General features: G+C 24.3%; 8 protein-coding genes across 15 annotated transcripts; 3 read left to right on the forward strand and 5 right to left on the reverse strand.

Annotated features, from left to right (window-relative positions):
* The first annotated feature begins 1557 nt into the window (after positions 1-1557).
* Positions 1558-5471, forward strand: LOC128964947 (putative ferric-chelate reductase 1 homolog). Its single transcript, XM_054311606.1, has 8 exons — positions 1558-1958; positions 2883-3473; positions 3552-3662; positions 3737-3852; positions 3972-4058; positions 4178-4331; positions 4412-4566; positions 5460-5471. Exons 1-8 carry the CDS (start codon positions 1664-1666, stop codon positions 5469-5471), a joined length of 1521 nt encoding a protein of 506 aa, XP_054167581.1. The 5' UTR covers positions 1558-1663.
* Positions 5472-13696: 8225 nt separating this feature from the next.
* LOC128964958 (gamma-aminobutyric acid receptor subunit alpha-6-like) lies at positions 13697-22344 on the forward strand. Its single transcript, XM_054311617.1, has 14 exons — positions 13697-13832; positions 13973-14040; positions 14816-14929; positions 15019-15125; positions 16159-16218; positions 16314-16336; positions 16528-16656; positions 16731-16854; positions 16940-16953; positions 17065-17079; positions 17727-17793; positions 17879-17982; positions 18115-18233; positions 21633-22344. Exons 1-14 carry the CDS (start codon positions 13697-13699, stop codon positions 22287-22289), a joined length of 1737 nt encoding a protein of 578 aa, XP_054167592.1. The 3' UTR covers positions 22290-22344.
* A 1621-nt stretch (positions 22345-23965) lies between these two features.
* LOC128964969 (gamma-aminobutyric acid receptor alpha-like) lies at positions 23966-29639 on the reverse strand. Its single transcript, XM_054311628.1, has 15 exons — positions 29575-29639; positions 29349-29482; positions 27645-27712; positions 27309-27458; positions 26509-26615; positions 26361-26418; positions 26273-26297; positions 26080-26214; positions 25912-26023; positions 25812-25837; positions 25695-25712; positions 25554-25623; positions 25101-25195; positions 24762-25012; positions 23966-24460 (listed from the first exon to the last, which is right to left on the reverse strand). The coding sequence occupies exons 1-15, from the start codon at positions 29637-29639 to the stop codon at positions 23966-23968; spliced, it is 1809 nt and encodes a 602-aa protein (XP_054167603.1).
* A 4355-nt stretch (positions 29640-33994) lies between these two features.
* Positions 33995-40740, reverse strand: LOC128951725 (transcriptional regulator ATRX homolog). 2 transcript variants are annotated; one of them, XM_054297105.1, is made up of 6 exons: positions 38500-40740; positions 38292-38411; positions 35815-38223; positions 35434-35724; positions 34885-34977; positions 33995-34526 (listed from the first exon to the last, which is right to left on the reverse strand). In XM_054297105.1, exons 1-6 carry the CDS (start codon positions 40528-40530, stop codon positions 34368-34370), a joined length of 5103 nt encoding a protein of 1700 aa, XP_054153080.1. In that variant the 5' UTR covers positions 40531-40740; the 3' UTR covers positions 33995-34367. The 2 variants fall into 2 exon arrangements, with proteins under 2 accessions (XP_054153080.1, XP_054153003.1); XM_054297028.1 differs by having other exon boundaries at positions 35434-38223.
* A 3681-nt stretch (positions 40741-44421) lies between these two features.
* On the reverse strand, positions 44422-47404 carry LOC128952710 (putative uncharacterized protein DDB_G0289263). Of its 2 annotated transcripts, XM_054298179.1 has the most exons (6): positions 47244-47404; positions 46848-46893; positions 45865-46799; positions 45355-45788; positions 44882-45165; positions 44422-44765 (listed from the first exon to the last, which is right to left on the reverse strand). In XM_054298179.1, exons 3-6 carry the CDS (start codon positions 46628-46630, stop codon positions 44657-44659), a joined length of 1593 nt encoding a protein of 530 aa, XP_054154154.1. In that variant the 5' UTR covers positions 46631-46799; positions 46848-46893; positions 47244-47404; the 3' UTR covers positions 44422-44656. The 2 variants fall into 2 exon arrangements, with proteins under 2 accessions (XP_054154154.1, XP_054154230.1); XM_054298255.1 differs by lacking the exon at positions 44882-45165 and having other exon boundaries at positions 44637-44765; positions 45865-46893.
* A 1567-nt stretch (positions 47405-48971) lies between these two features.
* On the reverse strand, positions 48972-49820 carry LOC128953065 (biogenesis of lysosome-related organelles complex 1 subunit 5-like). Its single transcript, XM_054298581.1, has 2 exons — positions 49666-49820; positions 48972-49604 (listed from the first exon to the last, which is right to left on the reverse strand). Exons 1-2 carry the CDS (start codon positions 49724-49726, stop codon positions 49117-49119), a joined length of 549 nt encoding a protein of 182 aa, XP_054154556.1. The 5' UTR covers positions 49727-49820; the 3' UTR covers positions 48972-49116.
* Positions 49821-49930: 110 nt separating this feature from the next.
* Positions 49931-51849, forward strand: LOC128952970 (clathrin light chain-like). Its single transcript, XM_054298489.1, has 4 exons — positions 49931-50400; positions 50472-50509; positions 50573-50883; positions 51256-51849. Exons 1-4 carry the CDS (start codon positions 50274-50276, stop codon positions 51440-51442), a joined length of 663 nt encoding a protein of 220 aa, XP_054154464.1. The 5' UTR covers positions 49931-50273; the 3' UTR covers positions 51443-51849.
* Positions 51850-53147: 1298 nt separating this feature from the next.
* LOC128951889 (pumilio homolog 2-like) lies at positions 53148-59010 on the reverse strand. Of its 6 annotated transcripts, none has more exons than XM_054297609.1 (9): positions 58865-59010; positions 57421-57888; positions 57297-57356; positions 55574-56807; positions 54841-55486; positions 54135-54663; positions 53800-54047; positions 53646-53729; positions 53148-53572 (listed from the first exon to the last, which is right to left on the reverse strand). In XM_054297609.1, the coding sequence occupies exons 2-9, from the start codon at positions 57874-57876 to the stop codon at positions 53335-53337; spliced, it is 3495 nt and encodes a 1164-aa protein (XP_054153584.1). In that variant the 5' UTR covers positions 57877-57888; positions 58865-59010; the 3' UTR covers positions 53148-53334. The 6 variants fall into 6 exon arrangements, with proteins under 6 accessions (XP_054153584.1, XP_054153506.1, XP_054153429.1 ...); XM_054297531.1 differs by having other exon boundaries at positions 54841-55351; positions 55424-56807; XM_054297454.1 differs by having other exon boundaries at positions 54841-55351; positions 55412-56807.
* Between the last annotated feature and the right edge of the window lie 13079 nt (positions 59011-72089).

Here is a 72089-nt window from a genome sequence, read left to right on the forward strand (position 1 = left end):
CTATGTATACCAGTTTTATAACTGAAAGTGATGCCAATAGTCTTATTATTATTATGAATACAGATTAATAATCATTAAGTCATTGATAATTTATAAAATGCACAAATTTGTGATAACTATAATATTTACGATAATTATTATAAATGTGATTAATACTGTAATTGGTGTTATTAATGCTTTAAAATGCTATTTAATTACATACTTATTAGTAATACTACTAAGAATTACAAATTAATTCAATATTTCATAATTATATTGTAGTTTCTTATATAATATTTTTTATAATATTTAATAATTTAATAATAACATTATTTTACATATATCATATTGTTTATTAATTTATAAAATTTTCAAATACTTATAAAAATAACTAAATATTATTTTTTATTTAAATGTATTATTTAATAACTAAAATAGTTTAGTTTAGTAAACAACTTAATTTTTTATAGAAGTCTTGAAAAATCAAAACGATTACTTGAAAAAATATTATGGATTTTTAGATTTTTGGTTATCTTTACAAATAAATAGTTTAATCATATTTTAGTATTTTAACTAAACAATAATTAGTGTATTTATTTTTATTTGACAATTCAATTCTTATCTAATAAACATGGTAAAATTTCATTAATAATACAAAATAATAAAATATAATAATATTTTATAACTTTTTATAATTATAATTAATAAAATTAATAAAAATTATGGTTTTGTGACAAAACTATATTTAATTATTTTATAATAGAAGTATATTATAGTTTTAATATTTAGATTGTATTGTTATTACAGTATATACTACTTTATTAATCTTATATAATTACAGTGTATTTACACTTTTGGCACAAATGTTACAAACAATAAAATCTGATAAACACTTGTTGATTACCACACGTGAATGTATTGTTTTCTCATTTTGACTTTATTTTTCATAAATAATTAAATATTATTCAGTATAATTGATTAAATAACTATAAATATTTTAATATACTGTAATATACCAACTTTTTTACATTGATTTTTTAAATAATATTTTAATATTTAGATTAAAATTAATAATATGTTAGATTTAAAAAATTATTTTGTTAATTTCTAAAACAAACATTTAAAAACAATTGAATTTATATACTGTGTAGTAAAACAATAAAAATTCAGTACTTGTACTTAACTTATAAAATGTAATAAACATATCACAATGATTTGCAATACTGTCAATAAAATCTATTATATTTATGTACATATCACGAATTAATCTATTTTTATAAACCTCCTCCAAATGAAAACATTACATTAATTTAATAAAAATTWTTAGTAAAATACTTTGTTTTTATTATAAACTTTATTATAAAATATATAACATCAGAATAATTGCTAAATATTTATTTGTGGAAATATATATATAATTAAATTTATGGGTTTATTAGTTAATATTATTTTTAATATTTTTGTTATATTATTTAACATAATATTATTAAAAGCTAATGAAATTCCGTATAATAATTGTTTGAAAACAAAAGTTTATTGTTTGGGTTTACCAGATAATTGTGATCAACAAAATAATTGCAATATATTGTTGATAGCCTCGCCATATAACAGCAGTGATGGCACCGATAAAAGCATATTATTTCAAATATTTGCAAATCTTTCTACTAATGATCGCTATTTTGCAATGGGTTTGTCAAGTGATAGCATAATGGGTTCCGATTCGGTTACTCAGATAATTGTGCCGTCAAATGACAAACCACCGTATCTGACAAATAGCTGGAATAATGGCAGAAGTAATCAACACATTGGATCAGTTGATGGCATCAAACAAGTGGATAAAGTTATATCAAGTGATGGTATTATAAGTGCCAAATGGATCCGAAATTCTGTTACTAAAGTCAATGATATTGTGTTTGATATAATTAAAAACAATTATTACATAATATTAGCCGCGGGACTGATCGATGATAATGACAAACGTAAGTTTTAGCAATTTTTTTCATTGATGACATTTTTTTACTAATTTTAAATTTACTTTACTATAATTTATATTAAAATTTGCACGTKTTATATATGTAGCTTAACTAAAATATGAAATATTTTATGTGAAATTTATTTTTAATAGTTCATTWTTACAGTAAATATTTTATAGAARATATTTTAAAACCATACATACAGTATATATTCATTGGGTTAATTAAATTCAAATTTAATAGTAGTGTTCAGTTGCACCCATAGGATCCTTTTCCTTACAAACATATATCGTATATATGTGTATATAATATATATCATATTTATATTACATATTTTGTTATAACAGTATAACTGTGCTCTCGGAGAGTACATGAAACGAGTTTGAACTCACAGTGTTTATCATAATATTGTATTATTTTATTAAAAGGCACACAAAATGCCAACAATCATACACTACAGTACAGTAACACCGGTGCACATCACTGGAGTACTGGAGTGCAGTTATCTTTATATATAATACATTTTACGCTATAATCAAAGCAGCGTTTTTTCAAAATATACAGTACCTGTACAAATGCAATGAATTTTTTTATACTCAATGTATATATTAAAATTCATCAATGGATACGCCTACCCTACCTGTGCCTCACTTAATAAATAAAAAAAATATTATTTATACATTAGAGATGTATAATCGATAAGTATTTTCTTCCTTAAAACTTTTTTGCAAAAATTATCGGTAAGTTTTCAATCATTTTGACAGTTGTTTGGGCGCATAATTACTTATGTYTTCCCCCATACATACCAATCCTATCTTTGATGATATAAATATAGAAAAATATTTGTATTACTTTTATTAATTTGTAAATCATTTTTATTTTTTATTTGTTTGTAAAATTAATTAAATGTTTTTGTTCCGCATTTAACAGTCAAATATCATTTAAAAAAACATGTCAATTCTGATACTGCAGTGGATCTAAAGTTTGGTTCAGTGACAACACCATCACCTGAGCCAACTCAAGCACCCCTTCCATCACTAGTCGAGGCGTACAAGAAATGCTCAGAAGGACTGAGACTTTGTTTTGGCTATAGTTCTGACCAAAAGTCTGGTTGTTTAGAATCCAAGAATTGTGTGGCTCTTATCACTAGTCATTCAATCTCTTCAACCAATGGGACCGTCGAGTTTGACATATATTACAATAAACAATCTACTGGTGCGGGTGGGTATGTGGCCATTGGTCTGTCTACAGACGCATCTATGGGCGACGATGCCGTTACTCTGTGTATATCCGGACATAATGGCAAACAACTATTAAAACAGGGCTGGAATGTAGACAATCCTAAACATACTGAACTAGTAGACGATGACCCGGGCCTTACATTTTTGTACTCATCTGATTCAGAAGGACTACTGACTTGTCGTTGGAGAAGAACTGCTGTATTCTCTGTTAAGGGACATGAGTTTGATATCAAAAATAAATCTTATTTTTTATTACTGGCAAACGGCAACACTAATAATGGTATTATTATCTCTAAATATTTTGAAATAAATTAAAACAATATAATAAATATTGAAATGTATTGAAATGTATTGAAAGACGACACAATACAAGCCCACCGACTGAGACTTCCCTCAGCACAAGCAGTTAATCTACAGACTATCGGTATATTAACGGCGGCACCAATTCATATACTAATCAGACTTCATGGTAATATTTTTTAGACTTCATTACTAAAAAGCTATTATTAATAATATTTATTATCGACATCATTATAATTGTAGGTCTATTTATGATAATCGGATGGATCTGTTGTGTTAGTATAGCTATACTGATGGCTCGTCATTATAAGAGCTCATGGCCTGACTCTACACTCTGTGGCGTTAAGATATGGTTTGCTGTAAATATCAATACTATACTATTATATTTATATTTTTCAATATTTGCATAATATAGTAAATATTGTAAAAAAATACATACATATGTATGAGTTATATGTTTTTGTTTATTTGCCATCAGTTTCATCGGGCACTTATGATAACAGGTGTTATTGCAATAATCATTTCAACGATTTTGATATTTGTAAAAGTCAAGGGTTGGAGCGGTGTATGTATTAAATCATATTTTATTTAGTTTTTTATGAGTTTAAAATTAATATATAATGTTTTACTTATATTATATATTACTGTATATGATACATATTAATAGATATATATTATTTATAGTTTCAATCACATCCAATAGTTGGTTTAACATCAATTATATTAGCAATTTTACAACCAATCGGTTCATTATTCCGACCGCCACCCGACTCGTCTAAGCGATGGATATTTAATTACTTTCACCGGTCAGGTGGTTATATCGGACACATACTGGCGGGTATGGATTATCTGCACAATAATTGCAAATTTTTAAGAATCATAATTAATTTTCACATGTTTTTGATTAAAAAAAAATAGTTACAGCACTTTGTTTGACAGTTAAATTTGAAGGTTTACTACCAAAACAATTTTTGTGGGTTGTTATCGGTTTTACAGTATTTTATATTTTTGCACATATTTTACATCATTTGAAAACATTTTTTCAAACAAATTTTCATTTGTCAAAATCAAAGGCTAGTATTTATTTTGGATTTTATATTATTTATTTTTTTTAAATATTTTTTTTGATATATTAAATATTTAACATAATTTAAATTATAATAAATACTGATAGACAACATTTTTATTACAGTATCACATATATTTAGACAATCTACTGGTGCTTATTACTGGTCTCATAATAATTGCTTTTACAATAGCTTTGATTATTTTAATATTTAAATGAATTGATTATAATTAATTCCATATCATTTAATATTATAAATATATACTATAAATTATATTAATTTGTAAAAATTGTGCTAAATTGATTTGTTTTTTATAATAATAATAATAAAAACAATAAAAATTTTGTGCTAATGAATGACTAATTTACATAAATGTTGTAAATAATTAAACAAAAAGACAAAAATAGTTTTTATTCAACATTAAGTTGATTGTGATTAACATTAATCCAATTTATTATATTAACAAAAAATATTTTAATTTATACATAAAATTTATATGCATACTAAATATACATGTCAAAATSTTATTATAGAATAATATATATATTTATAATAGGATTTTGACATTAATTTTTACAAAATAATGAATAATACATATTATTTTGTTGAGAAATCTATTGTTAATTTCAAATGATTTTGGATATAAAATATATTTTCATTGTAATTACTAATTATATATTAAAATTTTATATTTTTTAATTTGCAAGTTACTAGACTATAAAATTGTGTTTTTCATGTTCCTATTTATATTCAAAAATTACTAAAAAATGTAATCAATCATAAAATAATAATAATAATAATAACTTTCTATTTTGAATCACTGAATAATGTATACAATAAAATAAGATTATATTAAATATATTTAAATATAAATTAAAAATGTTATTCACCTAACTTAGTGTGAAGATTAATTTGAGATATGTTATGATAACAAAACTTAAGCCAACATATAATAAAAATGTGTTATAAATTATATGACATAAATAATAAAAATTTATTGATTAACTCTTGTTTTTTGTTACATAATCTTTGTATTTTAATTAAACTATTTTATGCAATTTTGATTTAATTGTTTTAAAATGTTTTTAAAATAATATRTATAAAAATTATACATTACATGTTATACAGTAAATACTGCGACTTCAATTGCAATCAAAATTATATATCAAATTAAAATTTAATAATTTTTTCCATTAATTTTCATTTTTTATATTAATAATTAATTTTTAATATTGATATGTAATGTAAGTAGAGATGGGCAAATAGTTTCTAATAAATTTCCCTGAGAAAGTTTAGTTTCTCATTTCTATATAACTTTATTGTTATACTAATATCTATAGCTATTGTAATAAGGTATAAATAATGAGAAAACTTTACTATTAATAACTTTAATAACTTTACTATTCATATAACATTGCTATAATATACACTACTATACAAAATGCGATACCTATATGTAAAATAATTATAATTATTTAATAATAATCAGTTTTCTAAAATTTTAATAATCATTTTATTATATATATAAGAATTTAAGATAATTAAATAAATTAATTTTTACTTTAATTAATAATTAAAATATTAATACTAATATTTAATTATTACTTGTAAAACCAATGTATTGTTACATAATAACATATATCGAGAAAAACAAAATTAACATTGGGATCCCATAGATAGAAATTTCTTTTAGAAACTTTCTAGAAATTTCTCTATTATTTTATAAATTTCTCTTTTTTGCCAACACTAAATGTAAGCATATATGAAATTATTAATATGTAAATAAAAATAAACTTATTTTTTTTAATAACTTAACGACAAAATAAATATCAATCAAAAATTTGAAAATAGCAATTTATCATGTTTATTTATGTTTAATGTACTGAATGATTGAATTTTATTTTTTAATATTAAGAAATGGATTTCATTTTATTATTGAATATTTATAAATTATTTTTGGTCAATATTTGACAATTGATGAAAATATATTATTTATTATTATATCATTTATGAAAGAAAATCAAATATATAATATTACTTTATTTTAATTTATATAATTATTAAATGATTGATTGATAATTGATAAAATTCAAGTCAACTATATAAAAATATTTTACTTTATTTTGAAAAAACGTGAATTGAAATTAAATCTTATTTGTTTTTTTAGTTTATAATCCGTAAACTTAAGTGATTCACTTTTATTTACTGTTAAATAAATATCTATATACAGTATATATATATATATATATAATAAAATGCAATATTTTTGTTTTGTAGATTTATTTTGTAAGTTTTAGAAATATAATTTTTCTAATAATAACAATATTTCAATTATTATGATTATAAACAAATTATGCCTGAAGTCAGACACTTGTGAAAAATAAATGCTATATATTTTACATTTTATTTTTATACAATTATTATATCATATCTAACTCTATTATATTTCTGATTAAAAATCTTTTATCATTAAATTACGGTTTCAAAAATATTTTTTTACGTTTATATTCTTTAATAAAAAAATTAATTTTATGGAAAACATAAATTMAATTTATAAATTGTATTTAATTGCTTAGTTAAGGTTTTTGTTATATTATACTGTATATAAAATACATAATACTCTATAACTATAATATATAACAACAAGTGTTATCGACAAACTAAATAAAATTAATTTACTATTCTATGTTCTAATATATTCTTAATTAATAATTTTTGTATAATAAATAATAGGCATAACATTTGTAATAACGAACATATTATTCATTAATTTTTTATTTAAAAAAGAGAATAAAGAGAGAGAGAGAGAGAGAGAGAGAGAGAGAGAGAGAGAGAGAGAGAAAGAAAGAAAGAAAGAGAGAGAAAGAGAGAAAGAGAGAGAGAGAGAAAAAGAAAGAAAGAAAGAAAGAGAGAGAAAGAGAGAAAGAAAGAGAGAGAGAGAAAGAAAGAAAGAAAGAGAGAGAGAGAGAAAGAGAGAGAGAGAGAAAAAGAAAGAAAGAAAGAAAGAGAAAGAGAGAGAGAGAGAGAGAGAGAGAGAGAGAGAAAGAAAGATAATCGATTTCATTAAAAAATGTCTAAATTTAATTAAATTTATATTATATTACGTATATTTAGACTGTATTATTACTTTATTAATATATTTCATGTGTTTTAAGCAATTAATGAGTAAATAAAGTATTATATTCTTTGGTTTTATTTAAATCAAGATTTATAGTATAATGAAAGTCAGTTATAATATATTTATAACAAAAATGTGACAACAATTCCGTGTAAATGATTTTACGAACTACTTGTATGACAATATGTAACACATTATTCATCATTTTCTCGGAAAAATTAAGTATTATTTTGACATAATTATTGTCAATAAATAATTAATTAAATAATAAACTAAATAAATAAAAAATAAAAAAGTGTAAATATAATGTCAAAATTTAGTTTTAATTTTAATAAAATATCATATGATTAATAATATTAACATTGTTTTATGTTTACGCCAAGTAAATTCGCTTTTATTTTAATTATTGATTTATTAAAATTCTAAACTTTATTTTATTTTTGTTATTTTGTTTATCATAAATACTTTTATAACTCTTTATTTTGCATTTAGATATTTTTAAATATACAAACTAAAAAAATAAATTTATAATATTAAATTAACAATTAAATACGATACATAAATTTTTAAATAAAATTTGTTTAAATTATTTTAAACAAAAATTTATAATAGCATATTACTGTGAAAAATTAACATATAGTATATTATCAATTAGGTTACTTGAAAAATCAGTTTATTTATTTATTTACATAAAAATAAACAAATATATTTAAAATAATGCAATTTATAGTCTAAATTATATATTAATTTAAATTTWATATAACTTTTAAATAACTAAGATTAAGAAATATATAATACTATTGATATCAATGATATTATTGACTTTCAATCTACTTCATCGAAGTACAGTATTATTATTATTAAAAGTAATTTATTGTTTTCAAAATTAGCATAAATTCATTTATTTTGCCAGTTTTTATAAAATAAAAAAGTTTTAATAATATGATTGCCATACCAAAAAAATATATMATGGTAATCCCATATTTTTTAATTTTYTAATTTATTGTTTATATTACTTTTTATATATAAGACCACATAATAGTATATGACATTCAAATTTATTTTAAATATAGAAGAAATACTTTACTGTATATTATTATAAAATATTATGTCAATYAATACATTATTATATATATATATATAAATCATAGCAAACTAATTAGTCACTTATATTTGAATACTTATTCCAGTATATAAATATATATGTAGTTAAATATTTTAATGAAYATTTTTAGTTTAAATTTTATGGTTTTTTACTTTAAAATATTAATGTAATTTTGAAAACAATACTTGAATTAATTATCTAAAAAAAGTAAATTATTTWAAATGTCATATTTTATTTTTTTAATTAATTATATAAAAGGTTATATAAGTTATATAATAATATAGTTTTTCTATTGTATTGTTATATTAAACAACACATTAAATATCTGTATTTTAAAGCTTAAATTAAAAATATAACATAAATATTTTTAATTTATATAAACAAAGTAAACATTTAATTAAACAAAAATATCTATTATTCAACTATTATGAAGAGTTTAATATTTAAAAATGAAATCATTTATAATACTGTTTTTAATGTAAATAAATATAATAAAATATAGYTTTAAAAGACAAATAATTTATTAAATATAAAACTTTAAAATATAGATTCAATAAAGTAATAACCAGTGAATTACTTTTAGATTTACTGAATAGTCTTAAAGCGTTTTGATTTCAAAAAACAGTTATTATTATAACGCGTTGAGAGCCCACACATGCGTTACACAACACTTCATAATAATAGTCGTATTATTGAAACAATTTTGAGTCTTATTTTGAGTTTGTCTCTCAATTTCACTCAACTCTATACAACTCTACGCTATAGATATTATATATAAAAGTTTTAATTTAATAAACTACTAAAATATCGGGTTTAAAATGTTTAAAAAATTACTTTTATTTTGTATAATTGTTGTTAATATTTATTTTTTATAATAATAATAATTATTATAAAACTAATTTTGTTATATTAAAATGATTTCAAAATATTTAGCATACTTATTATTATTATTATTACTAACATCATCAATACAYACAATCAGGTAAACATAAATATATATATATATATTTTTATAATATACTTTACAGTGTCTTTTAAAACATATACTATTGTAAATAAAGCAAATATTTTGATAATGCATTAGTTAATAAAAAAAAGTTTTTTTAAGTATCTATTTTTATTATTGTAAAATCAAAATATTATTGTTGTTTTATGTATATTATGTGAAATATATAAAGACATTCAACATATTTCCTAAGAAGCAATGCTTTTGTATAAATATAAATTTATATAAATTTTAATTTATTTAGAAAAATATTTGAATTTATTATTCATATGAGATTTGAATTAAATTATTTACTATATTTTTGAACATCTTATCAATAAATAACACATTTGTTATCTAAGTTTTTAGAAAATCATTTCTAATAAACTATTTATGTATTGTTTATTTAAAGATTTTTTTCTATAAATCGCTAACAATAACAACACAAATAGTCTAACAATATATATATATAATATAAAATTGAGTGATTAAACTATAAAACTAATAAATGAGATATAAATTTATATTAATGCTATTAATCAACGAGTATTACAAAACATATTTACTAATAATAAATGAATTTTCATTCAATGAGTAATTGTTTGACAAAAGAAGTATTCATTTGTATTTAGTTATACAAGTATTGCAAACACACTAATCAAACAAAACAATTGTCTCATATTTATTGATCGCCAAATTAATTATAAAATAAAAATTGCAATTCACTATAATTTTTTGTATAAAAACTTGTTAATTATTTACATTAAAAGTATTTGTTTTAAATGTGTTTACTTTAACAGAATATTCTCTATGAATGATTTTATAAAATAAAATTTATTTTTTTAAATATCAATATTTAGTTTAAAATTATTAATAAGTTTATATTTTACTAAATAACTTTTATATAATTTTTATGATATTTTTAATGACTAAACAAATGAAATTATTTCAAAAATTTTGTTAAATTTAAATTTTATATAAAATTGTTAAAATAAAATACTTCATAATATTTAAGTGTAATATGAAGTCTTCAAATTATGTCACACTTGAGATGACAGATGTCTTGTATAAAAAAATATTTATATTTGAATAAACAAATTCTGAAATAATGTCTAGAAATCAATAGTAAATTATATTAACAAATAAGCGATAAAACATATTTGATTACTTTTCATTCACTCAAATAATAAAATATATTGTATAATAACAAAAATTTATAAAGAAATATAACTTTTGGCATATTATATAAATTTTTTTTTCAATCAATAATTGATATAATTAAATAATTWAAGTTATAATTGTATTGTTTTCAGTTATTTTGTAAACGGAAATTAATTTATGATTTCTATATATGTTTTTAAATAACAAAAGATTAGATAAAATTACGATATTTTCCGATAAAATTTCCTAAAGTTGTTTATCGTTGGGTAAACAAAAAAATCATTTCCGATATGTTTTGTTAAAAATGTTTGATATATTAAACATCTTACTATAAATTTTTAATCCAAATATTATTAAAATTATAATTTTCAACAATTAATCATTATAATTAATTATTAATTAAGCATATTTAATAATATAGTTAATAAAACTAACAAATAATTGTCAACCAATTAATACGAAAAAAGTATATAATTAATTTGTGACATAATTAAATAATTATAATGTATAATACATTCTTTATTATTATATTATTCTCCAAGATTTACAACAATTGGTTACTTTATTTAGATTTATGTAATTAATTAATTAATTGGTTTAATATAAGAAAATAATTTAAAAGAAAACACTTCTTTAATTAAGTTTTATTTGGAGAAACCAGTCATTCATTTGAGGTCTGACCGCATTCACACCACATCCCAATACAACCATAACTTATATACTGTATATATATATATATATATCTATGATTCTTATCCATCACTGTTATCACTCTATTAATGGCTTCTATACTGTGTTCGATGCCTTTGTATATAATGTCTAACATTCATGAATTTTATATTAAATAAAATCATTTAATTTTGAATATACAGTAAACTAATAAAAATACGGTTTTTTTTATTTGTATACAGAATTACTGTTATGTCATTTTATATATTGTTTTTCACAGTTTGTTAATATTCTTGTATTTTATTTATTTTAGATATAAAATTTAATGAATGCTATTTTAAAACAATTTACTAATGGCAGTAAACTGTATCTAAACTTATTTTTTTGTACATAATATATTGTTACTAAATAATTGGTTGACAAAATTGGTGTAAATTAATTAAATTGAAGTTTTTTCATTTCGTGTGACAGTTGTGTTAACAGACAAAAAACTATTGAATGGCACGTCTTGTTTGGCAAATGTATTATATGATGAAAACTCATTGAAAATGAATTTATTTGCTAAGACAGTGATTTGTCAAATAATATAAGTGTTTTGCAATTAAATGAGACAAACGATTGTCAAAAGTCATTAACGTAAATATGGTTTGCTTTGACAACTTGTAAAGACAACCCGTTATATCTATTAAAACTAATATTCAAATGCTTTTACTATTTATTATGAAAATAATATGACTTACATTTATTTATTCCCTTATATTAATCATTTGTTATATAATAAATAATATTAATAAATCAATTTTATAGTATTAAACATCATAATACAGATCGCAAATATTATATTATAAATATATAAGAATAAATCTTTATAAACACTTAATACATCATATGTACAGTACATACTTAATACATATATACTTTAGATTTTATATATAAAACTTATAAATAGTTATTTGTATATATACTGTATAATATAATTTATTAAATAATATTTATTAATTTGCCCAATTCAATATTATTAAGAAATAAATATTTTTACTAATTATATACATTATTCATTATTTAATTATGAAAAATTATTTTTGTACTTTGATTCAACTCATTACAAGTCTATTAATTTTTTTATTAATATACATAATTAATAAATATTTTATTAATAACAAAATTAAATTATTACTTATCTCATGACTCATTTAGATCCCAAACCACAATAATTGCTTACATTGTATAAAATATAAAAAAAACTATAAATTTACATATAATTATGTACAGTATATAGTATATTATATACCATATACTAATACTGTACAAAATAGTATGGTATGTAATGTTTAATACTAAATATCGATATTATCATTGACTCCAAGTGCTTGTAGAGGAAAGTTGTGTTTCTTTTTCAAACACGTGTTGTACTGTATAATAGCATTAATCATGTTTATAGTGTTACCAATGTTAAAAGTGATTTAATTTAAGTGAATAAAATATATTATATAAATAATTAGATAAAATTTTACAAATATATAATAAAATATTATATAACGCAAAAAACATTATTATAAAGTGTATATACAGTATATATATATATATATATATATATATATATATATATAAAGACTGTCAATAAAATTGACAAATAATTTATTTTAAAAAAATATTTTTTATAAAATATTAATATTATCAATTCAATATTTATATTTTAAATATGTTTTAACTTTAATACGACAGATATTATTTCAATTGATTTGCTTTCGGTACTATAAAATAATAGCAAATTAGAGATTTATTTAATAAATATAGCCGCGAGTTATAAACTAAAATATATTTTTATTATAAACGATTTATATATATTTTCTCAAAAATATTTCATATTTTAACAATTGCTAATCATTAGTATTTTTTTCATTTAAAAAGAATTCATTCAACACTTCAAACACTTGAATCTATTCAACAAAATAACAAATTTCGTGAAAAACCTCAGCTTTTAATCAATAAAACCAATAATTATATTAATAAATTGCATATTTTAGAGTCAAAAAACAGTACTCATGTTTTAGTAAATGAAAAACATATAATTACAAAGCCATTGATGTCCCATAAGATGCATCAAATGCCTAAACACGACAACAACGGAATCAATGATAAATCAGAGTCACTGGAGATAAGCAAAAAAGTGACACTTATTTTGGGACAATTACTCATTGATTACGACAAAAATCAAAGACCTGGACATGGAGGTTATTTTGCATTTATAATTTTTGTTTTAGTATAAATCAAATTGCATAACATTAGATAGACAATAACAATTGATTAAAAATTAATTAATTAATTAAATTTTATTTATATAATTATTTTAAATTAAAAAAATGATTGTTAGGTCCGTCTGCAGTGATTACAACAAATCTTGAGATCAGGAGTATTGGTCCCATATCTGAGTTGAATATGGTATGTATTATTGTCTTATGTAACAATAAATTTAAATTTTTAATATTATCATAAAGTATTTTTATCTATAGTATTTATGTAGTGTTTTAATTTACTTATATACTGTATATACATTATAAATATTTTTATCTATAAATAGAGTACTTTCTATATACAGTATATTTACTTTATATTAATAAATTTTTAAAAAATAATATTTTAAATATAATTTTTTTACTATATAGGTATGAAACTTGTATTTAATTACAAACATGTTATATCAATGTTATATCAATTCAATCATTTTTTTTATTATGTTTGACATTCAATTTATATGTCAGTCAATACAACAATTACACGTATAGTATATCTCAAACATAGTATTGTAATATAATTTATAGTGAAAAGCATAAACTCTTAAATGTAGTCTAACTTTAATCAATAGTACTGTTATCTAAGTTTTGCATACAATTTCTTTATGACACACAAACAAAATATTTGTATTTTATAATTCAAAATGTTGTAACTTATTCATTGTCAGCATTAAATTGGATTAAATATTTACATCATATTAATATTTTAACTAAAAAATAATTAATATAAAAAACTTATKCTTAGAAATTATTAAATCAATATATAATAAACACAAACATAAAATTTTAAATGTTCATTAACACTAACAATTTTTTTATCTGAATACACAGGTTTTTATAAATATAGATACATAAAAGTTTATTAAATAAAAATGTTAGAAAAAGTTATAATGTAATTGTTATATATATTTAAACATTAATAGGAATATTCACTTGACTGCTATTTTCGTCAGAAATGGTTAGATAAACGATTGGAGTTTTCCGGTCCCTCAAAATTTTTGAGCCTTAATATTAATATGTTGGACAAGATATGGAAGGTTTGTATAAATATATATATTTTTATTGTTATGTATATAAATTTATAGATATTTCTATATAATAATAATAATAATAATAAATATTTTAGCCGGATACATATTTTCATACGGGAAAGGGATCTCATTTACATACTATTACCCGTCCCAACAAATTTATTAGGATCTCCCAGGATGGGGGTGTGCTCTACTCAATGAGGTTTGGCATCAAACATATTTTTGGACATTTTTAGCATATTTTCATAATAAATGATTATATAATTATTATATATTAATAAAATAAATGTTAGCCCTGAGCATACATACAGATTTTTGTAGGTTATACTGTATGTGACTTTTCAAATTGTATATTTCAATCGTTATTGTTATATACATATTACTGTATAATAACATACATAAGTGACAAACGTTTTATATCTCATTTATCACTATAAATATCAATCTGTTGTTTGACTTTACTATTATTTAGTGGACTTCTGAATGTCCTCAAGTCATGACAGCCACTAATATAAAGTACTATGAATTACACATTGAATGCATTTTATGAGCTTTTGATTTATTGGATTTTTATTTACAATAAAGTTTCACACATTTAAACATTAAAGTATTGATTATCAAAATTATTAATAGATTGTAAACTATAACAAAATTTATAGTTCTATCAAACAATTGTTTTTTGTTTGTGTGCAAACAAATCCCAAACTAATTAAATGTTTAATTAAGTTATTGTCTTAAATCTGTAAGTTGTATCATATAATAATAATAATAATGCTTGAAAATAGTAATAAGCAATTTTGATGACTACTCCATACACTATATCTACTGTATCCTTATATAATGTTTACTTGAGTTTTACTTATATAAGTATATCTACTTAATGATAGTCAGAGCAAACAACACACAAAATTTGTCGGTCAAAAGTGTTTATCAATTTATTCAATATATCGTTTTCTTAGATATTATACTCTCTTTTTTCCTAACATTATATGTTGCCTTAATGATTATTTATATAATATATATATATATATTAAGTTAAATTTTATTTAAGTAAATTGAAATTCAATTGAAATGAACTGTATAAACTACTTGACATTATTAGATTTCAAATATCAAGTTTTTTAGTTATTGATTTTTAGTAGAAAATTGATTATCATAAATTTTATTATTTGGTTTATGTAAGTAATAAATGGTTTATAATATACTGTACTATAGATACTGTACTATTTTTTAAGGCTGACCATTAAATCTATGTGTCCCATGGATTTACATCACTTTCCTATGGATAAGCAAAGGTAAGTACTGTACTTATAAATATACTTTTAAAAAATTAATATTAAAAAACATTATATATTTTATGTTATCTTTTCGTCAAAATTTATGCTATCAGTTGTCCACTTATTTTTGGCAGCTGTGAGTCCATTGAAATACTTGGCATTAAATGTTTACAAAAATATTTGTCAATATTTGTTATAATAAATTTCACACTTACTTTCATTATTCTTATTTTACATTTTTATGTATTGTTTTGCTGACTGTTTAAAAACCAAACAAATATATATCGATTGAATCACTTGTATAACTATTGAATGGCAATCCAATAGACGGCTATCCAAACGACCAGATAGTGTACAGTTGGGACAGCAATCCACTAAGTTTTGGTGACTTTTCTTTATCTCAATTTGATTTGTTAACAACTCCTTACCGAAACGGAACCGTTAGATTTCAAAGAGGTTGGTATACTAACGGAATGTTCAATAAAAAGACAATATATAGTGAAAAAATGTATTATTGTTTATTTTTAAAGGTAATTATTCAATGCTCCAGGCTAACTTCAATTTGCGTCGACACGTTGGCTACTTTCTCATCCAAATATATGTTCCCTGTTCTCTAATTGTTGTACTCTCTTGGGTCTCATTTTGGATTAATAGGTATATAAATTATATATATAACTCACTGACATTAATAAATTATTTATTTAACATTTAATTTATTTTATAATTAATACGTTTAAAGAGAAGCAACTGCAGGTATGCTTGAAAATGATAATTTGTTGGTATCATTATTAAAATGTATTTCTAATTAATTTTTAAAATGTTTTTCTTTTTAAATATAATATAATTCAATTGAAATTATTGAAGATCGCGTTGGTTTAGGTAAATCTTATTAAATTTTCATATATTTTATTCATTTTGTATACTATAATGTAAAAAATTAATAATCACTACTCTATGTTATGCTATGTTATTAAGTTTAGTTTAGTTTAAATTATTCAATTTTATAAATAATGTATATTTATTATACATTAATAATAAATACATTTTTATACATTATACTCTTATTTAAATAAATTTTGTCTTTCAGTCACTAAAATAATGCATATGATATTAGCCTAAGTGCATAATAATAGGTATACAGTATTTAGATATTTATTATTCATTATTTTATATATTTAATTATTATTTACCTCTACTTGAATTATTAGTATTACATTTATTTTCAAAAATTCAATTACTATCCTTATAAAAATTTAAACATTCAATGATGATGTTTATAAATTTGTATAAATCAGTAATAGTGTATCAATATATAATGATAGTATAGTTTTGAAATTTTTTATATTTTAAAAATAAATATTTTTACAAAAAACAAATGGAAATTAAATTGTTATCAAATATCTATTTGTTTGCTTTCGTTAAGTTCTTTTCTATTGAAAATAACGTTTCTGTAAATATCAATAAACTTTTTTTGTTTTTATATAAAATAAAATAACTTTTTTATTTGTCTAAAACTTTTTCATTAGGCGTTACATCAGTTCTCACACTATCGACCTTTGGTTTGGACTCCAGAAGTGATTTGCCTCGCGTTAGGTATAGCCTGTCATTAGTGCCTGTCTTTAGTGATAATCAACTTTTGTTTTTAATTAATTGTATGGTTTTTATTTGATGGACACAGTTATGCCACAGCATTGGATTGGTTTACAATAATCTGTTTTCTGTTTGTGGTATTCAGTCTATTGGAGTTCGCTGGCGTGCATTACTTTACTAAAGTGGGAACCGGTATGTACTGTATAATAATTAGCAAAAACTCCGATACTTTTGGTGCTTTAAAAATTGATACAAATGTGCGAATCTAAAAAACAGGTATATCGTATAACTAACAATTTACTGTATATTGATTTATATTRTAAGGAGAGGTGCCATTCAATGCAATCGATGAGGACTGGGCTCAGGAAAAGTATGACTCCGACAATGAAAATCCATTGAATATAATAGAACCCCCAAAGGCTTATCAAAACGACGAGAAAAAGGTTATTGTATTAAACAGTAATTCAATATCTAATATACCATTAATATTAGTATCAATAATAACTTTTCATAATATTTTTATACATTATTATTATTAACATTACATCTACAGCAGTCTATTCAATAGATCTTATTTGATATATTTTTACAAAAAGCTCACTAACTTTCTTATACGACAATCCAATCCATTTGATTGACCATTCAATTGATATCATAACACACACACACACACACACACACAAACGGTATATACCTGTAAATTCACTTCACATTCATCTGTGGTTTTCAAATAGTTTATCAATAGTTTGTAGATTTGATAAAAAAATTAATTTAGTATATAATAATAGCTTTTATATACTGTATAGTATTGTACACTTGCATTCAATACTAATATATTACGAAACTACAGTAATTTTTCTAAAATTATACTAAACTTAATTATTCCAGTGATTGTCGGCTTGAATTCAAATTTTCTTTAATATTTATTAATGTTTGTTAAGTAAATATTTGCAATATATTTAAAATATAATATTTTATTAATTTTTATTTTTATAAGAATATTTGTATAAATCTTTGCGAAACATGTTTAACAAAAAATAACTTAATTTTATTGTTTGAATGTTTTGATGTTTTGTTAACTCAAACGATTGTTTTCTATGAATTCCTATTATTTGAACTAAAAGTTTGATTTCACTATTATATCGCATTACTTAACAAACACTATGCTTAACGACATTTAATCTAAAGGCAAACATTAAATCTAATATAAAAGAGATCTTAAAATTTCAATTTTACTCACATATCATATATAAATTGTTAGTCTTTTTTAATGATTTACTCATTTATTGTAAACTTGATTGTCGGCTAGTTTTGTAATAATAATAATATTGGAGTATATTTTTGAAACATTTTTGCCGATAGCTAACAGTCTAAACTCATATAATACATACAATATATAAGATATAAAATAAGTAAATCAAAAAAAGTCTAAAATATTTSAAATAAATGTCAATATTTACAATAACTTTGTATCTCTAATTAAAATTCTAGGAATTTTGTTTTAAAAAAATATTTTATTTTATATTACATTTTAATAAATAGTCATATTTACAGAATTYAATTTATAAACTAAAATTCAATATTTAGTTAAATAACAAAACTATTCACAATAAATAAATTATAAATAAATACATGTCATGTCATAACACACAATAAAAATCTTATTTTGAAGACAAATAAATAGATATAAAATAAAAACTATAGATTATAGAAATTAMTAAAAAAAACTATAACAATAAATCATAAATATCTCAAGCAATAAATAAGTTCAATAAATAAAAAATAATAAACAGTATTATATTATATCACAAGTACTATAAGCTTATGGAGTGGTCTTTCAAAACGTTAGATCACATTACACATCAAAAATTGATTCATTATTATTATTAGTGGATATGTTGTCAACACTAGTATCGCCAGAAAATGCTAACAAATTGTTATTTTTGTCACAACTGAATATCAAATTATGTGAATAATAGTTAAACCAATCGGAACTCTGGCTGAGAATCGGTGTTTTGCGGATATTTGGCGAACCTTTTGTTTGTCTATTGCGCCGATACTTGCGTTTCACTTTAGTTTCATTAATTTGTTTGTTATAATTACCGGTAATAGTAGTGGTAGTGATAGTAGTGTTGCGATTGTTTACACCGTTTATTGTATTCAATGCTTTTCTTGCTTTGCGATCACTGGCCGTACGTAAAGTGTTAGCCGAATATCTTCTATAAACCTTTGGTAACCAATTTTGGTTATCGCGAGTAAAGAAGTCATTCTTAAATATATGTAATTCATTGTCGTTGTTGTCATTGTTTTCATTTTGTTGTTGTTGTTGTTGTTGTTGTTGATTGTCATCAATATTGACATCTTTCTTATGTTTAGACTTTTTGGACAATTTGTAAAATCCATATAAATTCAATTGGCGTACAAATGAACAAATGTTTTGCGTCTTAAAGTGATAGCAATCGTCTAAGTATTGCTTCTGAAAGAGATTATAATCGATACGAATTGAGTCGCCCGTCGGCGACCATTCAATAGCACCGGTAGTGCATTCGTTTACAATTTGCCACAACTTTTCGGGAAATTTAACCAAATTTAGTGATTTACTGGACATTCTTTGTCGCCTTTTCTTTGGCTCAATAGTTTGTCCAATACTATGACCACTACTGGTCTGTACAACAAACGGATCGACGGGCCATAACTGTTGACAGTCTCCCGAACCCAACCATTGCATCGATTGTTGAGATAATTGGTTCATATTTACYGGTTGTATACAACAACTCATGTTTACGTTAGTGTTGTTGTTATCGATGGACTCTATTGTCGATGAGTTGACATTTATGTTGTCATCGGTGGTCAACTCGATGGGCATCAGTGGTGGCAATGAATGCTCAAACATATCGACTCTCCAAACGGTCGGCCGATTGGGTTGAATGTCATCGAATGGATTGTAATCGATGACCATTTGATTGTTGTTGCGGTCACTGTTGTCTGTGTTTGAGTCCATGAAATGTCACCAAAYAATTGATCCAATGATTGAAACAATGGTTTTGTATAACAATTGACTGATTGAGTCAATCAATCACTCAATGACTCATCAAATGATCGATTCTGTGGACAAAACAGTCGATTCAATGTTCGTTCCATTTCTTCTCATTGGTTGAGATATACATCACGTGTTACTCAATACTCATTACTAGTGTATTGATTTATGTATATTACATTAAATAGTTGTTATTAGTGTAACTAAATAGTTATTAAATATATTATATAAAATGTATTAAATGATGTCGCAGTTATTTTTAAATAAATACATGATAATATGGTATCAAAAATGATTTATTTTATAATTAAAAAATTAAATGTTAATAGCACATTTTATATAATTTATATAACTATACTTTTTGTAATATAAATATTTTAAAAAGCTTATATTTTTCAAAATCGAGTTTGTTCTAACCCAACAAATAATTTATGTTTAGTGTACATCACGTGTTACTCAATACTCATTACAATCACTTCAATACAAACAATACTTTTATTTATTAATTATTAATTAGTTTTTAATTAATTAATTAAATTTTATTATTGAATTAATTTTTAATTATATTTTATTTGATTAAAACACTTATTAGTAATAATAGTAATATTAAAATGCAATCAATTGTTCACCAAATGATTGGTTATAACTTATAATTAATGACAAAATCTTATGAATGATTTGCAGACGATTTTATCAGTCATGTAATGGTCTGTAAATTATAGGAAAGAGTGGAACAGTTGTTGTCTTTGGGGATCACTTTCGGGTGATTTTGGTGTCAATTAGTAAATGTTTTAGTCATTTATAGCTTAATTGTATTTTTTGTCAGACTTACAGATTGGATCAAAAGAGACGATTATCATCTCGCCGTCGGTCCGCCAAATGCCGAGTTTACGACACGACTTCAGTGTTTGACATGAAGTATAAAGACATATATTGTCCAAAACATGGCTTCAAATCAATGGACAGCCAATTAGATAAATGGCGTCGTCTTGAAAGTCTTGAACAATATCTTACAGAACGATATCGTTATGTAAATAATGAGTTTATTAACGATCAAAGCGATGAAAATTATGAAGACATCGATGACCAGGACTTAGAGTATGAGATGGAACTGAACGCACAGTACGCTCACCGATACGGCAATCATTACGTGACCGGCAATACTGTTACCGATTGTTCTGTTGGCGACCCGATAACTGCTAGCGAAGGACACCATTCGCACGGATGGACACATAAACTAATCAATTGTTTTCTACAATTCTGGTACTGTTTGAGTGTTAATCAGGAATACAAGGCACAAATGAAACGCCGTCGGGCCAGAGGTCAGGGACTGACTGCTGCCAACAGTGTCTCTATGATCGACACAACCAGTCGTATATTATTTCCATTTGTTTGGATTCTTCTGAATCTCTTTTATTGGGTTTTTCTTATTATTGAAAGGAATAGTGAGTTCAAAATGTAACACTTCTTTAGAGAGACAAACACTCACACAATAACTGGTTCTTCACTATTTAGTCGACATATTATTGTATGACTGACACTAACATTGGTTTATGATTAATGTTTTGCTATCATTAAAAACATATATACTTTGAATGTACTCTTTTACTTATTGTTACTCTTTTTTGCTATTTTCATAAAATATATATACAGTAAATTTGMAGTAATTAAGATTTATCTATATATTTATTAGCAGTTAGTGTTACTGTTTTATAATTAAATTATATTACCGGTAATTAAAAAATTACTGTATTTAGCTTTAATAATGTACGGATTAATGATTACATAATATAAATTTTTATAAACAATGACAATTACCGTAAATATCGTAATATACTATTTATGTTTTAATTTCGCAATAAATATATATTAAGTTTGTACATTAAAACTTTTATGATTTGTTAACTATTATATTAAAGTAAGTAATTAATTATTGTTTATTACTGTAGACTAATAATGAATATATTCTTAAATTTATATTAAATGTAAATTTATCGATAATAGCAAATAAATTGAAATTATATGAGAGATTCAAAGTATTTTGTTATATTATTCAATGAAATATATATATTTATAATTGTCTTTTTTGAGACAAAAACAAATTTAATTTTAAAACAATTTCAGTGAATCTATTATTGAGAGATCAAAATATACAAGATTTTAGATATGATACCTGAGAGGGAAAAGTTTTGTTGAAAATCATAAATTGAATCCAAAAAGTTATTATCTTCTCTATTATAGTATATTTTGAGTTAAACACAATTTTACTATATTTTGCTTTTATATTTTACATTGTATTATAACATAAATCAATTATTTGATGATTTTTTAAACCAAAAAATAATAGTCTCACAGAAATTGTGACAAAAATAGTATTAATACAGAGAAAAAAATGCTAAGAAAATACTAGAATTTGATGTAATGATGGCTTAGAGATAGTGTATGAAAGTTATACCTTATTTTTGATGGCAATCATACCTAAGCTATAGAGCTGTTTGACTATAATCTACTGGTGGTAATGATTGCATTGATTTTAATGCATCATTTTATTGACTCTCGATATATCAATTTATATACCATTAGTTGATCCGACGATCTCTTAAAACACTACTTAAGTTATAATAAATTGGATTATTTTTTTCCAACAAATTGATTGATACAAATATGATATTTCAGTTTTAAAATACATTATAAAATAAATGTATTTACTATACGGTAGTACAGTATATGATAATCACACAATCACACAGTTATATAATAATTGATTTTATTGAACATAAAACTGTGCACTTGTGCGATGAAAACACATTTTTATGACATATTTCATGATTTTATGTTAAGTTATATCAAATACATGTAAAGTTTATGTCAATATTGTTATTAAATAATATTTAAAAATTAACTCTAAATTAGTTGTTTAAAGTACTGTTATATAAAGTTTATATGAAATAATAATAATAATAATAATAATACCACTAATGTATGTTATAATTTAATAATGTGATCAATAAAAATAATTTACAATATAAATAGTATATAAGTGAATGAATTTAATAAGATTTTTAGTAATAATACTATTATACTAATGAATGGTTTCAATGAATTTATAATAATAATTGGTTATAAATGCGGATAAAATTAGATGAAATTGTTTTGTCTGTCAAACTTCATCTCTGCCCTCAAGAATATATACCAATAAACCAAATTCATTATAAGGAAAGCCAACGGAAAGATGACTCGTGAGATGCGATCGATTTGTGAAACACTATTCAACTGAAGTGAAACAGTCTGACGACGACGTGATTTCTTACGGGAAAAAGTGTTCCGAATTGAGGCACGAATTGATGACAAACGGCTMATTTGTCGGCTATTATTGTCTCGTTTAATGGCAGCCGACGAGTGGTGTCCAACTGAATGATGACTATCAACATATGTATCGTCATATGTATAGGTGCTGGTGGTTGGCTCGTGTATGTCATATGAATATTCATACTGTTGTTGGTGTTCACTGGGCTGTGAGTCTGTTGATGATGAGCCTGAAGACAGACCAACTCTGGGGTTGTCATCTCTTTTAAGTACAATTACTCCGCGATCTCTTTCAGTGGAATAGATTTCACTTTGTTGTCGATGAAACTGACAATCAATACAAACGAGTATTAGATAACATGCATTCATCTAACCTAACTGTGCAGTCATTTGTAGTTAAACTTAATACTGAGTGTCATTTTAATAGCTATTGAAACAAATCCAATAAAATCTCTAATTTGTATTCAACTCATAAAATATATACAATTAATGATTTCAAGACATAAAATCTTATGGTTTAGCCATTCATTAGGATATAACGTAGGCTTCAATGTGACAATAATTTTCATTAAATAGTTTAGTAATTTTGTCTCAAATGTCTGACCAATGAAAGCGACAGTTAACTTACAATCATTGGACTATCTTTAAGGACATCTCTAACGTTGTGTACATAAATATTATCTTTAGTACTGACAGGACTGACATCCAATCTCTTGTTGTAATGACTGCATTCAGGTCTGTGTCCAGTTGTCATAACTTTATGTACAGTATGTGCGCCGTCCTCTTCATAGTCGTCCTCATCGCTTGAATAGTTATCGTCGGCGTCGGTGTTATCGAGTTGTAAGAGAGAGGACGGAGAAAAGTAATACTCACCCGAACCTAAATCCAAGAGATGTTATTTTTTGAAACCAATAAACAGTAAGTTATGGTTATAGCAGTACTCAAGAGATAACAGCAAAACAAATACCAATTTTAGTGAAGAAGTGAACGAAACCAAACTCAAGAATTGTGGCAGAAATGAATGCAAACGATATGTACACGAAATAGTCGAGTGCTGTCAGACTTTTCATTATATTTTTGCAATGAATGAGAAAAAAGTATTGATTTTAGTGTTTCATCCAAAATTCAGTTAACACTTATGTTGAGTATAATATATTGTGGATATCAATACCGGTATATATTATTACACAATGAAAGACACAATTATAACTTATGACTTACAATATACTAATAAATAGCTTAAATAATATTGAATATAACATATTGATAAATATATTAATAAACATATAGATAAACATATTGATAAACATATTGATAAACATATTGATAAATATATTGATAAACATATAGATAAACATATTGATAAACATATTGATAAACATATTGATAAACATATTGATAAACATATTGATAAACATACTAGGGCACTTTTGGTAGGTCGTTCCTCAACTCTAGACCTAAAAATGTCATCGTAAGCACAGTTGTCAAACCTATTATTATAAACATTAATAACTATCATATTTTATATAAATAAAAATTGCCAACAATTCAATAAATATACCTAAAGTCACTCTATCGGCTATTTTGTCATTTAAATAGAAATTATATAATTAGTGAGACTATTAAACAATAAGATTAAATTTATTTTWAAATTAAATTTGCAATATATAGCAAACACCTGTTGCCTCTCTGTTAATCCAAAAGCTTTACAAACAAAAAACAATAAAATTATAATATTAGACGTGTTTTGTTATCTATTATAAAAATATATACATTACCTGACCCATGAAAGGACAACCAACATAATACAGGGCGCATATACTTCAATGACAAATGAGCCCATATGTCGCTGAAAGTGAAAACTGGCCAAAAGTATAGAATATGGACCATCTGTTTGGTCCGGTTTAAGCATTTTAATCACATTTTTTAAAATTTTAATTTATAACCTTTGCGTCCATCATTACTTCGGTTTGAGACGGGAACTGCTATGAGGTCGAACTGAGACATCTTCATATCGGGATTTATGACCACTTTTCGGTCGGGATTCCAATTATAAACCACTTCTCTTTGTGAATAACCGACTGTTTAATAATTTTTAAATTAAATATATAGACATTGAAATATTTATATCAAACTGACAGCTGCCTAAAGCCAGTGGACATCTCTGTTGAAATAATTAATATTTTTTTTTATTTTTTAAATAATATATCTAACTTATGTTTATTACTTGTGTATCCATTGGAAAGTTTTCTAAATTCATGGGACAGTTAGCAGTGATTGTCATCCTATAGAGTATWTACAGTTTATAAAGTTTATAAATAACAGATATAAATGAAAATCTGTATTCAATGAGATTCAACCGATACGACAAATACCTGGAAGAATATAGGACTTTGCCGTCAGAATAGATGCGAACAAATTTGTTGGGAAGTGTTATGACGTGCATATGTGACTGTCGACTGTTCAAGAAATAGGTCGGAGGCTGTCATCAAATACAATAAATCCATAGTTTATATCATTTAGTAGTCTTTTATTTAGTTTAATATATCAACTCTTAAATCTTTTTTTTTGTGCTGTTATTTACAGATATCATACAATAAATAGTATCATAACATTAGTGGTGTTCAGGAATGAGTGACAGATTCTCAATGTTTATACTTTCATATCTAAAGCCTCATTAAGAGCTATACTTTGCATTTGAGATAACATTATAAATAAAAGCAATTTAAGTGCTAATTCATAGATTTACATAACATTATCAGCTTATATATATATATATATATCAATTTATATATATATATATCATTCATATTTTTCAACTAAATTTATTTTTAATAGTATTTTCCCCACTTTTATAAATATATTTATTATTTTGTTATACTATTATTTTATTAAAATAACTTAAATATTTATCTATAAAAATAAATGCTGGAAAAATAAAACATTAATTTGTTCAATTCAATTATAAAGTTTATCTTAAATATAAAGTTTGTAACAAATAAACAACAATTTAATTCATGTAATATATGCTATGTTTAATGAACCAATTTTTATATGTTAAATACATTTTATGTGTTAATACTACTGTATATAAAAATAAATCTTAAGTGTTGTTGTTATGAATACTACATGAATTGATCGATAGTTTCACTCAAATGATTAAATCAGTGCTTACTTTCCAAATCCTGTCCAACATATATATGGAAAGGGCTAACGCAGGGACTGTCAATGTTTTGTTGCCATCCCTTTCCTTTGCAGACCGATATCTATACGATAGTCTCTTATCAGTCCAAGTCTGACGAAAATAACAGTCCATTACGTATGTCTGGAAAAAATGATTGCAATCAAAGTGTACACAAAATCAATACTAAATAAATTTTACAAATATTGATATATATATAAATATATATACACTAAAAAATATCATAACTAGCAGTTATACTGTAGTAAATAAACATTACTAATAATACATATACAGTATATATATATATATATATATTTCATACCATACCATATCAATCTCAGATATTGGACCCATACTTCTCACATGAAAATCAATAAACACCTGAGTTGGAGGACCTAAACATTTTAAACACAATACTTTATTAATTCCTAATATTTAATTTACTTTTAAATGTAATTATTATAATTATTCTAATATACTGTATATCATATATGACATAAATTGTTGTAATCATTAATTTGATTAAAACTAAATTTATTTAATAACAAAATAACATAATGAAAAACTAAACAAAAATTTATTATTTTATTTTAATATATTCTATTTAAAAATTATTGATTTTTTAAAATATTAAAAATGATAAAATATTGACTTTATTTATTCAAATAGTTTACTTATAATGATAAAAAACTTTATGTTCAAAATATCAATAAATAGTTTATAAAAAACTAAATTTTGCAGAAAATATTTAATACTCAAGAAATGCTGATTTTCAGGTATTATAAGTGTTATGAGTGTAATTTGGATCAACAAAATCATTGAAGACATAGTACATGCAATATATTGAATATATCTATATTAATAATATGAGGTTTGAGGCATATATTGTTAGGCATATTATGATAACAGTATAATATATAATACTCTATAAGATATCTGTATATTAAGATATAAGACAATCCCTTATTCAATGGTACAGTTGTGTCAAATTGCTTTGTAAGCAGTTGTGTCATAAAATGTCAGTCTTGTGAGGCTTTTTCTCATCAAAATATTATTTTAAATAACTTTATTTTGTTTGATCACAAAAATTGGTTTAAGCAAAATATGGCTAAAATACAGACACATTTATTGTCTAAAATAGGATTTCAGATGCAAATCACATGCAATGTCTTAAAGCCTTAACCATTCAAACATTGACTATACATCTAAACTAATCAGTATTTTATTGAAAGCAAATAAATCTTACTTTTTTTGTATCACTCGACAACATAACTATTGTCGACAAAATCCAATCAATTCATYCATTTTCCTTATCTATACATTTATTGAGACTCTGATTAATCACTCAATCTTTTCATTTAAACTTTCAAACGACTTAGTTATAGATATGATAGATATAATAAAATAATAATAAACAGATCACTAAATATAATACAATAAAAAAATGAAAATAAATATAATAATAATAAATGATATAATACAGTATCTTACTATTATTGCTACCGTATATACAGTATAGTATGCAATAGGTTTAAAGATTTTTAGTSTATATTTGAGATATAAAATATATGTTTGAAAGGTTTTGATATAAAAWTTTGATAAACAGCTCAAAGCATTGGATACTTGATTTTCATAAAGGTTTTCATAAAGTTTAAAAATTCACATAATTTTTGTATTCATTAGTATATAGCCAAAAGCAATACAATACTTCTATAATATGAAACAATAAAAATGATAAAATAATAGTTTGGTTTAATATCAAATATATTTTTTTGTTAAATACATAGCAAATAATTCAATAAAATACATTGTTTGAAATTGTTTATTTCAAATTTTATATTTTCTATATTTTTAATATCCAAAAAAATTAAAGAATTTTTTTATAACAAATAGTTTTATTGAATTTAAAAATATTTATATATTATTTTGCAAATTTTATAMGATATACTAAAATACAATTTAATAAATKCAAATAAAATGAAAAAATATTTTATTCAAAATATATTAATATAAATAAGTTATGACACTCACCACCAAAGTCAGGTCTAATGTGATTATCATATCCCAGAAGTATTTGATCCAATAAGTCGGTTATATTAATATTTTGAGTCCGCGCCAAATCGCGGGCCAAATCTCCCGATTCATTGRCTTTTATACGACCGAAACTTTTATTGATAAATAATTAATAGAAAAACAAAATAATTATAATTTAATTAAAAGTTTAAAACAACAGTACTTTTTAAACAATTRTTATTACCTGGTTTTAGCACAATTACAATACAATGCACTTAATAAAGTCAAACCAGTGATCGTAAAAATCATTTAATGAAAACAATAGTTTCTCTAAAACAAACATTACAGACATAACACTTATATTTTATATTAATAATAGCTATTTTATGAGATTTTATTTAAATAAAAAATTAATTACATTTTGCAACTTTTATGAATAAACGTTTTAATCAATCAAAAACATGAGTTTAATATTAAGCGTTAAATAAACTTTATATTAATTAATGTAAATTTTAAGAATTAATTAATTTTTAATAAAAGCTTTCAATTAAAAATTAGTTTTATTGGCAAAAAAATAATGAGAGATCTGTGAAACATTTGTGTGTAAATCATATATTTTATAAAATTAATTATTGATTAAAAATATCAATACTATTATAATAAATGTTATACTATATAATAATATAATAAATAATATAATAAATAATTAAAGTTTAATTAAAGTTTAAACTACTGTATACTATAAATAAAATTTAACGATAATATACTTTATTTAATAAAAGTTATCAATTATTACAATATTTGAATGTTGTATTCAAAAGAAATAAGTTTATATTAAAATTTAAATAAAATATATGTTAATAAAAAATGATATTAATATGTTATTAGAGAAAACTATTCACACAAATAAACACTTAAATAACAATTTGTGATAAAATTTTTGTACAGAAAGAGAGGTAATCGTTAGTCTAAGAGATGCAACACTTAAACACATGGTTTGAGAGCTATTGCCTGACTGTATGTCTGTCTCTGAGTATGTCTTGAGTTGAGTCACTAAAACTTATTAACTTATATTATAATCGACTGCTTATGAAAATAGAGTATAAATTCAAATGAATGCATAATATTAAACACTATTAAAAATRTGAGAATATATTCATTTAATTCAATATTCAGCGAACCATTCATTTCATTCAATTATCATTTAATTATCATTTAATTAATTGTAAATTCATTTGTAAAGCAAAATCATTTGCTATTATAGATATATATTTTTAAATGCTATTAACTATAACTATTGAAACTTTTATTTAACTCATTAATATAATTAATATAACAAACAATTTGTTAAATATTTTGTCTAATAATACAAATATTTACGATTTTAATAAATATTATATCAAGATATTTATTGTGAGCTTTATATACAGTATATATATATTATGTATATATTAGAATTATATCATATTATTAAATATTAAATTTATCAATATTTTTATATATATTGTTATGGATGGGAATGGCATGTATATGTTATGATGATAATGCCWACTGTAACCAGGATATTGACCGGTCGAGGATATTGAGKGGTCACTGATTGTGATCACTGACAGACAGTTCCAGGAAAGATAGGTATTCAACGGTCAGTGATAATGATAAATGTAAATATGAAACATAAAATCAATAACAAAAAAATATATAATTAATGATAAAATAGATACTGTAGTGTAAACTTTATTGCAAAAATAAATGTTTAATTACATGAAAAGTATGAGATATTTTAGTCAAATAAAATAAATAAAAATTATTGAAAATTATTTTCATAACTGCAACTATTCCTCAATATTTTAAACTTCATTTGATTAAAATATATACTAAATAGATATTAGTATTTATGTGTTCAACAATATAAATATTATTTAGATTGAAAAGAAAACTGTTTAGAAATAGACATTTAAATAAAAATTATAATATTTATGATTTAGTATATCAAACAAAACAGACAAATCATTATTTTATGTAATTATTTTATAATAAAAAAAATTATATAAATCTTATTTACAAATAAATGACAATACAGTGTAAAAGTATTTATAATGATTTTTCTCAATTTTGATAACATTTTTTGTTTTTATTAGATATAATAAAATGTCATTTTATAGAAACAATAGCATAATAGACTCAAAATCAGCATTTTTGAAAAAATCAACAAAAATATTCGTTTTATTGACACTTGAATTTTGGTTTATATTTTGCGTGACTTAAAAACATTTATTTTTAAAAAAATATTAAGAAAATGTCTTTATTTTTGTTGATTTTGAGTAATATTTTTAAAAACATAATTATCTAATGCAAGTGTAAATCAAGTATTTACAAAAATAATATATATCTGAATTGTCAAATATTTTTGATAAAATAATTTATAATAAATAGCAAACATTTATTACTATTATTTTTGTTATTTAGCAGTGTTTTCGAAATAACTTTCTAAAAAAATTTAAGAAAAAATCACTTTTGTTTAATGAAACATAAAATATATAAATTATAACTTTTGTAAATCTATTTATATAAAAATTAAGTATAAATCTCGTTGTAATTATAATAAAAACTTAGCTAAACTCTAATATTTTTAATAYATTTTTATATTATTTAAGATTAATTCTTAAAATTCAATTATAATTCATATTCTTATAAATAACAATAAAATTATTAATTAATTTTATGTTATAATGAAATACTCAGTATATATATTATTTTATTTTTGTAATTTAATCAATTGATGGCACATAATAAAATCAATGTAATTAAATATATTAATAATCAACTCACAAAAAAAATATTTTTATCAATTTATCAATATATAGAAGCATTTTGATTGTTATATTAAAAGACATTAACTAAAACATAATGTGAAAGATTCAAAATAAATTTCTTTTTATTTGAATTATTTTATTATTAATATAAATTTATATTAATATTTTAATTTCTATTTAAAGTATTTTGATAAAAATAATAGAAAATGTATTACTAATTATGACTATATTAGAAAAATATGAAATAATTTTGAAAATTTATTTAATTGTCTACATTAATAATTTTCATGCTTTTAATTGAAATATTTATTTATTTTCTGTTTAATATTAATTGTTTTCTTTTTATAATAAAATAAATATGATTTATTTTAAATATTTATAACATTTATATAAACATTTAAATAATAAAACTTARTTGATACAGTATTTTTATGAAAATAGACATGGCAACTAAATTAAATTGATTAATAATAATAATTATATTAGTTTTTATAAAAATTAATGCTATAAATAATAATAAATATTATTTTTAAAATATGATACAAAAAAATACAATTTTGTTGTTAATATGCATAATTGGTATAGTATGAAATATAAATATATACAAAAAACATGTATATAATTATATGTTTTTTGTTTAATTTTTGATWGTATTTATACTTAAATCTTAATTATTTTAAACATGAATTTTGATATTTAGAAAAATTTTTGTTGTAGAATTTTTTTGGAAATTTTTCAATAGGAAATTTCTATTTGTCCAAAACTAATCGCTTTATATATAGTATATTTATGAATAAATACATTATGTATGAAATCCATATTAATGTAAATATTAATAAATTATTCTGTATTTAAAAATTATATTCATTTTTAAAATAAATAAATAAAATCTTAATGACTTGAGATTTAATGATTAATTAGCAAAAAAGCTTACATTTCTTTATAAATCTTATACTATATTTAAAATGTAATTATTATAACTAACTTAGTTATGAATACTTATAAGGTTTCAATTGAAATGTAATGTTAAATATAAGCCTATACTATATTATTGCTTTTATATAGATATTTCAAACAAACATATTTGTTGTTACGTTTCCCTTAGAGTCACATAATTAAGTGATTCCCTTCTATAAGAATAAACTCCATTAGCTATCCTATGGTTTGGATATAATAGCTAAACATTAGGAATATTCTTAATATAGGAAATGATTATTTTGTTGAGTTGTTTGCCTATTACTACAGTATATATAATGAGTTTGTTGTATAGGACTAGTTATGATACAATCATTCGTGATATCGATATTTTGCAGTTTATATAAGTTATTCTAAATTTTAATATCGATTAAAAATTTAGTTATATAAATCTTCATTGTTACCTTAATTGAAATAAAAATTTAATAAATATTAATTTATTAAAAATAAGTTTATTAATAAAATCATATTTTTTATTTATAAATAGTTGTAATATAAAATATTTTTTACAAAAGTAAACATAGAAAAAAAGTAATTTAAACAACCTAGTGTATAAATTAATTAACAATTGTTTTAATATATATATAATAATATATTATATTGTATTATTATAATTATGACAATAATAAAAATATCTATTATATAGCTGATTATTACATTAATGTTAATATTATTTATATAGGAATTAAATAAATTACAATCAAAACAAAGAGACAGGCATTCAAAATACAATAGATTATGATTTAGTATAACAAATAGTTTAGCGCTTATAATATTACGGTAATAATACAGACCTAATTATATGAATCCACAAATATTTAGTTTAATTTTAATTATATAATATTAATACTAAATTTAAAAAGGTTTTATTTTGTACAACTTAATGACAAAATATTATTATTAATAATATCAATAAATAGTTACAAATAGCAATGATAGTAGCAGTAGTAGTAGTGAAACTTGTGATATATTAAAATAAATGTGCGCTAAACTGTATGATAGGAAATACAGATTCAAACTTTTCATATACAATATACTGTAAAACCTTATAAACCAATAGTACGGTATTAATAGTCTACCTGTCGACGCATGTCTTCACACAAAAATCACTTTTACAATAACTGAATCAAATTAAAGATAAAATCAAATGTTTAAATAGAAATAGTATTTAACTTTAAAAATTAATTGCGATTATGAATGAAGTAATTTATCATTTAATGACTAAATGATTTGAATGACTGATAAGCTATTAATCGACTTCTTCTATCAAATCATTGGCAGATTTGGATGTCGATGTCGATGGTGTCGAACCATTCGTCATATGTCGTCTCAAAATACTGGGACCAGCTGTTGCTGGTGTTGTTGTTGTTGCTGTTGTTGTCCTATTCATTTGGCTTATAAACATAGCCTATCAACACAATAATAATTATAATTATAAACAATATCAGTTTATTAAAAAATGTTAAAATTAAATATCTTATATGACTCTAAATATTTTAATTTGTAAAAACTATATAAGCAAACACTTTGGGGGTTTTTGTAGGGATTCCCGGTCCTGGGAATCCCGTATAGTGATGGTAACAAAAACCCACTTTGGGATATTTCACATATATTGCACATGAATTTGATTTCAATGTATATGTATTTTGATTTTTCATTAGTCATTAAAGTGATGTTTCAATTGTTGCAAACATTTTGATACAATGTAATGATTATTAACTAAATCAAAACAAAATGCAATAATAATAATAATAATGTTATAATACCTGAGCTCTTGTTTTTTGAGTATTCAAATTAAACACTTCTTTCGCCAATTTTTCGTATTTCGGTCTCAATTCAACCGAATTCTGTGTTCTCATCTAAACATTGGTATTAAATATTAWAATAATTTTCAATTTATTAAAATATTTAAAAATAAGTCAGAAATAATAAATTATGCTAAAAATGTAATTAAAATACTATAGTTAGTATAATAATTGCTAAAAAATATGCAAATATTTATATTTAATTTCATTTTAAATCAAAGTATTRATTTACTTTATTCATATAATAAATTAGTCTATAAAAAGTTAGATTTTATTCTAATAAATGCAATCTATAAGTTAATCGTAAAATAATAATAACGATTCAATAGTTATTTATATATAATATAAATATTAAAAATAATACACACTTTGTGTGACTTAATAAAAAAAGCTGAACTTAAAACCAATTAATTATTAGATAGATTTAAACTTAAAATATAAGCACAAATATTGTATCGATTATATTATAAAAAAATGATACATAAATATAGATAATAATAAGTGACTGACCTGTTGTTTGACATCTTCCAATTCCTTGGAACAGGTTTTGATACCGGTGTCGATTAAATTGAAAATCTTCTGAACCAAATCATTGGGACTGATATTAGTATTAAGTGCTCTAAAATATCGTGCAATGTCTTCAACAGTCATGGAGTCATAACTCGGAAGACCCCCATTAGCTGATGAAGTGGACTGTTGTGCTGATAATTGTTGTCTTATAATCATTTCAGTCGCTTCTTGATATTTTTGTTGTTGTTGTTTGCGTATCGCTTCCTGAGATTTCATAATATTCTGGTAAATCTGATTTTGAAGAAGTGTTGAGAATGTGTTAGAAGTAGAGCCGTACTGAAGATTTTGTGATAAAAGATTATTTTGCATTTGTTGATAAACCTGTTGAGCGTATTGTTGTGTTTGTTGTTGTTGTTGCTGCTGTTGCTGCTGCTGTTGTTGTTGTTGTTGAATATATTGTTGGTACTGTTGTTGTTGATAAATATAGTTTTGTCTTTGAATACGTGCCTCCCTTTCCTGTTCTTCTCTAAGAAAGAGTGCATCCTTTTCTTGTTCGTATTCATTCCAAGCCGATTGCTTTTCTTCTTCAGTCATATCTTCATCGGGTTTATTCTCAAGAAGAGAGTCGTGTTCGTGATATTTGACAATATATTCCTTATGATTGATAAGGATTTCGGCCAAAAGTCTATCTTTGGGTACTTTAGGAGTCGGTCTATCTTTATTGGTGTCGGGAGTAAATATGTATAACTCAGACATTTCTGATTGTTTGAAATGTCTTTGAATGGCCTGTTCGTCGACAACACGACACGAAAGCGATTGTTTTATCACTTGTCGTTCATAAATCTTCTCTTCCATACTTCCTTGGGCTACAAACCTATAGACATAAACCGGTTTTTTTTGTCCGAATCGAAACACTCTGAAGATTGCTTGAACATCGTGTGATGGATTCCAAGAGGCGTCAAATATAATACAACGATTGGCAGCGACGAGGTTTATGCCTAAACCACCGGCTTTTGTCGATAACAGGAACAGTCGGGCCCTATAGTTGTTCTCCTGATTAAACAAATCAATCCATGTTTTCCGATAGTCAGAACCGGTAGAGCCGTCGAGTCTAAAGTAATCAATGTTTTTGTACCACAAATTGGTTACTTCATTATAAGACGTCTCTAAATCGCTTTCTTGGCGTGACTTTTGTAATGATATTTCAGATTTAATTTTAAGCATTTCTTCGACGAGATCTAAAGTGTCTAAACTCTGTGAAAATATCAATATTTTATCGCCTAATCGTTCGCATTCTTCAAGTATTGAGAAAAGAAGAATAAATTTTCCGGAGAGTTCTATTTGTTTGGCGTCTTCTCTACTCTTAAGGAACTTTGAAAACCATGCATTGGATACACTGTCACTACTTTTTTCGCTTTTCACATCTTCCTCCACCTCCTGTTCCTCTTCTTCATGCTTTCCAAATCGAGTTCGCATTCTTCTTGATGGTCGTGACGTTAGTTTATCATCAATACATTCGATATCAGAGTCACCACTGGCTGGTATATCGGCGTCTTCATCGTCGTCGTCATCATTGATAAATTCGTCCAATTCGTCATTTTCTTTCTCAAGTTTGCGTCTGTGTTGTTCAAACAGAAGTATCGGATGGTTCCAAACCAGTCGTAGGGCTCCGTAATCGGCTAAAAGACATTGACGCGACCTATCGGTGCAATTCTCCAAATAATGCGAATACAACTCTATTTGTTTTTCTGTTAACATAACACTCAATACATATTCATATTTTGGTAGCAAATATGGTACCAAAACATTATAGTCTCGTCGGTGAACACAACCATTCAATAATGTGTGTAATATATGCACTCTTTTCTTCATTATTTTGACGTCATATTCAGTTGAATCTTCGTGTTGACCATTAGTTATTGGATTTACAAATCTATTGATGAACTCTTTTTTGGTGCCTAAAAGACTTGGCTTAACAAACGATACCATAACATAATATTCACTCAAATTGTTTTGAAGTGGAGTTCCAGTGAGTACTACACGTCTTAAACATTTCATTTGTGAAACTGCTTTGTTATAAGAGGTCTTTTCATTTTTGAGCAAATGTCCCTCATCACATATACAGATATCAGGTCCGGGATCTATTAGACATTTATGGACAGCAGTTCTCACTGATTTAGGAGGCTTTTTGCCGCGTCCTCCCATCACAAGACTCGAATATAATGTAAGTCCAATGATAAGGACTCCTCCCCTATCAAACCACAAGTTTAATAGTTCTGCCCTTTGAAGTGGTGTCTTTGCGTCGTGCATCTCAAAGACTAAGAGATCGTCAAAATCATTATCGTTGAGCCATATTTTGAACTCATTGGCCCAGTTCTTGATTGTATTYACCGGACAGATCACAATTGAACGCTTTAAATGCTTTTTAATAACTTTGTGTGACATAACTGTATACAAAAATGTTATTACTTGTAATGTTTTTCCCAAACCCATTGAATGAGCCAATATAGCACCAGAACCTTCCGATATAGACAACTGGTCGATGGACTCAATGAGACAATTATACATAAATTGAATGCCATCTGTTTGATGRGGTTTTAAATATTTCACCAAATCTTTGTCCACTTCAGTGACAATTTCTTTGGTTTCTTTGTTGAATTCAAGTATTAATTCTTTGACATCCGTTGACTTTAATTGTCTTTCTTTAATAAAATCGTTGTATACTTTCTGATGTTCTTTAATTCGTTTAATACGATCGCGTTCTGCTTCTGCCGCGTCTTTTGTTTGTTGCTATAAATAAATCATAATTTTTTAGTAAAACATATCATTAAATCAGACTATTTTTTGASTAAACAAACCTTTAGTTTCTTATCGGATATAACTTTCCTAATGTTTTTGCGGCTTTTATTAGGCGAATCTTCGTTGTTTCCGTCAGAAAGAACTTTACAATCATCAGAATCAGATGAGTCAGCAATTTTCTAATCAATTGATAACAAATAAACAAAATTAATTAATTTCATATAATTTAAGAGTAATATTAATGACATTAGAAGTTATAATAATTACAATTCGTTTTCTTTTCTTTGATTTTTCCTTCGACTTCTTCTTCTTTTTTGAATCTTTCGATTTTTTACCACTTTTTGATTTCTTTGACTTTCCATCGGAACCGGAAATTTCATCGTCAGAGTTGTCCTCAGATTCTAAAGCTGACGGATCCAATCCTTCAGATTCTCCTTCAGAGTAATCGTCACTATTATCCTCTTTATCGTTGTAATCGTCGTCAGAATTTGTTCGCTTAGTTTTTGCAACTTTTCTTTTCGTGGCAACAATTTCTTCATCACTGCTCTCGATATTAATTACTGACTTTTCTTTAATATTTGGCTTTTTATTAGTCTTAATATTACTATCGCTATTAATATCACATTCGCTGTCATTTTTTTCATCTTTCACTAAATCCTTATTTTTGTTGCTTTTATTAGATTTGTTTTTAGTGTCCTTTTTATTGATTTCTTCATCAGAACTTAAATCCGAGTCCAAGACATCGACATTCTTTGACGGCTTCAATGATCTAAAAGTGTCATCACTTTTATCATTGAAACTTTTAGCCACTTTAGAGACATCACAGTCGGACTCAAGTTCTGAATCACTTGATTTTGACTTAAGTGGTGTCGATGTCTTCAATTTATTCTGTTTTGACTCCTTTTTGTTTTTTGTGATGATCTCATCATTTGATTCATTGGAACCATTGTCAGACTTTGTTGATTTCTTTGTGGTTCGTTTACTAAGTCTAGGCTTTCGACACAATTTCCTAATTTCTTTGTCACCCTCACAACCACTGCTATCATYATCAGTCACATCATCAGTATTATTGTTTTTTCTTTTATTTGATGACACAATAGGTTTCATTGTTCTACAATACACTCCGACAGCTGTTAGAGAGTCTGTCAATTGTTTCTCTAAATTGACAATCAGTTGTTCAGCTTCTTTGGCCTCATTTGTTGACAACTCGATGATATGATCACTCAATTTAATTAAGTCAATGGATGGCAATAACTTGAATTTGATATCGTTTTTCAGTTTATCATATTTAGACACTCTATTAGCAGCTGATCGTCGAGTTGTGGTATAATCAGAGTCTGAGTCCGATTCGGGTATATTTGACGAATCACTAAAATCAACGTCAGAAGTATCGGCACTGCTTTTGGCACTCGTCTTATCACTTCTTGAGCGCAATCTTCTGGCACTTCCCATAGATATATCACTAATGTTATCGTCTGAACTAATTTCCGAGTCTAAAGCGTCTCTTTTCTTGACTCTAAACTCAGTTTCAGTATTTAATTTAATATCACTTTCACTATTGACTTCTTGAGGACACTTTTGGTCGTCTAATTGATCTCTATTATGGATACTCTGGCTATGATCGACACTATCAATAACAGTGTCTTCTGTGGACTTTTCAATTTTATTATCACTGATACTATCGGTAAATGTCTTATCGCTATTATCTGCAGATATATTTACAATTTGGTTAAGTTGTTCATCACTATAATCACTATATTCAGGTAACACTTGATAATCACTGATATTATCTGTAATTATTTTATCGCTATTATCTATAGACTTATCAACACTTTGGTTAAATTGTTGATCAGTGTCTTCATCTGACACTTGATTATCACTATCTTTATCAGTGATGTGATGGATGTTATCGTGTGATGTGTCCAAAGATGAGTCAATTAACTCAACACTAGTATTGATTATATTGTCAAATGAAGTCAACAGTTTGTCTTCTGTTGTCAGTTGATTGTCATCGGAATGGCATTCGTGTTGACCATTGATGTGTGTGTTATCATTGGTGTTGATCTCAGACGCCGACAGTGATGTCCCAGTGTTTGGTGTATTCGTGTCTTTAGTTGATTTATTAATATTATCGGTCACTTCGGGAACAACACTTGTGGCCAACTTTTCAATCAATTGTTTGACATCACTGACAGGTATTGAATCTGTTTGTTGAGTATCTAATTGTTGGATCAATTTGTGGACAAACTGTTGGACGATATGATTGTTCAAAGTATTGTCACTCATGTTATAACTCATGCGCTCATTAAACCATACAATGGATTCCCGTTTTGCTCACTATTTTCAATGCATTTCCCGCTATTAATGCTATACTTATACACAGTTTTACAGCACTTTCATTGTATTGCAAACACATATAAAACAACTCAAACTCTAATTTCAATATTAATATCAAAACTGACTATCGATTCATAAATTCATTCATTCATTCATTCTATAACACAATTACGTCATTCAATAATATATAGAATAAGAGTTAAGAGTTGACTCAATAATACAACCAAACAATAGTATAATATTGTGACCAAAATATTACATTATATTTACAATCAAACTATTATTTCATATATCTATTGAATAATTTAATTAATTTTATAATTATTTTTTATAAAAACCATTCCTGTCTTGTCTTGTCCTGTCCTGTCCTGTCATATCCTATCCCGTCCTGTATAGTAGATATCACACTATTATTTTAAGAAATAACATCACATTTTAAAATAATAATATATTAATATAATGTAACAATAAATATATGAAATGTAAGTTTAATTACATGTACAGTATATCCCGTATCATAATTCAYTGMATATAACAATAATTGTTTTAATTAATTTAGATTTTTTATTATTTATAGTTATTTTAAAATTCACAAAAATATTTATATAAAAAATTATTATATCAAACAAATTATGTGAATATAATATTTGTGTAATTTATTTGATTGTTAATACATTATAATTTGGGATAAATTCATGATTTATGTCATTATAATTACAAATCGGGATTTTATTATATTTGTTATGCATTTAACTGATACTCAATTTGTTAACTCTATTGTACAGATGGGGGGGTTTAGGAGGCAAACAGTATTTGTGTTGAATTTCTAGTAAAACTTGATTCCCATTGCAATAGAAAATATATATATATTAAAAAAATTATCATAAAATAATAGCCATTGAATTAAAATGTATTTTTTGTATTTATATTATTAGCACTTTTAGTAAAATTTTTGATTATAATTTTTAACACTTAAATTCTAGTAATAAAATAATCAAATATATTGATTAAATTATTTTTTTGGTCAAAGTTAATAAAATTTAGATAAATATAAATATCTATTATATCAGTATATTTAAAATAAATTTTATAATTAAAACTAATATTTCAAAATAATAACCAAAATTACTTTTAATATAATTCAAATTTATTTTAATAATTTTATTATTATAGACATTTGTTTATAATTTATTAGATTATAAAATTTAATTTCACTTACAATTGATATCACTTATTAATGAAATTAATTTTTATAATTATGTACTCTGTTATTAAAATAAAGTTAAATAAAATTATTATATATTTTTAGTAACAAAACTGTTTCATAAAGATAATAATAAATAAAAATTACTTTAAGTTGAAAACTATAATTTTAAAAACAAAATTTGTTTCAAATAAATTTTAAAGTTTATTCATTTGTATAAATCTTGAACTCATATTTCAATAATATCCGGATTCATATACTTTACAGTAAATTATTGTTACATAATATTTGTAATATCAGTTAATAATGTTATATACAGTAGTGTCGACTAGTTTTCAATTATATTCATAATTTAAATGCAATTTTTCATTATTTAGTGCACTTTCTTTGAAAACTATTTTTTATTATTCAACAATTTGTAGAAATTATTTTTTAAAAATTATTATAAACAAATAAATTTAATATTAATAATTTAAATAAAATATTCAARAATAAAAATTCTGTCCAATTAATAAAATGCTTATAAATTTTATGTAATTAAGTTAATGAGGAAAATTAATATTAAAATCATTGGATTTAGATTAACAGAAACTCCAATTATATTAGTTTATAAACAAATATTTAAAATAAAATAATTTTTTGCGTTAGTAATTATTTTTAAAATGACTTTACAAAAAATACATTAATTATATTTCATTTAATTTTTATTTAATTCTAAATAATCTTCCATAAAATATTGAAAATTATAATATTTTATTTTAATTTTTATAAAAATAGCAATTTTACCTTAAATTTATTTTTTTTAAATCTAGCAATGTTGCTCGAAGATATCATCATACTTTTTATTGTTTAAAAAAAGTGAGATAAATAGTAATTAAATAAAGAAAATTTTGTTAACCGGAGGGTAAAAATATAGAATTATTGAAAATATATATTATATATAAATATACTGTATATATTAATATATCTAAATTTAAAGTGAATAGTTATTGACTTCATTAAAACTTTAAATCAGATCAATAATACCATCATTTATTTGAAATATTTGAATATTTTAAATAATAAATTATGCATGTATTTTGCATATTTATAATTTTGTTTTTAATTTTGTTAAATATTTATAAATTTATATTAATTTGTCAATTTTATTGATATGTTATATAAATTATAAAATGAGATATTGACAGTATATTCAAATAGTAGTCATACAGTATTACAATTAAATTATATGATTTAGTTGACACAATACTTAATTATTATACTTTATAAATTAAATATATTTAATATTTTAATTTATTGTTTATAATTTTATCAGTTCAATTTTATTAAAAGTATACTTTAATTATAATGTATTATTTATACAAGTCCTATAATATCAACAATTTATGACAACAACAAAATTTAAAAAAATAGTTTATAACAGTTATATAATCAGTGAATATGTGACATTTGTTTAAATGTCTAAACATATATAATTTATTTACTGGTATAATATATATACAGTACCTGTATTTGCTTAAAGACATAGTTTCAGATGAATCAACTCCTCAATTGTAAGTATAATTAAAAAATTTATAATTATACTCTAATTATATATCTAAATGTTTACATAAAATAATATCTAAAATATATCAATAATTAATTATAAATTTTTGAATAATTTAATTTCTAATTATATAATATAAATATTATATATTTAATAAAATTTTAAAATTTATTATAAAATTTAGAAGAATATCGTTTGTTTGCCAGATTGGAGACAAAAATAGAGGAAATTGTATTTTTTAAATAAAATATTATATTATTCTAAATTATTATTATTTGTTTTCATTTTTGTTTCTTAATTTATATGTTTTATTTGAATGATGTTCTTTGATAGTTATATTTTCAGAATCCGTCACAATATAATAAAATTATAATCATGAGAAATATTCTATATTTAAATTATAGTATAATATAAATAATATGTTATAAAATTACTTAAATTAGTATAGCTATGCATTGCATTTCCTGATAAACTGGTCATAAATATTATAATATTGATATTTAATAATTTATTAGTAATATTATATGAAAATATGAACACAAAATAATTATCAATAAAAATTTTTGTTAATGATTAATGGTTTAAAATAATTAATGAACAATAATTTATAGATACATTAAATTTTTGATACAAAAATAATACTATCAATTTATAAGTATAGTATAATTTTATCATTGTTAATATTTGAACCGGTTATAGATTGGTATAATATAATACATTAAATTAATGTCAGCTATTAATTTTAACAAAATTAACAAATAAATTGTTTTTTAAAAACTTTTTTAATCTCATCTTCAATGATAAAATATACAAATAGAAAAATTGTGTTATTTTTTAATAAATAGCACTTCAATGTTATTTATTTAATAAAAAGGCACAATAATACTTCACTACTTATTATTTATATACATACAGTACATATTAATTTGTATATTAATTGATAGGACATTAAAATTAGTGCATCATTTTAATTATAAAGTTATATATATATATTTTAGTATAATTTATATAAAGACAAATTCATTAATTTTGTACAAATATATTTTGATTATTAAAATTTAGATTAAATGAGTGTTAAAACAAAAAATAAAACTTATGGCCACATATTATCATAGCTATTATCACAGCTTCAAAATCATGACAATAAAAACATTTGTCTTTACATATAATAAAAAAAGAAAAGTAAAAATAACACAAAATGAAACAATTTTTGACTATATAATGATCATAAATATTCAACAACAAAAAAAGCTAAACATAATTAAATGCAAAACTGTAAAACATTATAAAACTATTTTTTTAATTTGACAAATAATTGTAATTTAAAATAACATCAACTAAAAGCACCCGTTTTTCCACGAGTTATCGGTATGATTGACGTGAGGTCTTGAGTTTGTTGGACATTGCATTGCTGGGCGCGGACCACAAGGCGCCGGAATTCCCGATCTGTGAGTAAAAAAATAAATTGTTAACAACACTTGATTTACATTATCTATTTTGATTGATTAAAAGCAATTAATATATTATTAAAAAGCACTGTTAAAAAATCCTATGAGTTTCACCTAAGAGTCTTCGGTCCGGGAATTTTTGACACATTTCTTTGGACAGTTTGATTTGTATTATTATTATTTACATTATTGTTGTGATTGATTGTTTTGTTAGTTGTGAACCCATTTGTTGATGCAATTGTATTATTAGTTAAGCACAGATCAGTATTGTTGTCTTCATTATTGATAGTATGAAAGTCTCGGACCCGAAAAGTGGATTTTCTACTCAGATTAGTAGTAGTATTGCTAGTGTTTGTAGTGGTTGTGCCCACTCTGTTAAGCTCTCCCTCAACCGCAACCTATGGCACACACATACACACCAATTGTTAATAATACTGTATATTCTATTCATTAAATTATAACATAATTTGCAATTCATATTAAATGATAAATTATTTAAATGTTTTAATAATGACATACTATATGCAAAGCATTTGGCATTAATTACTTAATTAAATATGAAAACTACTTATAATTATTTTGTTTACCTTTCTATTCAATAATTGTTGACATTGTATGGACGGCGGCGACAAATCACGTCTCATATTTGTGGTCATTAAGTTGTGATTAGGAGGTCTTAATCCATTGGGTCGAACAATAAGACGAGAATCACTCGGAGTTTTTGACTCCAAAAATAATGGACGATTGGAAGTGTTGTTTTCGGTAGTCCTGTTGGACGCATACCTATTATTCGTTGAATTATATGCCATTCCTCGACCCAATGGTTGCAAACGTCGGGTTAAATTAGGTTCACTTCTGCCCACTTTAGACACACCATAACCACTATGAGCTTTAAGATTACTAATATCTGGCATTATCTTTGAAACCATTGGTTGTCTATTGACTGAAGAATTATAATTTAAGTTTCTGTTGTTGACTAATGGAGTGCTCGTATAAGACGTTTGTTTTCTGAATGAATCCTCTGTTTTAAAAATGTTTAACAAATCATTATTTTTGATTTAATTTAATGCAATTACTTATAAGTTTAAAACAAATACCTGGCGATAGCATAGTCTCATCGTAATACTGATTATCATCTTCTAAATCGTCATATTCTAAGTGGAAGTGACTTAAGTCATCAACCATTGCATCGGTAACTCGTGAATGACTGGTCGGTAAACGACCTTTTGTTAAGGTATTGGTATTAATATTTCTGGTATACAATTGAGTTCTGTTTGGTGATTGATTTACGACTGACCACCCATTTGTAGAACAACTTTGTCGAAGACTGTCCTCTTGAAGTTTGGCTATTTTTTCAACGTCTTCCATATCATTGAGCTGATGAGCATCTGATGCCATCGTAAATGTATTGTTACCTAAATTCTTGTTAAACGTTCCGTTCAATAATTGATTAGCGTTTGTCTGCACTTCAAATGTCCGATCGTTGGCCTCAGGACTTGAATACTCGTCTTCATTAACGGGTGAGCATAAAGTTGTCAAAGTTGTGCCATTAAACAGACTCTGGCGTTTGTTTCGTTGTTTTTGTCGGGTAAATGTTCGGGTGTCAACTGAGACCGAGTGACCACTCGTCAACTTCAAGTTATTCAATTGGTTCACTAAAGACATATTAACACCACTAGTTTTTTGACAATTAAATGCACTTTGGATCCAATTGATAATGTTTTGACAATTGGCTCGCGATGTCTTCAGCTCGACATCATTGGTCAGCCAATTATCATCGGAATCCAAGTAATCGTGATCTTCATTAGTCACATATATAAAATCATCCAACTCTTTATCAATGATGGTATCACTGGAAGTCATTGTAATTATTTAGTTTATAGTCTCAAATCACTTCACAACCAAATGATGACAAATATGATAATTAAATGAAAAGTTTGTCTTTAAAACAGTCGTTTGTATTCAATTGACATCAATAGCCAAATAAGGCATCACTTAATCATTTGATTCACGCAAATGGTATGACCGCTAACTGTGATATCAATTCAACAAATCAATCGTTTTTTTGGTTTTTACTTACATTTGGGTTTATTTGCAAAATATTTCATTGTTTTAATCGCTGTTATCTGAAAATTAAATCATAATATTAATAGCAATTCATTAGTACTTCAAACACACAAATCAATGCTTTTGTGCTAACATTTTGTTCATTCAATACATTCAATCAAATATTGTTGTTATTATTAAACAATATTTACATACAATTACATCAAATATTAATCATATTATGTAATAAACAATAATTAATTATTAAAATAAGTTATCAAATTAACTATAAATTGATAAAAATATGGACAAAATTATAACAAAAACATCAATTGTTAACTCATTAAATAAATACTGATATGTTTTTAAAATTAATTAATTTAATGTATTTTAAATTAATATAAAAATTAAATGACATAAATAGTTATACCTTTAAATTAATTGTTTAATGAGTTATGTGACTATAAATGAGTGATAATAATAATAATTAATAAAAAAAAGATGAATATATGGATGAAATAAATGCAATATTTATTAATAATAATGAGATGAATGTGTTGTTAGACGTTATAATCAAATGAGTGCTCAAAACATTAGAACAACATTTGACTCAATGAGTGCTCGCATTGGACTCAATGCTGTGTTGTGTTTGACTTTAACAACACATACAGTCTGTCAAAGCATTCATTCAATTATTATTATATTATGAATGCATTCAATATATAGTGAATTACAGAAATACATATCACAAACAAGTCCTAACACTTGTATTATTATTAGTTTGTATTTTTAATTATAATCACAATTGTGTTACACTTTTTTAAATACATATTATATACAACATCTACACAAAAGTTTTACTCCATATATATATATATATATATATATATATATATATATATATATATATATATATATATATCGCTAGACTTGTAGTTAAACAATGATTGAGTCGACAGCAATGCCTGTCTTTGAATTGTTTTAAAAAGTTTATATATTTTATAAATAGTAATATATTTTTATTTTAATAGTCAGCTATTAGTTAAAAGGCATTGAATTACTTGAATGTTAAGCTATTGTAGTATTGAATGCATTGGCAAACATTGGCTTCAAAATCAATGTTAAGTCCAATGACTCGTATCCGATGTCTTCTCTCAAATCATTTATTATTATTTTTAATGCTTTTTTCGCATAAAATATTTAAACAACTTTTAGTTTTATTTATAGTTTGATAATCAACTCTCAAGTATTGCCTGTGATATGTTGTGGTCATTATAATAGCAACACTGAAACCCAACCTAACAACAGGCAGTCAAACCCGGAACGGGTGCCAACCTGTGCTCTCATCTCATATAATTAGGGTTAGATTGAGATTCCCAGGGAGGGAAGTTCCCAAATAAAATCCCTCCAATTTTCCCGGAAAATATGGAAAATATATTATATTCCCTCCCTTGATCGTTAGAAAAGGAAAATATAATTTGTCATACATTATAAAGTACCTAATCTCAATGACTATGTGTTTCAATTGGGACCAGTATGTTAGCAATAACTCAATCAAAATATGATTCAAATATTATTAAACATTTAGTAAAAACATTAAATACATTTTGCAGTCATTTACTATACAAACGTGTTTTTAATTAAACATTATGTAATGTGAGTTATGGTACGATAGGTGGTACCACAAGGAAATGTCTTCCCAGGGAATTCCCAGGGAAGAGGGAATATAAGGAACTTATGGAAAATAAGACGAGGGAGGGAATCTGATCTAACCCTACATATAATATGTATTTAATCTTTTGATAACTTTTTTCAATTGAATTCAATTCATTAGAAAAAATCAAGTTTTTTTAATTCAATGGTTCGTTAGCTGTTATTATTAGCGATCTCTTCTTTGGCAATGTTTTGAATAAAAAACTGTTTTATTTATGGTTCAAATTATTTTCGTAAATCTGTAAAACTTTAATAAAACATAAAAAATTCCTTAAAAAATCATATAAATATAAATTATAAGTGTTATATGAAATCAATTATTACTGAATATATTACACAAAAAACAATAATATGGTATTTATTTCATCAAAAAAAACTTTAATCATAAAATCTGTGATGCGATACAAATATAAATTATGATATATAATATAATCGACTAGTTTTACAATAATTATTATAATTTACTATAAATCAAATTTTTATGTACAATAAAAACAATTTAAATTTTAAGGTCTCTTTAAACTCAATTGTATATCAATTAATAATTAAAATTTGATAAAAATTCACATAATCTGGTAAATGATAAAAAATTAATTTATATTTTGGCACACATTTGACGATTCATTGCAATTGTTGGGAATAATATTGAGTTTGGTTTCCAAGAGTTTGTATTCAAGTGTTAGTTGTTTTTCCTGTTCATCGAACTGTCCGTCGATGTCATTGATCTTTGAGTTATAGGTCTCAATCAAAGACATCAAATCGACATTTCTGTCCACTCTATTGGCGGACAACACTTCCTTGCGATGACTCTCTTGTTTTGACTCTAAATCAAGAATCTCTTGCATTAATTGGTCTAAACTATGGGTACGAGAGTTGAGATTATTATCTAATTGTTGGCAGCAATCGATGGCAGAGTCTATGTCTTTGTCAGTGATATCCATCAGCCGTTGCAATGATTCATTCAGTGCTGTCCTATCCCTGTCTTGTCGTTTATCTTCAAACTCTTTGATAATAAATCTGATTTCTCCGAAAATGAATGGTTTGTGGTTAAAGAGTCGGCTAATGATCTGATCCGACACTACAGTCGCCACACAAACACACCGTTAGTGTCAAACATATGACAATCAAAACAAACTTACGATTGAATGCATTGACGACACTCTCATTGGTTGACATTATGTGTTGATTATTGCAATCCATTAATCGATTGACTAATTAAGTGAAAGTCAATGTATGTGTCATTCAATTGAAGTCAATGTGTTTGTAGTCTATTTGATACCTAAAGTGTCGAATCAAACAAATGTTTTTCAATGATTGCAAACTCATAGCAAATAAATCCATTSAATTGAATGTATTGGAAGTGACGTCACATATGTTGTCAACAGTCGTAGTGTTTGTAAGCGTTTGAGTCAATGATCACGTGATTGAGTATTCGTACAACAATTTCCTGTGAAATACGCCTCCATTTATATGAAGACATTGCCATCACTGGACTCACTGACTGACTGACACACCGATTGTCACCACAACAACCACAACAGTCACTATACATTACCAACACATCACCAATTGGTTCGTCTTAATCACAACAAGAACAACCAAGAAGATCATTGTCGGCATAAGTGACACCACTTTGACAGTTGATTTGTCACTCAGTTGTGTTGTCATCACCAGTGATCACCTCAATTGATCCCACTCTGTGTGTCATTTATATTCTGAAATCTCGTTGACTGTAATTGTGATACAAATGGCAGATGTGAATACATTGGTATCAGAAGACCCGGCGGCCGACTTTCTGGCCCGAGAACAGAATGTTTTGGCCGAACTCGAAGATGACTTCGAGTTTCCCACAAATACTAAAGATTTGTCACAAAGTATTTAATAATATCATTGATTTCATTAATATCTCAAATCTAATTAATTGATTGTATTGTTTGATTGACAGAAATCAACGGCAGTTTTGCTAACGGAGACGCAGATGAGGTATTAATTGATAGTTTTATTTGATTTAATGTGATTCTAATGTCTTGATGTCTTAATTTGAAGGATCAGTTTATGAACGGTCCCAATGGTCTCACTAATGGCGACGAATCGACTCACGACGACTTCAATGTATTAACAAATAATGCAATCAATTCGTCGCAATCGTCGGACAACACGACTATAAAAGAGGTTGAGATTAGAGAAGAACCCGAAAAGATCCGAAAGTGGAGAGAAGATCAACAAAAGTTATTAGAAGAGAAGGATAGAGAGGAGGCCAAGAAAAAAGAGGAATTAAAACAAACGGCAAAACATGAACTCGAGGAATGGTATGCCAGATATGCCGAACAGCTGGAAAAGTCTAAGATTAATAATAGGTATAAAATGATTGTTTTTATTAAATCTTTAACAAACAAGTAATTAACTCAAACGGTTAGGATTTTTACTTAATATTATTATTATTACTTTTCCTAAAAACACAAAATAACACTTTAATAATCATTACAATTAATAACTGCTAATCAATGATACTCTCACTATTTGTGCGGCACAGGGAGGCCTGCAAGTAAGCCATACTCTCAACTATGTACTCTGTATTGTGTTACCCCTATTACACTTACCCGTAGTAATGACCACATATTTACTGTCCTTTAATTAGTCATTTTTGGTTTTAATATAGTTTTTTATTTCCAATTTAATRATTGATTTATTAATATTAATATTATTTATTTRTTTGTTTTGACAAAAAGAAACGCTGAGAAGGAATGGGTGGCYGAAAGAGATACTGAAGTAGAGGGTCAGGAGTGGGAGAAAATCGCCAAAATGTGTGACTTTAATCCTAAGTCGACCAGAAATACAAAAGACACGACAAGAATGCGATCAATACTTTTACAACTGAAACAAAACCCACCGACCAGTCATAACAGCAATTCCTAAATCCGTTCACAACTTAAATCACTTTTTAATTATTATTAATTTTAAAATATAAATATAAGTATTACAAGAATTCCAATTACAGATAATAAACTACATTTAATTTACAATTAGTTAATATGTATAATCAAATTAATTTGTTTTTATAATATAATTTAATTATTAAATTAAAATTTTAGACATTGACTCTCATGTTTGTATTGGCTCGCAATGCAAAATATAATTCATTTAATGTTTAAAACATTTCAATTTTTAGAGCTGAGTTCAGTTCAATTCATTATTAATATTTACCAAATTGTAATTTACAACAAAAATTAATCAAATCTTAACAAAATTGTAAATTACGCCCTGTTTTGAAAGTTACGCGTAATTTATTATCTGAAAAAATACAATTATAAACATTTCCAATTATTTAGATTCTATCTAAATATATATATATATAATAATATAGTGGGAGTTTTCAAAATAAAATTTGTTTTTTGATAAAATAGTAAACAAAAATGTAATATAATAATAATATAAAATAATAATTAATAATAAATTGGGTTTTGATATTTTTGTTTTTAGGATATTGTATTGTCTGCATTAAAAGTGATTGTAATCTACATATACTGTATTATACATTTGCAAATATATATATATATAACATTATAGTGTTAACAATAAATTTCATGTTATTTCACAAATATATAATTTCATTTGAATTCATAATACAATTATATATATATATATATAGATTGATATACATTGAATTCACATTTGTTTACATTAACAATAATTATTATAAACTGGAATATATATACTGTATATATTTATGTATGTATATATTTATATATTTACCAAAATTACGCGTAAATTACAGTAAGATTAAGTTTGAAAAAATAAATTATACGTTAATTTTCAGCTCTAATGAAAAATACAATTTTAAATGTAATACATTTGTCTTTCAAAGTAGTCTCTGATAAGCGAGTAATGCAATAAAATTTAAAGAGAATATACATTGTATTTGAAATAGATTTTTTAAAAAGATTTACATTTAACTACAATATGTATTATTTATAAGTTATTTATACTGTATATAATATTTACGGTATATATATTTATAATTATGTACGCTATTACCCCTAAAAACTTTACCCCAAATGGGCAGTTATTAATGGAAATCAACGTGAAATGTGTTTAAATTTAATATAAAGCAATTAACTTAATATACTTTAGTTTACATTAAATTCAATGATGTATAATATATTTATAAGAAGTCAATTATAAAGCTCGTTACTTAAATAGAAATTGTAAAATGCAATAAACAAAAAAAGTTAATAAAAAATTCATTACAATTGTTTTCACAATTAGTCAATGATTGGTGTCATTTGGTTATAATTAATAGGCAATAAAATGTCACTAAATTTGATTCAAAAAAAAATTAAACTAATTATTTAAATTAATATATGAATAATTGAAAGCAAAAAAAATGTCAATTAATAGAATATATATATATATATATTTAGATAAGTAAAATAAATAAATACTCAATCTTTGAAAACATTATCGCAAATAGAAGAGCACTATCTATGAAAGTGCAACTTATTTAACATATCAATAAAAACGGCAATTATATATTGTATATACTGTATGTTCATTATTTATAATATATATATATATATATAAAATATGTATGTGTGATAATTTTGTTGATTTCTATTAGTAACCATTTAGGGTAATAATGTATTATAAACAAGTATTATATGTATATATTTATAAAGCAATTTTACAATTGCTGGATATATATAACTAAATATAACTCAATCGAAACAAATCATCAAATAAAAGCCCGTCTAATATATATATATAAATGACATGACATAACATGCAAATCAATAATCAATAAATTCAAGTCATCCCCAATTGTTTTGGTTGTTAATGTTATTATCGTGTGAAACATCGTTATTACTTTTAACCATAAACTTCTCCAATTTGGCTAATATATGCTTTCCATACGTGTATTTGCGGAGCGCCGGCATATGTGGACGGATCCTCTGCAACAATAGTTTGCGTTGAGGCGTTTCTGCCACTTCTATCATCTTCTGGACCACATAATTGGCGTATTGGTCTTTCATCATTGTATATAAGGCACTGAATATATATATATATATATATATATCAAACAATTAATCAAACAATTTTAATATCAATAATACTAATATACCTGTCATTATAAGTACAAACTTCTTCAATAAGTAACGCACGTTCGGCACGACTCGCGTGGGTAACACAGCGTTCAACAACATTGCTGTCCAGAAATAATCAAATCAATTAAATTGATAAACAATTAAAAACAAATGTATAAAACAGTGGCAAACCTCGCAAACTTATGTTGAGACAGATTTAAGACTTTTCCTCTAACCATATGAATGATTTTGTTCTTGTCTTCAGGTCTTCCGTGTTCTAACACGTGTTGTACGACATAATTGCCGTATTGGTCCTGAACTAACTGTTCAGTGTTTTGATGCAATTCCTCTAATATTGAAGATGTTTGTTCACCGTTACAGTGCTCTAAAATACGCTGAATTACACGACATCCATACGGATGAGTTGACAGTGCAAACACCTATTCATTTACAATTAATAGTCAAAATTAAAATACTATACTAATTAACACTTAATCCAATATATATATACTGTATAATTGACATACCTGTCCTTGAAAGGCATTAATAATAAATTGAAGAGCAACTGGTTCAACACATTCTATACATTTCTGAACGACATGATTGCCATTTTGGTCTTTAACACACTTAAGGATGTGTCCATCTAATTCTTTTACTACATCTTTTTGTTGATCTTGAGGTATAGACTCCAATGCCTTTTGGATTACCCGACAGCCATACATTTGAAGTGCCAATTGAAGCACATGTCCCCTAACTTTTTGAGCTAATTGTTGTTTTTGATCAGGTGTTCCAAACTCAAAGAATTTTTGAATGACATAATTGCCAAATACATCAGTCATTAGATTATAAGCGGATCCAAGAATCTCATTAAAAACCATTTGTTTTTCAGTAGGTGTGGCCCTCTCGAGCTTTTGCTGTATGAATCGTGACCCGTGTTGGTCTTGAGAAAACTCAACGATATGATCGGCTAAGTCACGCAACTGTAAGTTAGGGAAACGATTATTCCGGAAATCCTCTAATAGACGACTCCTTCCGCTGGACTTCTCTAATGACGAGCTGTCAGTAAAATAAACCATTTATTATTCATACATAACATAAATGTTAAGATAATCAACAAAAAATCAGTCATTTAAATAAATAGCAGAAAAATTAAATTGACATTTCTCTGAATATATTTTAATATCAATTATAATATAAAACTACCGGTAATTATAATAAAAAAACAAAACTCACTTTCGGGCTAACATTCGGTTATTGAATGAGTTGTTTGAAGGAAACATATTTGGAGCTATGGCTCCGTTACGAACCAAATACTTGTTTTCAGCACCGGGTGCTGCCGACATAATCCCACCACGACTACCCAATGCATTCAAATTTAAGCTACTGTTTGAGCCGTCCAATGATGGCGGAGGAGTAAGACTTTGAGCAGATGGTAACATTCCCAATGGACCGGGTGATCCAATGCCGGGTCCGAGACCATAGAACTGACCATTTTTATGGGTTGATCCTAAATGGCGTGAAATTTGGCTGTCAAGACTATTGGGGAACATTGCACCCAAACCATCACGTCTACCATCAAATGACTCTCTTCTTGGTGAACTACTTCCTAAGCCCATTCCCGAAGCTATCGATGCTCCGATTGGACCCATACCATTATTACCATATCCCTGAACTTGATTGCGACTCATATTAGGATTAAAGCCCATTTGATTGCCATTAGTATTGTTGGAATAGTTGGGAACGCCTGAATTAGATACAGAAGCGGGATATGGCATTTGAGAGTTTGTTGTTGATGAGTACAGACCGTTGTTCGCACCATTAGTTCCATTAGAAGAAAACATAGCGTTTGGTGGACCTGAATGTTGTTGTGGTGTCTGTCCTGCATTTGGCATCATTCTTATATTATTATTTCCCGATTGATTCACAATCATTGGAGGCATTATTCTCATAGCTGCCGGATTCATACCTCGTGCGCCTGAATTTCCCATCATTAACGACCCATTTTGGTCATAATACCCGTGAGGAACCATTTGATATTGACCCGCTTGTATGACTTGATTGGCACCATCACCAGCTCCTTGTGGTGTTAAAGGTCGGGCACCATTGCTTCGAGCTATTATTTGTTGTTGTTGTTGCTGCTGCTGTTGTTGTTGCAGATGAGATGCCTGTCCGCTTTGAACCTGACCCGACTGTATCATTCCCGGATACATACCCCACGGCATACCATAATATTGGGCTAACATCGCTGGAGGAGGACCAGCAGGAATAATATGTCCCATTGATGCCGAAAAAGGGTCGGTACCATAGTATGGATTTTGTGGCGGATAAGGATTATTGCCGTTCCCATTGGGTCCCGACATTCCAGGATTTGTATGCGAAGGCATACTTTGACTTTGTTGTTGAGCTAAATTAAACTGTTGTTGATGTGGAGCTATTAAGGCGGTCGGCATTTGACCGGTTGGTTGATTTGGACGATACATAGGGTTGTAATCAAGAATTCCCGGCGAATCGATAATTTGTGAAGGATATTCAAATTGTAGTTGATCTATTCCTCCGTGGTCAAAATCGGTAAAATGCGGTCCATTGTTACTCATTATATGAGATGGCATTCCCGCGTGCATTAAACCGTCATTTGGTTTCATTTTCGACATGTCATTGACTAACATATGATTTTTGGACAAATCGTTGTCGTCTTCTAATTGATGACAACCAGGTGTACGGCTAAACATTTTGCTTTCGTCGTCCAATCCGTTTTGCATAACAATGCCATTGCTTTGCATGACATTCATAGCGCCGGTATTGTCCTTGTGATGCATTTTTGACTCTTCGTAAGCATTTTTCATTTGTTGTTTCTTTTGTTTGTCACTCATAAGCCTTGAATGCATGCGACCGTCTAAGTCCTTAGCCGTCGGTGAACTACCCAATACGTATTCAACCATTTTAACTCCTAGACCTCCGGTATCATTTGATCGAGGACTCAGCATCGATGTACCGTCACTGCCGGGATAGGACCCACTGCGACGTGAGTTAACCATAATTGGTTGAGAAACTGCGTGATCCGATACATTCTCATTGGGACCGCCGGTACTCCACGTCGAGTCTCGTCCCCACTGAGGTTCACCTAAAAACAGACCCTTTGGGTCGTCCGGGTGTTTCATTTGCTCTTCCATTCCCCATATCTTTTTAGTTGAGGCGTAACCCTATAATTATATTGTTAAGTATTTTAATTTAGTTATTATTTAAATAATTACATCCATTTCACACTTAATGCTAATGACCTCTAAATAATTTTTTAAATAATTAACTTTAATTATGATTTCTTTACATATTAATAAATAAAATACTAATCAAAATATAATTAACTTTTTATATATTATAAATACATAGTATTAGTGGATGTTTACCTTCAACTAAATACTATTTTATTTAAAGGATAGCAAGCAATAAATATCAAATAAACGATTCAATGAATTTATGTGACACTCAAAATATACGATAGGATATAACTTTGCTTTTAGTTTTATCAATATTTCATTAAAAGCTTATTTATAGTCTAAACTAATTTACCGGTAAAGACATTTAATACTATTACCGTAAATAAAAAATTTAATATAAACAAAATAGTATTTTTACTAATTAGTTAATAAAATAAATAATAAATATTAAAATACGGTTTTAACAATACATACATCAGTCTCGAGATCAAGAGCTTGAAATTCAGAGACCAGTTCCCCATCTCCTTGTCTGACCTTTAATAATAGAAAAATCAATATTTAATACAAATAATGATATCAAATGACACTAAGAACATACCTCGAGAACCGAGTCGTCTCCTAACGCCCAACGCTGATGTTTGTTATAGTTTTGAAAGTCTGGATCAGTTTGTGGTCTTTGAAAGAAGTACCTGACCATAGCGTCATCTTGAGATCGGATTGAGTTTTGATTGTGTTTTTGATTGTGTACTGAGTTTTGCATATCATTGGCCGCGATAACCACTGATTGGGGCGTTTGATTCGCCAACATAACGGTGCCGTTTAGTGATTGCTGTGACGGATGACTTAACCCTATCTGCGGGCTGTTATGGCTGTGTTGGTGATAACCGTGGCTGTGATTGACTGTTGATAGGGATTGGAGTGAGGGATGGATAGGATTATGGTTAGAATGATGCGAATTATGATGATTGGGATGGGATGGCGGGTGATGACTGGTGTGGCTCTGGTTAGGTGCAAGCGATGGATGTCTTTCCTGATGCCAAACAACTTCATTCATAGCTAACAATCACTGAAACGACAAATAATTACAAGACATTAGACATGACATCTTCATAGATATTGTCAATGAATAACACAAGAGAGTGGACAGCAATCAAAGTTTATGACAATAATGTTATCAATAGTTTGATGGCATGTCTCATACAATCAATAGATAGTCACCATTTTGGTCATCATTTTGTTTACAATGACATCGACTTTAATAACAATAAACAATATATCAGTAAATCATTTGACGACTCATTTATTAAACATTAAAAGCGATGTAAAATAGCAAACATTGAATACAAACACCAAATCAATACAATAATCAAATGGCAAACACTATTAGACTAACTCTTTAATTGTTATTATCATACAATTTGGTCACTATATTAACATTATATATATATTACAATAACTATTAAATTCAATTAATGACTATTTATATGATTTTAAATACAATTTAATACACAAATAATATACAATACTATACACAGAGAGTAATAGTGAGAGTGAGTTGTTGTGAGTCTATAGAGGAATGGCTCACAAAATATAGCGATTCATACCATAGACTCAAACATAGAGTACATTGCAATGCTTTCACCAATACTTGCAATGCTTTTCAATATTACATTACTTTTCAATGAGACAAAAGAATATTCAATATTTTCAATGCTATATATAGAGAGCACAACACATACAACACATACAACACATACAACACATACAACACATACAATGGCCGTTAAGCCGCACATGCATTGCATTCAATGCCGTCTAATAGTATAGACCGCCCACCACTCAACACAAGTACAGTTTGCGCCAATAGTTTATAGAAACTAAATAATACAATCACTATCAATGTAATCAACAAATTTTCAAAACACATAACAGTTTCTAAATTTTATGTTTAGACTACGACACCGGTTGTCCTCCGATGTGACCGATAGTCACATACATAAGCCATAACCAAACACATTGAGACCGACTGTCCAAACACTTACCATATGATGACTCCATTTGGTTGTGTCATGTGTTATATCACATGCAATCAGTGGTCAAACGCGGGACCAAAACAAACGTCAAGTGAGCCGACAATCACTCAAATACACTATCATTTGAATATACCGTTTGATTAATACTATTCACATATTATGTGACTATTTATTCATTTTTACTAAAATATTAATTCAAAGTTTCGACAAAATTATTATAATTTAATATAAATTAAATAAATAATATTAAAAATGATTAATCATTTAATATTGAATTAATTTACAAAAAAATACAGTCATATATATATACTGTATATATATATTTGACAAATTGGTGTATTTGCAGCTCATTTTTTAGTTATTCATAAATAAAAATTTAATTGTTTTAAAAAACGTTTATCAACTTATATTTAAATATATTTTTATTTAATTTGTAATTACCGGTTGTAATACAGTATATATCAATATATATTGTATTATAACTTTATATTAATACCGGTATTAGTACTATAAAGTTAAAGTACTAATATGTTAACTGATAAAAGTGACAATAGATGGATGACTGGTATCTAATAATACAATCAATGAATATCTGCTATAATGTAATAATCTATTATACCGTATGAATAGTTAGCATATAATACTATACAATACTTTTAGTGTACAGTACTATAAATATTGTATAGAATTGAAATAAATTCAGTGTTCAATGATATTGAATAAATATTTAGCATTAAATCATACATTCAATTGATTACCAAATGTTGTAAATTACATATTTCTATACATTTGTAATCATTTAAATAATATAAAACATTTATAAAATATATTCAAATGAATTGTTTTTTGACAAATAAAAATATTGTTATTAGAATTGACATAAATTCTAGTGATTTGTTAATATTGAAACTACACTTTCAATATGATGTTAATTATATTATTTATAATTAAATAAACAATAAATGCAATAAACTGTTAGTACGAAAAAAGAGTATTTTTATTGCTAAACCAAATGTATGGCAACTATGTATACATTATATAGTATTATATTAACAATTATTGATTTGTTTTAAGCATGTCTTCAATAATTTGATTACATTACTGTTATTTATATACTGTATATATAATTTAGCACATGTTTGATACAGTAGTAATTGTATAATAATAATGTTCAGAACATTACTTTATTAAATATGATATTTTAATTATTTATGATTTTTTGTTTTTTTTTTGATTTTATTAAAAATTATTTTAATTTTTGATTTAACTAAGAGCTAAATCTTGTCTAACATTATAACTATTTTTATGAATAATTTGTTTGTAATATTTTAATTATATAATGTATTTACTAATTATTAAATAATTCAAATATATATTATAATTATCAAATATACATTGTACTAAATTAATAATCCCATATTTTATTTTAACTATACTATTAAAATTGCAAATAAATATATAATATTAATTTGAATTATTATTTCTTTACAATTATATAAATGAGTAAAATTTTTTCATTTATGCAATAAATAAATTTTAAGTCTTATAATGTTTTTAAAAATATTATTTAGTAATTTCCAAAATAATTACAATATAATGATTTAATAATAAAGATTTAGTAATATTTGATTGCAAACATTTAAATTGCATTTAAGAAAAAATGTGCTGAATTTGTTTTGTAGTCAACAAAATTGTTAAGTTTATCATTAAAATGAGTGTCAATTCTTAATATAAAAATATTTTATATACAAAAAATGCAAATTTACGAGAAAAGTATTTCCTAAACATTTTTTTGGTCTTAATATTAGTGCCCGTAATCTCTTGCAAGACATTCATTGCTGGCATAGATGTTATCGTCAATGCATTTATTTTCTAAGTATAAAACTTTCTTAGCATTGATTATAATGTTTTTTATATCATTTTTTGTTGTTTTGATGATACTATTAAAGACAATTCATTAATGAATTGCTATTTTTCGACAATTGATTGATCACTATTTGTATTCATTCCTTAATTATTATAATATATAAATATAAATAGATATTTAGATATAATAGAAGATATTATATAGAATTTATTATATATATAATCAATATTAACAAGAGTTAGATATTTTGACAAAATAATTGATATATTTCATTACATTTACTAAAATAGTTTTATTTTATTTTTATATCTATTATATTTTTATTTATAGTAAAGATAAAAATAAATATTATATGTTGAGATATAATAATTTCATTAAATATTTATATTATCAATTTTATTTAATTTTAATATATAAAAATATTTGATAAAATTTTTATGATTTTAATATAAAGTATTATCAATTTTTACGCAAATTTATAAAATTCTGTATATAATTTACATTTAGACTCTGCAAGTATAGGTATTTAATTATTTGTTTGAGTGTCATTAATATAATGATACTGATTATACAATATTAGGAAATGTCTATATTAGTTATAAATTGATATTTGAATCGTTAGTAACTATTTTAATACTATTTTTTCATAGAAGTATTACTATAATTATTTATAACAATTTAAATGAATTGTTTATTATAGTAGATAAACTATTAATAGTTTTTAAAAATAAATTATGATTTATAATTTATATATAGTTAATTTTATTTTTAAAAGCATTTTGAATACAATTATTAGTTTTATAGAAATAGTAATCTCAAAATATGTTTTGTAAATGTATTAAACAAATGAAATTTTAAAATTAATTAATAGTTATTTAAATTGCTATTTAATTTTTTATTAACTATAATATTGATCATTTCATCTATATTTACGATGTCTAAGTATAAATTATATTTATATAGCCTCCAAACAATTAACTTAATTCATGCATTTAAATGTATTACGGAATTATAAAAATAATTTTCATCAAATGTTTGAAAATTTTATTATTGCTAAAGATTTTGAATGCTTGAGTTAACTTAAAATGCTTGCAGACTATCTTTATAACAGATTAATATTAAAATAATTAAAATTACAAAATAAAATTATTATTCATACCGAGTAATTGTTTATAATTTTAAAAATATTAATATTATTACATTAAAGAATATTTAGGCCAAATAAATATGTAGTAATAATGTGTTTCCTAGATTTGTTTTTTTTAATGTTAATATAATATATAAATTATTTTATATAATAATACATTTTGTCGTAAACATCAGCGTATATTCAATATAATATATATTATCTATAAAATATAATAAAAAATAAGACAAAATTAAAACAAATGTTTAAATGTCAATTGTTTTGGTATTTCAATAGTACTATTATCTTTTATTTTACATAATAACTTTGGTTAAAATAATTATTTTTTTATATTTTATGTATAATCTGTTACAATATAATGTACGGTCGAACAATAAAACTAGTGGTAAAACAGTAAACATTTTATATGTTATATATACAATATATTGTAAATATAAAAAAACTTTTAATAAATTTAATTTAATTTTTGTAATTTTATTACTTTAAACATACTTTACTTCTTTCAGATTTCATGAGTTAAAACTATAGTACTATTCGTTATACTCTACTATTGAATTCATTCAATTTTACGGCTTCTCATAAAAAATAATAATGTTTTTGAATGAATGGTTAGAATTTATTGAAGTGGAATAACACCCAAAATGTTATTAACACCGAAATGGCATGAATTGATGCAATTATATATCTAATGGATTGAATAAATTAAACAAAACAATAAACTATTGTTACATTAATATTCCTATTAATGTTAAAAAATTATTTTTTCTATTATCTGTTATAAAGTTTAAAACATGTGATTTAATATATTTCAATATACTATTCAAATTGCATTTAACCATTTGAACTAAATGTAGCAAAAATTTTGTCAAATTTTGAATTTTTGTTTTATTAWTTACTACATAATTAATTAAGTTATAACGTTACAAAAATATTATACTTTATTATATATTTATTGATATAAATGTATTGAAAACTTATTTTTATCATAGTTTTGACCTGGATAAAAAGAAGTTATAATATATTACTTTAAATATGGACATAAATAAGACAAAATTATTTAGTAACGGTTAAATTATTTTAGAAACAAAACAAAAATCAAATGAATATTATTAAATAATTTTTCATGAATAACATTTAAATTAATTTTTGGTTTTATACGATTAACATTATAATTATAGTCAAGTAAAACATAAATGTCATGTAATAGTATAACTATTGTACATATAATACTGTATTATGATAGTGATGGCTTAAATATAGATATATTTTTTATATAATTGCCATTTGAACAGTTTATTTATCATACAGATTTAGTTTACAAATAGTGTAAATAATCCTAATTGGGGATAGCCTTAATAAGGGACGGCATACTTTAAATTAGTTTTAATCACAATATAATTAAACAATTGTTAACATTTATATATCATTACAAACCTAAGGATATACTTTATAAGACAAGTGAATCAAAATTGTTATAATTTGATCACAAAATCAACAGTTAATTGACAACAAATATAACATAAAATATCATCATTTCATCCCTTATTTAACATTAAGTTTGAAATTAAATTAAACAATATTTATGATAATTAAATTATAACTATTATTTTTTATACAAAATTAGTATATTAGTAAAAACATTAGTAACAAAAATAATCACTTTTATTAATCTATGTATTAATTATTTAATTAAAAATCAATAATTAGCCGATAATCTCAATTAGGGACATGTAATTCAAAATAATTTTTATCAACCAATGAGTGTCAATAACGTCATCAAATTTTAGTTTTATTTATAAATATAATATTATATAAATAATATTATTTAAAAATTTGGTTAGCTTCTAGATCTTGTGGCCAAATAATATTTTTTATGATTTATATGTAATTTTTAACGCTGATTTCGAATATGTTAATAAAATTTTTATACATTGAATAGTTTTCGAAATATTCGACTTTAAAGTCGAAATATTTTAATTAACGTAATTTATGAATATAATACATCGTTTCTATGTAATTTTTAACGCTGATTACAAATATGATAATAAATCTTAACTACATGAAATAGTTTTTGAAATATTCGAATAATTCAAAATAAAATTATTTTTTTAATTGATAATTTATACAAAATTTTACATTTCACAACATTCATTAAAATCTAAATAATTATTATTAAATTTGATAAAAAAATCGTTGTTCATTAGGGATAACTATTTATAAATTTTAATATTTAGTCATAAAACATTTCATATATTTAACTACTATATTATAAATCATTTTTTCATAGGTAATCGGGCATATACCGGGGGGTTATGGGCAAGGTAGATAATTTAAATTAGATTATACAATTCATAAATTATTTTTTGTATGACAATCCCACTTTTCCTGATCCTTTTCGAAAGACATACATAATTGACAACAATTTTTTTATCAAATTATTCAATAATTAATTAGATTTTAATTTTATAAATATGTTAATATTGTTATATTTCTAAAATTTTGTATAAATTATCAATTAAAAAATAAAAACAAAAATATGAATTAATTTTATTTTAATTTATTCCAATATTTTAAAAACTATTTCATGTAGTTAAAATTTATTAACATAATTGTAATCAGTGTTAAAAATTACATAGAAACGATATATTATATTCATTACTATTAAAATATATTGTCTTTCGACTTTAAAGTCGAATATTTCAAAAACTATTCGATGTATAAAAATTTTATTAACATATTCGTAATCAGCGTTATAAATTACATATAAATCATTAAAAATATTATTTGGTCACAAGATCTAGAAGCTAACCAAATTTTTAAATAATATTTATATAATATATCTATAATATTTACAAAAATATAAAATGAAAATATTTTATTATTTGTGTGTAGATAGAATTTAAATGCAAATGAAACTAATTTTTGTATTTAATTTTTTGTGTGTAGTATATAATTAACTAACTTATTAATTTTGTAGACATTATTTATTGACAGCATTTATATATATTATATATATTATACTCAAAAACTTAATGTAGAAATTAATGACAAACATTCTTAGTTTATATTATTGTTGTTTATATAGTATATTGTTATTATTGTGTATTATTTTTATTGAATATCAACAAAGATTAGTCTGATATAACAAAAATTGAAACTTAACTTTACAAWCAAAAAATCAAAATAATAAGTTTTTATTAAAGTTTTAAACTAAAATAGTATACTCTATATACAATCTATAGGACAAAATAGTTGGCACTCGTTTTATAGTTAAAATTATATTTAAAAATTGGCCTATCTTCATTTATATTAATATCTCAAAAAAATAAATAATATATTAATTTATTATGAATATGAATAATGTTCTATTTAAGTCATAGTATATCAATATTATAGAATTGATTAAATCTAAATAGACCAAGATACATTTGAGATATAGTAGGTTGCCGTTATTTATAAGCAAGCTAGACAATTATTTAAAAATTTTCATTTAGCTAAGTCAATATGTTAATATACTTTTATCAATAAAACGAGTGCTAACTATTTTGTCCTAGATTATATATATACAGTCGCTTTCAGAAGGGTGGTAACAGGTTTTTAGTGAATATCTCACTAAATATAATATATAGAATAAAACTATTATTTTTGGTACTATGGTTTTCTGGGACGGATATTATAAAATATTAATATTGGATGTTGCAGCTCAGGGATAGGGACAGGGAGGTGCTGTATCTCAAAAACTATAATAGATATATATATATTATTATATACAGGGTAAAAATTCATTTCATACGTGTTTTAGGATTTTTAAAAATGTTGAGTTGTTTTCGAACAAAAAATATAAAACTGTCAAAAAATCAAAAGTTTGATATAGGTTAAATTAAAAGTGTCAAGGTGTTTTAAAATTTAATTAATTGATCTTGAATCTATATTATATGCCTAATAATTTGTCTATACATGAATTTGAATTTTATTGACTAGTTACTTAGTTATTTAAAAAAAACTATTTTTCTATTATATAACAAAATTAATATTAAGTAATATTGCACTTAAGTATTATTTAAATTATATAATGAGAAAATAGTTATCTTAAATAACTAAGTAACTAGTCAATAAAATTAAAATTCTTGTATAGACAAATTATTAAGCATATAATATAGATTCAAGATCAATTAATTAAATTTTAAAACACCTTGACACTTTTAATTTAACCTATATCAAACTTTTGCTTTTTTGACAGTTTTATATTTTTTGTTCGAAAACAACTCAATATTTTTAAAAATCCTAAAACACGTATGAAATGAATTTTTACCCTGTATATAATAATTTTTATTATATTTTGATATCTATTATAGTTTTTGAGATACAGTACCTCCCTGTCCCTACATCCCTGAGCTGCGCTGCATCGAATATTAAGATTTTACAATATCGGTCCCAGAAAACCATAGTACCAAAAATAATAGTTTTATTCTATTTATTATATTTCGTTAGATATTCACGAAAAACCTGTTACCACCCTTCTGAAAGCGACTGTATATATATTTGTAAATCTATAATAGTTTACAAGGGATTTATTTGATAGTATTGTACAATTAATTGGCAATATTTTATATAAGTTTATTATTATTATTATGAGACACAATCTTAATGATAGGTCAATAATGAAATACAATCATTTGGTAGCTTTAATGATACTTTTATAAGTAAAATCAATCAATGATTTTATTGTTGTAATAGTTAGTTATATTTTAGGCAATGTTACTAATTAATTGTACTCAAATTGTAACCATAAATCTATAATACACACATATATATAATATATGGTACCGTATTTGCCAATCAAATTAAAATAATGTTATATTTGTTTTGTTTTTCAAAAAATATAACATTAAATAGTATAAAATTGAAAAATATTAAATCAAATTAAATATTGATTATTTCTATATAAAAAATAGCAACTTTCTAAGTGACTATTATTTGGTCGTATAATTGTTGTTAAATAAAATATGACTATCAGATCAAATAGTTATTTAGATTATAAATAAAAATATTTTATTATTAATTGTTTGTATAAAAAAGTTGGTTTCAGGAAATTATTTGAATCTATGAATGTTTAGGATATGTGACCAATTGATTGCAAAAAAATACAAAACAAAAACTCATAAAAATAGACACAAATTTTTTTTGTCTTAATTGTAATTGAATTAATAACTATAGTATAGCTTAATAATAARCAACTCTCAACTCATTGTTAAACATAACATAAAAGTATTTGTTTGTCATTAATGAATCGATTAATTCAAATGAAATCAAATTTCATGTAAAAAATGTGTTCATATAGTAATCAAACAAATCAAATGTCAWATAAAATTAATTAATTGAAAATTATTGTTAAATTAAATATTATATTTGTCTTAATAATAATATAATAATAATTTCATATAATTACTAATTAAAACTTTATTTTATATACTCTATAATTGTGATATACTCTGTCATCTCTATAATTGATTTTTTTGTCATTATATGTTTCGTTATAAAAAATAAATAACTATTATTTTAAATTCTAATTACTTAAAAAAACTATCAAGCATTGCACAGAAACAAACTTTAATAGTTTAAACTTTAAACTAGAGAGTCTTAAATAGCGGCGCCGACGACGACAGCGGCGATGCTTTTAATTTCAATTAKCTGGTCAACAATACGCTGGATTTAAAAGTGACCAAGGGCAATGTTGKAGATAAATTTAAACTAAATAAGATTGTAATTGGTCATTTTTCAATTAATTGCATYATTGTCTATATAATATACAGTCGACTGTTAAAAATTTGTAAAAATGATAGTCGAYTGCAATTATCTGCYCAATAATATAATTAATTAAAAAATGATCAATTACAATCTTATCTTATTTTAAATTTATCTACAACATTGCCTYTTGATCACTTTTAAATCCAGCGTATTGTTGACCAGATAATTGAAATTAAAAGTATTGCCGCTGTCGTCTTCGGCGCGTACTATAATATAATACCCACATAAATTTATGTATTAATAAAATTTTATTTATTAATTAAAACCTAACATTAAAAATATTTAATAGAAAATCGTATATTTTATATGAGTCATAGTAATGGTTTGATATAATAAATGCMTTCCCTGTAAATGACAAAATGCCTGACATTTTTAACATCTATTTTAGTTGCAAATTTCATTTGTTAAAAAGTATCTGTTTTTGTAYAAATAAMTTAAGTTATTGATTTAATGAAACAAGTTATAATAAATAAATAATAAAAACTTAWTTTWATTTTAGATCATTTATTTKRTTTAAAATKAAAAATTACAATAATACAAWTATTTATTTTAGGTGGAGAAAAATAGATRGATTTTTAATAAAAATTTTGATTTTCATATTTTTATACTTTGGCCGCCATTTAGTCTATATTCCTGATGAGATAAGTCATGTTTAATGTAATAACCGAATCTGAATCAAAAGTGTGCGACAGACAGACAGACAGACAGACAGACAGACAGACAGACAGACAKACAGACACACTTACGTATACATTCCAGAAAACAAACTTTTTGAAAGTTTGTTTGAATATGATTCATAAAATTATTTTWCATTACAAACACATTTTARTTTATTAATCTCATTTTACAACAATATTTTATATAACATTTATGTATTTATTGATGTTRTTTATAGATTAATCAAATATAAAATAAAGTTTTAATTAKTAATTATATGAAATTATTATTATATTATTATKAARACAAATATAATATTTAATTTAACAATAATTTTTAATTAATTTTATTTGACATTTGATTTGTTTGATTACTATATGAACACATTTTTTACATGAAATTTGATTTCATTTGAATTAATCGATTCATTAATGACAAACAAATACTTTTATGTTATGTTTAAAATTAATTCTAAATTATTTAATGTTATATTWATGTAAAATATAAATAAATATAAACTAAAATTAATATAATTACATAATTARTGATAATTGATAACAGAAAATAAYGTTTTGGTTGTTATACTTTATTATTAATATAAACCATTTGAGAATACTTCAAAAGCATTTACATACGAACTTCTTAACTTAAGAAAGAAAWAAATAAWAAAAAAAAAAMAAAAAATGTGTAGCAGAGCGTGGATTCGAACCTATGTCCTCGTGGGACAGACAGACAGACTTTTAGAATGCATATATGTACTCCTTTCAGGAGTTCGTGAAAAGTTTAATTTTAAAAATTTACTTAAATTTTTTGTTTACATAAAAATATCTTAAATTTACAATKTCCTTATGTTCGCACTTGAGGGGAGGGGGGGGTTAGCCAAAGCGAACTTTTGCGAACGAGGGGTAGGGGAGGGGTAGAGACTTTATGAACGTTCGCATTCAGATAATATTTTATTTCTTGTGGTGGGGGGTAGGCTTAGGGACATGTGAACGTAATTTTTTTAATGACTACATAGGGGAGGGAGGGAGTCTAGATTTCTTAAAAAGTGCGAACGTAATATGTGAACCACGCCTTATTTATTTATTAATATTATCTTTAATTACAATAAAAACATTGGTCTATTGATTAACAATTAATGCCATAATTGAAGTTCTTGTAATGTAAACCATTAAGTAAAATGTTTATAATTTACTATTTGAATGAATACATTTAAAACTTTTAATATAAATTCTGTATAATTATAAATTTTACTGTAATATACTATAAATATAATGAAACAATGCTTTTGTAAAATGCATTTATTTAAGAAAATATTAATGATTGAGAAAAAAATGTTTTTATAAAAAACATATAAATTGCTATTTAATCAAAAATATTGTATTATTTCATATATTTTTTTATTTCCATTATAAAAGTTTTACTAAATTAGAGTCGACTCCGGAATAAATATAACGAGAATATAGTTTATATTATAATACAATTCAGTGTTAAGTTTGATTCATAGCACAAATTTTTCAATGATTTTCGTCACTCAATTTCATTCATTTATTGTTATATAATATTTATGACTTTTTATTGTATATTATTTGAATAATATATTTTTATGTGTTTTAAAATACGGCAATTTATAATTATTTTTTATACGCAAACCATTTTTTTATAAAATAGAGAATATCATGAACCATATATCTATATATAAATTATTATTATTAAAAATATAACAATAAAATGTTTGAGAAAGAGTTTAAAAGTATATGAATTTAATGGACAACATGTCATAGAAAATCCATTTGGAAATTGAAATAATAATATTAATAAAATGTTAGCACTTTTATCTAAACGAATGGTAATACTGTATTGAATTATAGTTTCATTTTAGTCCAATTTTTCATTAATATTATATTTATTATTATTAAAAAAAATATTGAATAACTACTACCCTATTGATAAATGGTGATCAAACTGCTTTTTACTAATATATTAATATTATTTCTAAATATTATTGTGCTATCAATTAAATATTTTTATCAAATAACTCATATAAATATTATATTAAATGTATAGCAAAAATAGTATTTAATAAAGTGGTTATGTTTTTGTTGTCATATGAGTGGTGATGCGGATCAATAAACTCAACACATTGTCAACCTATAGGGTTGTATAATATTTTATTTACTTGTTTATATATCACATAAATATAATATATTGTATTAATAATACATTATTATTTAATAACAAATATAAAATACAATAATAACACATTTTTTTGTAAAACAGAAAAACAAACTTTTATGCAAACAATAAAAAATGTGATACAAATATATATATAATATGATATAATAGCATAGAAAAGTAGAAAAACTTTTGATGAATGCATATGTCATATAGTAATCAAAACTATAGTTTATTTAAATTTCAATCCTTCAATACAATGAACAGTATTTATACTGAATAATAGCCCGCATTTAAAACATTCAATTCTTGTATTATTATTATTATAAAAACAGATCAACAAATCTCTCTCTTTCTCTCAAAGCTTGACATAACTTGTGAATCAAAGATAAGAATCGATGTTTTGGTTGTGAATTTGCCATTTGATTGACATAACTGTAATGTAATGTATGTCTCCCGTTATATGTTGTAATCCATTAAACTTAAAATACTTTTCAATTTGAAATCTCAAATAAAAAACTTTTTTGTTGAAAATAAAGTATTTGAGAGAAAGAGGCAGAGAGAGAGAGAGAGAGAGAGAGAGAGAGAGAGAGAAAGAGAGAGAGAGAGAGAGAGAGAGAGATTTTCAGTTGTTTGATACAAGAAATGGAAAATTAGTTTTTTTAGATTTATATAATTGAAGGATAAAAATACAGTTTAATGAAAAAAATAATACTACTAAGTCTTAGACAATAAATAATTGCTTATAAAGTGATTTAAAAATTGAAATTTAATGTCAGTTATTATTAAATAATCAAATTCACTAATAATGTAATTTAATGTCAATGCTTTCCAATGCAATATTAAATTATTTATTATATTATAAAGTAATCGTTTTGTTGTTGTTGTCGTCGACTTAATAAAGAAATCAATTTGTTATAAAAGCGAGTAATAAATCAAATGTTAAAAGTGTTATTATAGTGATAGACAATATCTTAAACAAAGTAAAAGTTAAACGACTGATTAGCAGTGGAGTAGTAAACAACAAATATAGTGATTAAATTGTGACATAAAAAACTAGTCAAACACTACAATATAATTATATTATATATTATTTGATATTACAGTATATATACTTATAATAAAAAACACATCAAACTTATGAATTGCGTGATTCTATAGGAATTGAGATGATTTAAGGCAGTGATTGTATGTATGTATTGTATGTACTGTACTGTACTTATGTATATACAGTATAAAGTGTATATCATATATACTAACTCAAACATATATATAGTATGTGTGTGTGTGTGTGTGTGTGTGTGTGTGTGTGTGTGTGTGTGTGTGTGTGTGTGTGTGTGTGTGTGTGTGTGTGTGTGTTTGAGTTAGTGATAGAAATAAGAGTTAGAATTTTTGAGATTAATATATTAATATATTTGCTGAGTTGATGTGTATTTCACTAATTTACTAGCATTTGAAAAATGATAATAACCAACATATTAAATATAAAGCCAAGAAACACAAACTATACAGTATATGACTGCATAAATAAATATTTTTCAAAAATAATGGCCACAAATATTGGTGAAACCATTTTCATC

Source organism: Oppia nitens, unplaced genomic scaffold (genome assembly GCF_028296485.1).
Source record: "Oppia nitens isolate AA-2021 unplaced genomic scaffold, nextdenovo-longstitch-racon4-pilon3 scaffold10_pilon_pilon_pilon, whole genome shotgun sequence".
NCBI lineage: Eukaryota > Metazoa > Arthropoda > Arachnida > Sarcoptiformes > Oppiidae > Oppia > Oppia nitens.

Bases quoted from the DNA above. Each gene is read 5' to 3' on its own strand.
- LOC128953065 (XM_054298581.1), bottom strand. From the start codon at position 49,726: ATGGATTGCAATAATCAACACATAATGTCAACCAATGAGAGTGTCGTC. The intron at 49,605-49,665 runs GTAAGTTTGTTT...TGGCGACTGTAG, and splicing joins TGTCGTCAATGCATTCAATC to TGTCGGATCAGATCATTAGC.
- LOC128951889 (XM_054297225.1), bottom strand. From the start codon at position 57,876: ATGAATGAAGTTGTTTGGCATCAGGAAAGACATCCATCGCTTGCACCT. The intron at 54,664-54,840 runs GTGAGTTTTGTT...TTTTACTGACAG, and splicing joins AACCGAATGTTAGCCCGAAA to CTCGTCATTAGAGAAGTCCA. The intron at 53,730-53,799 runs GTTTGCCACTGT...ATTTCTGGACAG, and splicing joins TCTCAACATAAGTTTGCGAG to CAATGTTGTTGAACGCTGTG.
- LOC128952710 (XM_054298179.1), bottom strand. From the start codon at position 46,630: ATGACTTCCAGTGATACCATCATTGATAAAGAGTTGGATGATTTTATA. The intron at 45,789-45,864 runs GTATTTGTTTTA...TTTTTAAAACAG, and splicing joins TGAGACTATGCTATCGCCAG to AGGATTCATTCAGAAAACAA. The intron at 44,766-44,881 runs GTGAAACTCATA...TTTTACTCACAG, and splicing joins CCCGGACCGAAGACTCTTAG to ATCGGGAATTCCGGCGCCTT.
- LOC128964958 (XM_054311617.1), top strand. From the start codon at position 13,697: ATGCATCAAATGCCTAAACACGACAACAACGGAATCAATGATAAATCA. The intron at 13,833-13,972 runs GTTATTTTGCAT...AATGATTGTTAG, and splicing joins TCAAAGACCTGGACATGGAG to GTCCGTCTGCAGTGATTACA. The intron at 15,126-16,158 runs GTTTGGCATCAA...CTATTTTTTAAG, and splicing joins GGTGTGCTCTACTCAATGAG to GCTGACCATTAAATCTATGT.
- LOC128964947 (XM_054311606.1), top strand. From the start codon at position 1,664: ATGGGTTTGTCAAGTGATAGCATAATGGGTTCCGATTCGGTTACTCAG. The intron at 3,853-3,971 runs GTAAATATCAAT...ATTTGCCATCAG, and splicing joins GCGTTAAGATATGGTTTGCT to TTTCATCGGGCACTTATGAT. The intron at 4,332-4,411 runs GTATGGATTATC...AAAAAAAAATAG, and splicing joins TATCGGACACATACTGGCGG to TTACAGCACTTTGTTTGACA.